Genomic DNA, 72,089 nt, shown 5'->3' with positions numbered 1-72,089 from the left:
CTCCTCGACCGCTCCTCGTCATTGCATCCTAAAAAAGTCAGGGAGATTTCTTCTTAGGATGCAATCTGTGTGGAGATTTTTAAAGAGAATAATAGAAATATATTACACCTTACCTAGCCTTAGCTAGTTTTGCATAATAATATATGATACAATGGTGTCTTCATACCTTTCCAGGACCGGTAAAGCCTTTAACGGAGGGCTTGCGAGCCACAAACTCCAATGGCGCTGTACATCTTCTTTTTTTCGTCTTGCACGTCAGGAGACAACGATGTTGTTCCCCAGCAGCAGAAAGAGAAGCCAGCAATAAACAAAGCAATGCAAGCAGGCTTCCTAAACCTGATTAATGGCAAGATAAGGTCCGTCCGATTGCCTTCTTCCATTTGCCGAGGGGCGCTACGGGGAGGGGGAGGGAAGCTTGTTAGGTGAGCGGCAGGATGGGCGGAGATGGGGGGGGGCATAATTGAGACTTAAAAAGGGATCCACAAACCTTATGTCATATCCGAACAGCCATAGTTTTACTGCGATAACCGATGTAGAAATTGGGACCCTGTGCACTTTATCCAACCGCATCGTGACGATGCGAGTCCTGCGGTAATCAAGAAATTATTTAATTACAAAGATGATTCTGTTGTCAAATCGAATCATTTTACGGCTACTTTGATAATAATTTTTCACGACCATCCAAGTCGATTTCATTTCTGCAATGGTGACATTAAAAAAGTTTCGTTCTATCACCGCAATATTTGTAAGGATTTTTGTAGAAAGGAAACTACTTACTCACTTGCCTATTTTTTTTCTAACAATTGAGCCTCAACCTCCGACAGTTTGACATTTTGTTAAGGGGAGAGAATAACAGAGACCAAATACTTAATACTTATCTAATAATACTTATATAACGTCTTATGTAAGTATCTTAGTATCTAATGTATGTAACTTATATGTATCTTATGCATGCATTTTATGTATGTATCACATGTATGTAATTTATGTATGTATCACATGTATGTAACTTATGTATGTATCTTATGTACGTATCTTATGTATGCATCTTATTCAAGTATCTTTTGCATGTATCTTATGTATGTACCTTATGAATGTATATTATGTAGGCATCTCATGTATGTATCTTATGTATGTATCTGATGTATGCATCTAATGTATATATTTTATGTATGTATCTTATGTAAGAATCTTATGTATGTATCTCAAACGACGTCTCCAAGCAAGGTATTATTGAACTGGTGATAATTTGTTCCATTGAAAGAAAAAAGGTATAGAAACACATTATTGTTGTTTCTGTAATTTATATCATGAGTAGTTAGTAATAAATAGTGAGAATAATTAGTTGGAAATTTATAGTGAGAAAATCCTTTTTCGTCTATATCTAGTCAATATTAAAACTAGGGGCAAAAAAGCCTAATCTTTATTCATGTCGTGTCTTTTAATCAAACTGAACTAATTGCAAGTTTTCATGTTTTTACTCGCTCCATCATCAGCCGATTTCTTAGCCTGACTATTTAATCTTGTTGATAAGGCTTCCGAGTTCGAATTTTGTAGTTCGAACTCGAATTTTGGAACCACTCCCGTGTCAAATGAGAACCTTTCAGATTTACAATGAGGCTATGATACATCTATATCACAATCTAACAATGTTCAAGCAATCACTCACAAAATTCCATCGCCAAGATACAGTTCGATAAAGCATACAACTTCTCAATCTCTAAATCAGATATCGCAGTCAAAATTCAGGTGCCGGAACTTGACGTAAGTTTTTTTTTTTGGCGGGTTAAGATTTTTTCTTCTCCTTAAATCTTCCTCCTTCCCGCCCATCCTGCCGCTCACCTAACAAGCTTCCCTCCCCCTCCCCGTAGCGCCCCTCGGCAAATGGAAGAAGGCAATCGGACGGACCTTATCTTGCCATTAATCAGGTTTAGGAAGCCTGCTTGCATTGCTTTGTTTATTGCTGGCTTCTCTTTCTGCTGCTCGGGAACAACATCGTTGTCTCCTGACGTGCAAGACAAAGGAAGAAAAACAAATACGGGCCTCTGCCAGTTTAAAGCTGACAATCCTCTCGTAAGAGGCCTGTAAAATGCTTAACCTGGCTCATTTATTTTATGACTGCGTTTGAGGTCGTACACGTGGCTAGGTTACATCGCAGTATAATTTTATTGCTCGTTCCTATGTTTTAATCTGAACAATTCCACGAACACATCAATCCCTGATTTCGTGATAGGCTTCAATTACGCAGATTATGCTCGATAATGGCTTGCATTTAAAAATCTGAATGCTGCTAAATATTTTGGAATGGCTTTATTTTAAAATTCACTAGTTCGTTAACATCCAATGTAGTAGAGGAAGAAAGTAGCTTCCGAAAAATTTATTGAACAAATTTGGCTGCCGTGTCGGGAAAGATGATACTGAAATACGGGCCGGTGCATAATAAGTCTAGCAAATTGTAATTTACCAAAGCTAAATATTGTATTGACAATCTACATGTGAGCAAAACAGCTTTAATGGCGAATAAATTTTCCAGCAACATTTTTATGCAAAACTATCCTGCACTATCACGCATACGTTGCCAACTGTAATTGCATACAACACCCCATGCATAACTTCATTAGAACTCTCCGCACGATCTTCATTATCATTATCAACATTGAAATTATCATTTAAAGACTCTATTGCAAACCAAGTATTTTCAATTGCCCTCTCATCTCAATTCAAATCGGCAGTTAGTTTTTCACAATTTGTGACTAGCAAGCGGGGAAAGTACGCAAAAATTGTAATGCAAAACTTTTTTTACTCCTAATAATAAATGAGATAAGATTCACGAAGTAGATTCACGAAGTACTGATTCATTCACGAAGTTGTGAACGAAGTAGATTCACAAATTATAGTGAATCGTTTGATCCTCGCCATCAAGCCGAAAACAGCTGAAAATAATTTTCATGCGGCTTAATCAGTAACATCCGTCGCATTCTTATTATTTTAAAACTCTTATAATACATAGCATTAATAATTTGGTATTAGTCGCGCAATATTTGCAAAACGTGATTCACTGAATGTATGACGTACTCAAGCATGTTGCGAGATGTAATTAATGAGTTGTCTGTCTGCTTATGACATATTATAACAACATACTATAGTTAATACCATACATGTATGACGAAAAGTTAATTAAGTTAATGACGAAAATGTTTGTGTTAGATGAGTACTCGTGGTTTTCTCTGGAATTATGAACATTCTATTAACAATTATTGTCTTGAATCATTCAAAAACAAAGTACTGAAAAATTAGAAGCAATCATGAGCATAAAATGAAAAAGGCATCGTCGGTAATTTTAATTTCCATTTCAATCATTCAGCGTCATTTACTTTCTTCAGCCTTCCAAATTATTCCGTTTATTTGTTTGAATATTTATTTTGTGTTTGCTTTCGACAAATTCCGTTCGTGTAATTAACAAACTCGTTTTTTTTATAAATTTTATTATATTTTTAAATTTTCCGCAATCTTTTGATTTTGTGTAATATTATTACTTTCTTGGTTAAATTTGTCAGTACCGATACTGTCCATTTTCAGCATTTTCTATTACTGATTGATCTTCACCAACACAGCTGCGAGTGATCTTAGGCGGTTCAAGTAAGACAGAATATTGATAGCCAGTGCAAGTGCTTTTAATCTTTCTTCAAGCTAGTTTTTGGCCTAGTTTTGTTCCTCGCAGGCACTCGTAGAAGCAAGAGAATAGTCCTGTTCCGCCACCGGAAATCGATTACTCGATAATTCGGAAATCTGATGTGCAAGGTCAGGAGCCGGAAAACAAAGCTTCTCGACGCAGCTGTTCTCTTCAGCCTCAACACACTTCACTGGCTTAATAAAAAGAATTGCCCGGGCCTCTTAGCGAGTACTGTACATCATATCGAACTCTTCGGAATCGAAACGCATAACACTTAAAATGTGACAAGTGCGTAGACTTCGTTAACGTATTTTTCAGAAAATAACAACGAAAATTATATTGGGATAAATAAAATCATCCTAGACCGTAGGAACTAGTTTGTATTTATCTCATCTCGATCTCATATACGACTATGTCTCAACGTCACTTGTTGCTAAGGAAACACTGTTTCTGAAGTATCTTTATTACCGGGTGAATATCAAAGTGAGAAGACCATAAATAAGACTAGCATGGAAACCATTAAGCAATCCAAATTATAGACCAAGTTCAAGATAATAACTATGACTCACGAAACAAAAATGAAGAAAAATAACAAAGAATTTAGTTAGTAAAATCGCATTAACTCTTTGGCATAAAATGCTTCTAAAACATATGTCCGCAAAATAAAGATGCACGACGAATGCATTACTAACTCGTGCCCTAATATTTTTTCATTTACCCGAGGACGTACCTCACACATTGCTGGCACGCACGATACTCACTCATCGGATTCGGCTGAAGATTCGGCTGAGGTCTCATCTGACTCCCTCGAATTAAAAAAAAGTTAAAAATAAATAATCATGGCAACCGGTAAAATTGTTTAAAGACCATAAAAAATGAATCTTAGTTTTGAAGGAAGTTAGTTATCACGCACGTCAATGAGGAGGTCATGCAATTTTGATTTTACATTTATAAAAAAGACGCAACACACCCAATGCACGGAACAATTTTTTGAATGTTATTCTATTATATATTTTTCACAACAAAATCTGCTATCTTTGGTCTAGTTGTCTCGAAAGATTCATAGTGTTTGTGAGTTATTCGCAGGTCTCACAAAAATCATGGATCAAATTATTGTATGAAAATACAATCCACATGATATTACAAGAGATATTTATCTCGATTTTAGGTGATAGTTTGTCAACTTAGAGAGTGCAATGGTGATTCCTATATTCTAAATCTTTTATAACACACAAGTTTTTGATAGATATGCACATTTTTTGAAGCAGAATTTTAAAGAGGACAGAAAACTGTTAAAATGTGAGTTTCGTTTCTCGTTTATCTCTATATACTAGCCTTCGTAAGAAGTGATTCACGAAGAAGTGATTCACGAAGAAATTATTCACGAAGAAGCGATTCCCGAAGTGGTGATTCACGAAAAAGTGATTCACGAAGAAATTATTCACGAAGAAGTGAATCACGATGAAGCGATTCCCGAAGTGGTAATTCACGAAGAAGTGATTCACAAAGCAGTGATTCACGAAGTAGATTCACGAAGAAGATTCACAAAGTATATTGAATCGTTTGATCCTCGCCATTAAGCCGTATAACAGCTGAAAATAATTTTGATGCGGCTTAATCAGTAACGTCCATCGCATTCTTATTATTTAAAAACTCTTAAGATACATAGTAGTAAGAATTTGGTATTAGCTGCGCAATATTCGCGAAACGTGATTCTCTGAATGTATGACATACATCAAGCATGTTGGGAAATGTAATTAATGAGTTCTCTGTCTGCTTATGATTGGCCAACATACTGCATAGTTAATGACGAATATGTTTATGTTAGTTGAGTACTTGGGGTTTTCTATGGGACTAATAAAGATTCTAATAATATTATTTGTCTTGAATCATTCAATGGAGGTTCGGGAAAAAAACAAAGTCATCAAAAATTAGAAGCAATCATGAGCATAAAATATAAAAGACATCGTCGGTAATTTTACTTTCCATTTCAATCATTCAGCGCAATTTACTTTCTTCAGCCTTTCAAATTATTCCATTTATTTGTTTAAATATTTATTTAGAGTTTGCTTTCGACAAATTCAGTTCGTGTCATTAACAAACTCGTTTTTTCATAGATAGTATTTTATTTTTACAGGCCGGAGCACAACTGGCCGGAGCGCAGCAGGCCCTACCGCAACAGCTACTCCTAACGTAACTTAACCTAACCTAACCTGCGCCGCCTGTTGCGGTAGGGCCTGTTGCGCTCCGGCTAGTTGGGCTACGGCGCTGTGAAGCAGTGGCTGTGTTGTGCACAGCGGATTTACTGTTAGCCGGAGTTACCCACAGCTCATTGATCTGAGGCTTATGTGTAGATATTGCATGCTGATGGTTGGCGTTAGGCCCAGGGCCTGTTTACGAGTCAATTTTGTTACCCACGGCTGCGCTCCCCAAACAAATACCTGGCACCTGACTGAGTTTAATTGTATGTGATCTACATCGTTCAATGACCACCTACTGACTTTCAGAGTTTAAAAGGATTTTTATAAGAATGTACACCAGTCACGTTCATGTCATTAATCACTCTCATTTGCCTATTAGATCATGAACCAATCTTAACTTATTTATTTATTTTTGTATGATACCGTTTTGGAAATTTCCAAACTTGTTTTAAGTTGTAGATTCGTTCTTTTTCTCCATACCTCTTGTTAAGCAATGGTTTGAAAATAGAAGAGGCAGCTGTGAGACCTGGTGGTGAAATGATCGTTTTAATTTTACTACGGTAGGAGTGTGAAGCCATTCCTTCCGATTTGATTCATGTAAGTTTGCGTGACCAGTCTGTGCGTTTCGTTTTATTTATTTTTGTTGAAAATTACATGTTCGCGCTCTCTTTGATTAGAAGAGGGCTGACTCCAGTGTTATAATTGGCTTAGCCTTTTCTTTTGGCACGACCACCTTGCCTATTGAGCTTCGGCTTATTACCAGAATAACGTTAATATATTTGTTCCGAACCTTTTGGGAAAGCTGGTATTTCCTATAATCAAGTTACTGGTTAATTTTGAGTCTGCCCTCCTTTTCTTCCACTTTCATTATTTCCCTCAACGTGGCCTCTTGAATTGCCTCTTAAAATTACAGTTAATCCGCTTACTGGCAAAAGGTTTAAGGTGGGTGTGGGGCTGTTGCTATACTGATATAGTGCGACATACATTTAGGCCAGTAGTGCTAATACTTTTATTGCCATTTATTTTACAGCAAATTCCTTTTTTTGTTCAATAGAATAACAGCAAATCTGGTGGGTCACATCGTTCGATCTTTTGGTTTACATGGTTTACAATTCAAAGATCCTGCTGGATGTTCAGGGTGCGAAAATTTCTTACTTCTATGCGCGAAATTTATTGAATCTTATTGAGACATTAGAACAATAACACTATTTTGCAAAATTATAAATTTAAACATTATTTCTTGATTCGACAGTTATGTTGCGCCGGGCTTATTCGTCTGTATATCGTCGAAACACGCTAACAAGATTAATTTTTTGGAGTTTGATTTTTTTCTGAATTTTCTATGAAACGTCAGCTTTATCAAGCTTTTGGCGTTTCTTCTTCGGCGGAACAAGTTCTAAAATAAATGTCCATTTGTTTACAGTGTTTTTTTGCATTATGCGAATTTACAGCGAACTAATTTTAGATTAATCATTTAACATCGTGATTTCTTTCTTGTATTCATTTTCAGAAACAATTTTATGGAGATATGTGTGAAAATTTACCGAAAACGAACGTTTTCGGTAAATTTCGGTCAAACTCCCATGTTTCCGTTTTTCAATAAAATATTTGTAGTTTTATATGTAATTTCCTTGGTGCTAAACTTCTTGTGATTCGCGGAATGGAGTTTAGTAGTAATCTCTCCGGACAGCTTTCTATCAGTGCCAATACTGTAACATTTTATCGGTCCTACTCGGCGGTAGAAGTCTTTCTATAAATCAGCCAAGTTTTAGAGATTATTGCTGATAATTACAACCAAAAAACGGTTGTAATTCCACTCCAGACACGTTGTAATGTAATAAATTAGATGCAGATTTCTTTGTATTTACGCACGACAGTTATCTGTCTCTATCATTAGCTTTCGAATTCACACACATGTCTAATGTGTTTTTCATTAAAATAAATTGTAATCAATTAGCGTCGATACAAACTAAGTATTTTAGATAATGATCACAACTTATCATAGTTGTCATGGAAATATTTTCCATTTTCGCCCTCGCCACCTCGAGAACAGCAGACGTTTCCCTAAGAAAATTTAGAGTCGCCCAAGCTTCTGGTAATCCAAATCAGAAGCTGCCGCGTCTGTAAATTTTCACAGGGTTAGGACCCTCGTACGCAGCACCGCCGGCAGCGCGGCGCAGGTGCTGCTGCTCGCCTTCATTGCCCATCGCCGCAGCGGCGCCGCGCATCAACACTCATCAGCGCTGAGCTAAGGCTTGTGTTCAACACAAACTCTCAGCCTCGGTAATAAGAAATCCTTGAAATTATCTATAATAACTAACCCTCTGCACCCTAAGGGGTAATGAAGTCACCATTAACGATTAACAAACCGTAAAAAATCATGCTTCGAATTTAAACGCAAAACAGAGCGTCGAATATTGTGACATAATTATTAAATGATAAATTGTAACGGGAACTCTATTCGTCGATAATATTTCATTTAAGACCTTTTTTATTTTCGAAGCTATGCAACGAAGCGTCGTGCAGGTGAGACAACCAATGACCGACAGAATTGCAATCGCAATTAAATCTATGATGTGTCTTTTGCGTTATTTTTTAGGGCTAGTTGAACATATCTTTCTGGATAGTATAACACAACTCTTCAAAAGACTGTAAATTATTGCATGGATCACCGCTGTGGTGAAGCGAAAAGAAGTTGCCGCGCTGCGGTAAACAAGGGTCGCCCTGCACAGCTCCCTGGGGGCCCTTGTGACGAGAGCTAATTACAGGGACGACATCAAACGCTGAGGCTCTTAAATAATTCAGCGCTGGCTCCTACACATCACGTACGTCCTCTCCTTCATTTTTTCAACGATATTATAAGGTCAACAGAATCAAAGTTTGACATGGGTTTATAAATGCAACATTGAATTTTTTACAAATATTATTCAAAAAACGTTTCTAAATCTTTTATTAAAAAATCTAGATGATTATGTTTGAATTTTGAGCAAAATGAACACTGCCTTTCTTTGTGTTCACTCCAACTACAAAATAAGTTCGATCCAACTGTCAAAAATTTCTTCCTCCGGAGTGTCTGTTTTAACATTTTCTTACTGAAAAATGCTGGTAACAAGCAACTTATATGTGCCTTTTTCTGATACGAAGTTGGTCTGCTGAACTCGAGTCTAATTTTGTTTCTCTTCAGGAAAATGAACCTCGCCTCAGAGAGTAATCACTGCACTCAAGATTCATGATTCTTAACAGAAGACAGTCAGAGATCACAGATTCTCAGATTTTCTCTATGGGACTCTACACTTAATCGGTTTACTGCACACTGCGCAATTGTTCTGTGTAAGTAAATCTACGGCTATCAATATTCATATTCAACTTATTATTTCACTCCACTCGTATTAACTGGTAGTTAAATATAATCATAGTGCAATCAACTTTCAGCTTGCATTTTTTTTTAATCGCTAGCACTCGATAATTTTAACATGGAAAAAGTATTTAAAGTTTACCAATGAAATAATTTCATTTCCACCCAACTTCTCGAGAAATCAGCTAAAATTGTCATCCTACCAACTTCTTCGAAGTGAAAATTAAAGTCACTTCAATTGCTTTAGAAATTAAAGATTTTTGTAGAGACATCTCTCTGGATAATAAAACACGACTTTGTCAGATTAATATGATTTCAATATTATGCAATTCATTGAGCCATCAAATTCATAATTTTATTTATTGTGTTCGTTTCTGCAAAACATTTCTCTTTCCTCAGACTTTGTATTAACTTTCCCAGCAAATGTTAAGAATGACAATAACAAATACGACTCGTAAGTAGGATTATATAATTATCACCCAAATCCCGAGTGTAAGCAAGAATCTTGATATTTGCGGCACAATTCATCTGATATAACAATTTTTTAATTTTTTCCTTAGATTGATTTACTAGAATTTAATCATGATAAATTTAACTACTTCCAAGTTATCGGATATTTTGATACACGAATTATTCTCTAGCTTTTACTTTTTAATAGTCTCCTTATTTGCAATCAAAGTTATATACAGCATTGGCGCTGGAAAAAATCTACCTGAAACTATTGGCTCATATAATGCTACTGTCAAGTATATATATTTTTTGTCAAATAGTGAAGAAGAAGCTTCTCCAATGACTGTCTGCAGTGGCTAAGAACAGTGCTCTTCTTAAATTTTCCATTTCTTAATTATTTATGACAGTTTCATTATTGGCTATTGTTATTTGATAGGAATAGGAAGAAGCAATATTGAAGAAGAAATTTTCTTTCCCTCGTGTGAATATGATGAACTCGACGAAGTATAATAATCTAATGATGGCCAAAATGAAGGCAGGTCTTTTATTTTATCATCAAGGGCGAACATATGGCGGCAGGGTCTGCTGCTATCTATAGTATGGCGCGCATCCCTAATGCGCATTATCCGCGCCCTTCGCCAGATGTGAAGAAATTTCGAGAATATCCTTTTATAATCTGCCAGCCATATCGCCACACACTCGCTTTAGGAGCAGACTACCGCCATTGCTTAGCCATGCATGTCGAATTATGTCAACATCTGATGCCAATTTGCACAGGCCTTCTCCAAACGGACGTCGAGACGCTGCCTTATTGCGCGAACAGTTCTTTAGAGAGTCTCGTGAAATGCTTGGAGAATCTCTTTAAAATTTAAAATTATTTTCCTCCATTCCACGTGTATTATTCGGTGCATTGAGCCCATACGTTGCAAATTCAAAGTTTTCATCCATTTGTCAGGTAATCAAATTAAGAAGCACTCACGATTATTTGTACATTTTATGTGGTGAAACAACCGTTCAGCGATAAACCATTGAGGCTCTTGGATCTGCTAGAGAAGAATTTACTTACTTCCCTGCTGTTTGCATAACAGTTTTTAATAAAATCAAGGGAGTCGGCATTTCACGACTGTAATTGCATGATAAAATTTCTAAAATTTGTATAGTTGTGTTTAATAAAGATTTATTTCTTCCTATAGTTGTTTAGGAAACGAGTCTCATTTACAATCCTTCCATCTTTGCTCTCTCTCACAAATATTTCCGGTGTAAGTAAATACTCCTTCAACTCACACGATACAAAGCCGGAGCTGTTAGGGCGCATCATAATTAGGTAGTAATCTAGTCTTACTGCTAGGATATTTATATCTAGGATATCTAGGATATTTCTTTTTACATTTCCTACTTGAACATTTCGAGTTCTTCGACCACCGTACTGCGTCCCACCTGCACGAGAAGTTTTCATTTTCACGGCTTGAGTTGGCTACTAACTAGAGAGCTTAAAGGCTAAGTAAATATCACCAAGAACTTAAAGGTATCTACCAAGAACAAAGGCAAGTTAACTATGTATTTTATTCGCCATAGTTCCACTTATACCGTTTCAAATATCAGTCTGAATAAGTTCGAAGCTCAAATAAACACGCTTAGAATCAGCTGAAAGGTCAAATGTCCAGGGATGATATTAATGCCTAAACAGCCATTTAAACCGACGAACTAGCGTGAAAAACATTTTGATTCACAATTTCAAGCGCACAGGAACAATACGCGTTGTTAAAACAAGGTCTTTCTTTAAAATTTGAAACGATAGCCCATCCTTGAATCTGAGCCACCAGAGATGGAGACCAAAATCATAAAATCGCTCATAGTCACCGGCCCGTTGTTCTTGATTGCACTTGAAGTTTAAACACTTAAAATTAAATCGTAATTGAAATTTTGTGTTTTATAATTATTTTTTTAATGCTAGCTGTTTCCTCCTTTTCACCAAATCCTCGAGTTATCTGTTTCTCAATAATGAAGACTGTTTCTCAGTCTTTTTTACAGCCCACGACCACTAGGCCTTGGGTTTTGTGTGGATTTTTTATTGGTATCTTTTATATTGAAGGCTGAAAACAATTCGTATCTTAAATCCTTACTTTTAAATTTCGAGTGCATAGAAATTATGCAAAATTACGGAATAAATAGATTAGGTTTTTTGGAGACCGAGATGCTCCTTTTCATCTCACTTCCGAGAACTGCTTACAAGCAAAGCAATCCGCTCACAATCTAAACAAATTTTTTTAGTGATGGCTATACTTACTAGGAAGCAATGTTTTTTTATATGCGTTATAGCGGATCGGTTGGCTCGATACCGCTACAATTTAAGAACTTAGAACGGGGATTATGACACGAATTTGCCGCGGATAATGTTTTAAGTATATTTTGTAAAGTATGGAGGTTGCACCTGTAGAATGAACGAACGGCTATAATACTAATTGCATAATGCATATTGAGATGGATAAATGAAGTACATTATATAAGTAAATATTACAAATTAGATCAATATAACAGGAGCTGTTTAATGTCTTACTCCAAACATTGGCGAACCAGGCTGTCGTGATTAGTACGGATAACTGAATCGACGAAGAAACAAAATGTCAATCTATAAGTAGCTCGGATGGTTTGCGAAAAAGATAAATATTCTAGAAAATTAATAATACTGATAACAAAGATAAATAGTGTGTGGCACTGAATTAGACCAAGAAAAATTAGACAAATAAGCATAGGTGATGTCCCCTATTTCGCTTGTTTGCTATTAAATCAGAATACCTATAACTTCAACTCTTGAATATAAATTAGCAATTATGAATAGAAATCAAAATATATTCAAGCAGCGAAAATAAAAATCGATTAATTTCGTCCACAATCTTAGCCGAAACACAAAAATTTCGAAGAAGAGGAACATAATGAATCTTAATTCTTTTCAAATTCATTCCCTTTCTCGATGTAAGAATACTCACAAATAAATGCTTTCATACAATATTACCATTAGCGTTTCGCGCACATTTCGCCATTTAAAATGAGCATATTAAGCCATTTAGGCGTCAGTAAAGCAATGCCTGAACTCGTCACCTCGAGGCGCTGCGAGAGATCGCATGACGGCTGCGTAATAAGCGTCGGCGTAGTCTCGCTCTTAGCTTGTTTGTCCGATTTGTTTGTCCAACTGACAGCACTCAATTAGACGGCCATGAAGTTATAATTACTGCACTGCTGCTCCCGGCTACCAGCCTTTGACGACACTCCACTTTACAAACAGAGGAATGGTCTGTCCTCTCAATACATGCATGCTTTTGTTCTTGCTCAAACCATCTATAGACTGTCAGTAGTGATGTTTAAAGTGCAAATTAATATCTTATAAATTAGGGTCTAATGATATGTCATTATTCCCGAGTTAACTGGATGATGACTCATACACTAACTAACTTTATTCAACTGTTTAAGCGTTAGAGATGGATTCATCTAAAATACAGATTATTCAATTAATGGCGTGTAAGCAGACAGAAAGTGATCAGCTCGTGAGAGAGTAGCAAGTTATATGCCTTGTACAGAAATTTTTCAGTGACAAAGAATCACTGCAGTTTGAATGTTTCAAAAGATATATTTTTCATCCAATAACAAATTTAAATTGTATTTTTCAGGTTACTGAGGGTCATTGCAAGTATCGGACAGGATTTCGAACTTTTCATTTAAAATTCCTGTTTCCAACTAATTGTCGATTGCAGAAAACCTTAAAGTATTCATTTAGGAAATTGTTTGGTCAGAAGAATGGATTCTAAAGTTGTCATAAAACGAATTATAGTCATGGAATAATTGATCAATTTACAATTAAATAAAATAAAAAAAAAAAAACTTTAGGCCAAAGTTGACTTTTACAACCATCATCACGAATTATATTGGAAATTTATAAAGGCTGCCCTCGGTCTGAAGAGGTCACCTGACCGGCCTCATTTTGATCAGTGAGATCAAGCGGAAGGTTTGAAGCCGACTTGCGCCCCGAGCCAGCCTCAGACGGTCTGGGTCTTGATTTAAGTCGTATACGAGATCAGCTGCACTCACCGATGAAATCATTCCAAGAATTATTTATTATATTCGTGAGACTTTTGTTCAATATATTATATTTTAATTGCTTCTATGATTAGATCCCATTGAGGTGAAATAATAGGAAAAAACCTATTATCCGTTGGAAAATTTTATTTTTAATAAGAGCTAAAGCCGTAAAATTTACTAAAATTCTTGCTCCTCGAAGTTATTTCAAACATTTCTTTTATAAATGCTAGTCGTCAAACAGAAGAAAACGTTCAAACATTTTCGCTCCGGGCGACGAGTGATCGCAGCAGAGTGCAGAGCTTCTGTGGTGCTCAGGTCTTTCATTTGTATCGTTTCCATGCGTGTCAGTGTTGTGCGATTCTTACGGAGCTTTCAATACAAGGGACCTTTCCTTGTTTGAGTCTGTGTTTGCATTTAGATTGGACACGGGGCAGGGCTCGCTTGTGCATATATACACACGCTGACTGCTGCTGATTCAGCTCCTGGCTGAGCGGCAGCTCTCACAGGATGATGACGTGTTGCTCACTCGCTTTTCTCGACTGACTCACGTATTTTGGCTGAAATAATGATGTAACTCGTCTAAATTCATGCTGTCTATTTCAACGTGGCTGTAAGCTGCTCTGAAGGACATGCCTATGTGTGCGCATGTGTTGAAACCATGATGGGTCTTTCATGTGAATGGGAAAACATGTTTGAACCAAATCTGGAGCAGCGATTTGGTTTACGATGTTTGTTACCCTAAAAGTTGCAATAGTGATTAGTAGACTCTAAATCTTTTATTACCTTCAATTTTTTTATTATATTTGTACATTTTGTGAAGTGAAATTTCAATTTAGACAGCAAACTGCCGTATGTGCGAGTTGTGTTTCTCGTTTATCTGCTGAGGAGGCTACTGGGTTGATCAATATCGCTCTCCATAATATTAACATTTTAAGCTGGCACATACTTGAATAAATACGAGGTTTTCATTATTTGAAACTCAATTTAATGAGATTCTCTCAGCGATAAAATGTCATCATAAATTAGAAATGTATTCGCATCATTCCGTGTCTCTCATTTCGCTCCCTCTTAAATGATTCCATGATGGACGATTGATCGCCCAGATGAGCGGCTAACCTCATGAAGAAGCTATGACCTTTCATTGTTTTCCTTGTTTTTTATCGTATATACTAAAAGTTTCCATTGTTTCCTGATCAACGCTTCTGAAGCAGTGTGAGAATTAATCGCAGTAATATTAACAATGAAAGCCTATCAACCAAATTGCAGAGAAGTATGATGCATTTCGCACATAATGAATCTTAATTGCGTGATAAATTTAAATCAATAAAATTGTATGACAGTAATAAGTAACAGCCAACTTTTAATTTCAAAGAGCTTCTTTCATCGAAAGTATGTGCATAACACCTGAAAAAGTAAGGAAATGCACAGTTTAATTTCTTTCCAAGGAGAACAACTTTTCTGAATACTTTCCCTTTGCTTGTGCTTGTTTAATAATACTCCCACAGCTGGTAAATGTATGTTCGGCTAATAATATTGATAAAGAGTGTAATTATTATGTTAGTATTGTATATTAATGAGCCGAGAATTATTTAAAGCATATCTTTCACGTTAATGTATGTAATTACTAAAAAAGTTTCCCATGACCTCCCTTTGTTAAGCTCCTATCGGACAATTTAGTAGTAAGTAACCATGAATTTTCCCCCAAGACCCAAGGAGTTAACTGCAACAATGAAATTAAGAAGTGTATCCACTATTAGAGGATTGAGAATACAGCTCCGGAAATTAGGATTTGCGGAATCATTTTGTTATTAAGTCAATCAATTTGTTTAATACCGAGAAATTATGGGTAGACAGCTACAATTTTTTCTAAAATGAACTAATTTTTTTGAAGTAAAGAAAATATTCACTATTACAGAAATGGACAAAATTTTTAACGGGGGGCCATGTTGAACTCATAATTTTTATTATATGGCCGTAAGGATGCCTTCCGTATGTATCATTTGAAATTTAAGGCGACCTATCCTGTATGAATTAACTCAAGTACGGTAAACGTTAAATCTGATGACCACAGTAGCTGTTTGTCTTAATTAAAAAATAAAAAGATTTAAAATTGACATAAAAATCAGAATCGACATAGATTATTATAACTCGTCTATTATTATTATTATTATTGTTATCATTATTATTATTATTATTATTATTATTATTATTATTATTATTATTATTATATTATTATTATTATTATTATTATCATTATTATTGTTATTATTATTATTATTTTTATTATTATTATTATTATTATTACTATTATTATTATTTAAAATATAACTATTATATTTTGACTGCGAAAAGTAATGAAGACGAACATGTTGTCGCCTGGCCATAGTTTGCCCAGCCTTGCCTCTGCAGTATATTATTTCGTTTTAGACGAAGCAGCATTGACAGAGGTTATCTTTTGTCATACAATAATTCAATTTCCTCCATGACTTTCTTTCAACACTGGTATCACTCGAGATTTTCTAATTTATTAATTAGAGAGTATCATGTCTACTGTCATAGTTATAATTAATTAAGTCTTGCTGATCTGCTCTAGGCATAGCATTTCATTTATTGGCAGTGCCGTGGCGTTCATTGAGCGCGATTATAAGAATACATTAGGGACAATTCGCCACGTCACTGAGGGGAGCAACCTCCATCATAGGCGCCGCCTGCATACCTAAACAGTGAGGCCCTACATCTCTGAGGATCCGCGGCAGCTTTGTTCTTGCCAGCGCTGCGAGGGGCGGCCGAGAGAGGGGGGACCTCTTAAGTTCAAATCATGGGTGGAGGTTATGCGTCTCTTCAAGCTTATACACTCTTAAATGTTTTGCTTATTTTCATATTTACTTCTACTGACATCTTGTGATTATCCGCAATGATTTTCAATTACAATTATTGATTTTTAGCCGAAGTTGTGCGAAGCTTAGTTTACTGGTCACTACCATCCAGTTATTCGAAGATAAATAAATGTACCTTTTTGCAGATTGTTCAGATCATTTGATTATTTCATCTGTTTGTTAATTACTTCTAATAAATGATTGCGTCTATCATTTTATTCTAATCACCGTATCGCCTATACCATCTTTTTCATTTTATATTACATCATTAAGACTTGTGCGCTCCTCATAATGGGAGACGATCGTTACAGAATACTTTTCTCACTTATTTGGTGCCTATTAATATATTTATTTTTCTTAAAATTGTTATCTGAAGTTCACAGTAAGATAGAGAATAAACGCTTCTTTGAATTGCCTTTATTATTTCCTTGCAACTTCGAAGATGGGATGGCATCTCTGACTGGATGGGATGAGTCATTTAGGAACAGCAATGCTCTTCGCAACTGCTCTTCTTTTCCCTAGAACGGTGGGCGCCATTTTCCCCCCCAGAGTGGGATTAAGCAACAAATTTAAGGACGATCAATCGCTCTTATCGAAATTGCCATCTTCTGTAACGGCCACGTCGGAAGCCGCGGTAGCAGTTGTGATGTTGGCGGCAGTAGTGATATTGGAAGTTGTGATGGTGATAGGTAGCAGTTGTGATGTTGTAACAGCAAAGATGTTGTTGTTTTGATCTCGGTGCAGTTGTGTTTTTGATACCATTGGTGATGTTGGTGGGAGATGTAATATTTGCATTGGTTATGATGTTAGTCTTATGAGAAAAAAATTGTAGCGTAGCTCACGATGGTGATGTCGTTTGTTGTGAAATTGATGGCAATTGTAATTATGTTGGGTAGTTGTGTTATCAGTGATACTAATGACATAAATTGGAGTTGTGATGTGGGGGTTAGTTATGATGTTGGGTTGGTGGCGGTATTGCTGTTTGTGAGAGTCAGAATATATCATTCTTGATGTGATTTTTTATGTTGGAAGCAGTATAGTGACGGTACTGGAATTTTAGAGTCACATCGCTAGTAGTTATTTTGGTGCCAATTCAGAAATATGGGGAAATTATGGTGAAGTCAGTAATTGTTATGGTATTGGTATATGTGAAGTTTGTGGCAACTTTGAAGTTAATGGGTTGCGTGATATGCGTGGCCGCTATGCTGCTGGTGCGAGTTTTAAGGAGTAGGTGGAAATCTCCATATTGCTGGCACGTTGAATTCGAGCAACAGCTGTGATGATAGTGACCGTTGCGGAGTTGGTGGCCGTTTTATTGTTGTCGACCGTTTCTGGTTTGCTGGCAGTAATAGATGCCAATAGCAATTACAAAGTTAATCATTTCACTGAAATACTGCACTAGATCAGTGCCAGCTTCTCTTCTGTATAGATGCATCATGCGACCTTTTTGATAATAACCAAATCTCAAAATAGTCGCGGGTAGAAAATCACCTGCAGCAAAATTATCAAATCCGTGATTTTAAAATTAACGACGAATTTAAATTCACCACCGGAAATTAGAAAATGTTTATCTCTATATTGAATGTTAGCTGTCCCCAAATTTGCTGACATGTGATGAATGGCTTAATTAAGTGAAATAAGCACGTTCCAAGGCGGAGTCGCCTGTATATTAGCGATGTATGTCTACAAGACTCGGTGCATAAATCACTGTACACAATGCACGCTCAGCCCATCTGCCGCTGTGAGGGCTCTACAGCAATGGACCAGAGTGCATACCGTAATAAAGCTTGGAACATTTGGCGCACATTAGGTGGCTTCGACTGCATTAGCTTATCAAGCCAAATAATCGCTACTGCTTGTGATAATCAATCTCCGGTGCACACAGCACAGTAATAATTACTTATTATCTCCAAAATGTGATGCTTAACACGGCACGATCTCTAAGTCGAAGTTTCCAAAGTTAAAATATTTACTTTGTAAGAGTACGCAGTATTTAATTTGTTGTAGTACTCTTACAATAAATAACTATTTGTTTACAGTAAGTCTTCACTTATTTTAAACGATCGTCACGAGTAGCTGATACAATGTTGGTTCAGCCGTCGTATCGCCCGTGATCCTCTGCTGCGTAACCAATCGCGAGAACTCGGCCGAGGGTGGAACGCAAAGCTCGATCGAGGCTGGTCTTGAATATACTGAATATACCATGGTTCCATTATATAACTTAACGGTTGTTTTATGGTGCACTGAAATTTACATTTTCTTGTGTGCCAAATAACTCATTGAAAATGTGAGTCACTACGCATAGAAATGTTCTGTTCTCTGTACGAAGACGACATTGTGGCTTTTAATAAATATTATAAACATTCATGGCTGCCATGTAGAGACTTTATGGCCCAGCATAATTCGGACAATGTTTCCATCAAAGGGACTAGAGCTTAAGTCGAAATTGAAGTTCAATTTTGGTTCGTCAGTTGAAGAATAACACGAAGGTTGGTATGGCAAAAACATCCCCCACAACTTATTGCCCGAATTTAAAATTCTGCTGCGTCTGCCCACATTTGAAATATTCTAAAATTTATAACTTATAAGCAATCATTCTCCTCGTCAATCCTGTTTTTTTTTACAATCAAACCTAGAACAAAGATCACAGACTAAAAGGCTTTTCTTCATTCTTAGCATATAGTGACATTTAAAGATCATCTATATATTTCCACGTAGCCTTTATTCGTTTACTGTGGCTCAATAAAGTGGTTAAGTTTACAGCATTGAAAGGTAAATCAAGATTGGAGGCTGGTGCCCTATTTGCTTCTTGAAACTTGAGCGGCAAATTCCCTAATTTTTATTTCCGCAATTAATTAACAATTGCAAATGCATGTTTCACAGGGAAAAAATTAATTTAGTTTATCGATAACAAATTACCTATTTTTAGCGAAGAAGAAATACAGATCAATCGTAATAACTTTCAAGCTCTCTTTTCTAAATAATGAAAGTAAATTCTTCTTTAGAGTTTTATCAAATTTAAAGGCAAAAATAAATCGTAAAACAAGGTAGCACCAACTTTAGATTTTAAAATATGTTCATGTGTCGATGACTTTGAACGCCTCATGTATTGAGGGACTATAAGATCCCCGAGGAAAAGAAGGGGAACGCAGTAGCATAATTGATGTCAGTGGAGACCTCATTCAAGAACAAAACACGAATGAGCTTTTTTCCCTGGAGATATCAAAATTCAGGGTCTCATCATCCTCATCGCTTGCGAACAAGGCACAGTGATAAATGCCTACCGTGAGACTAGAACGCTGCGCAGACTTTAACATGCTTGTGTAGGTTTGTATTAAAGCCTTCCCGCTCCTCTGGGAAATTATTTCGCTTGTCTTCCACTTGCTGAAAAACTTTTTGACCTTCCATGGGGAAGAATTTGTTATTAAAATTACCCTCGTACTTAATGCGATAACTTCTCATTTTTCAGTCGTCACCTAATTCATTTTGTCTGAATTACTTTGCCACCAGGAACTGGAGAAAACTTAAATTACCAGTTTACGTACATGCTCTTTCATGTAGGTAAACATGGAACTGACCGTGCTGTTAAATTCATCGGCGTAATAACAGACAAGAAAAGAAAAATTTCATGTTCGCAATCTAATGACTCTAGAAACAATAGTTTTCAATTTTATCGGAACCCTTGTGTTTAACGAAGCTATCGTCCCCTGCCACTGAGCTCGTACGTCTCATGTAACAAATTAAATGCTTCTGTCTAGCACCCCTTCCGTTAACAATGGCCCTAGCAATGCTTTCAATTAACTTTAATTGGCGATCATGCACTGCTAGCAGTTAGCTTCATCTCACCCCTTCAAGAACCGAATAATAAGTTTGCTCGTCATTCAGTCGATGGCTAAAATTCATTCGAGGTTTCGCATGTTTCATACTTAATACACGTAACTGCAGAGGTTCGAGTATCGAGGCGGCATTTCCCCCTTTTGATAGTTGAATGAGCGAGAAGAACATGTTAAAATTTTTCAGCAGTAATGATAAAATTGTTGAGCATTCTTTTTAGTCTTCATTTGTATGTTCTATAATGAGAAATAATCAAATAATCTAAAAGATTAGTTCGTCTCATTACATCATTAGGAGGTATAGTCTCATACGTACGTCTCATCATTTTATCCGTTCCCATTCTTTCTTGTGTTTATTATTTTTTGCTTGATAATAATCTTATGTGTGACTTGCCCTCGAAGTTCGTTTGAACCAGACGCCACGATGAATTCTTCGTAGAATAATAATAATAATAATCACCTCCTGCGCTTGTAGTGTTGTTAGGGATTACAATGGGGTTCGTTAAATTTGTCATTTACGTTTTGATTCACCACTGACGACTTCGCAAATGAATGTTTACTTATTTGTCATTGCTACGTGATCCACCACAGAGGTTAGTACCTGAATTGTTTATCGTGTTTTTCTTTCGTGTTTATGTAGTGGTGGTTTTTCTGGCGATATTGAATATTTATATTAGGTTATTATTCATGTGTTATATATTAATTCGTTAGCGTTACGGTAATTCAAGTCCTTGATTTGTATTTATTCTTGCTTTTCAGCGAGGCTCCGAACTTAGGACATGATTTGGAATTACTAGGCAAGGGCCAGAGAGATACACGGTTTATAGTTTTGATATTCGTTTTCTTGTATTTATCGTTCATTTATTATTATATTTCTTAATTCATCAGTTTTTCTTCATCCTTTATATTTCAAGCGCATTAGATCTATAAGCGTTGTTAAAACAAGGTTTTTGCTTAAAATTTTGAAGCGATAGAAAATCCTTGAATTTGAGCCACCTGAGGTGGAGAGCAAAATCATAAAATCGCTCACAGTCACAGGCCCGTTGCACTTGATTGCACTTGAAGTGCAAACACTTCAAATGAAATCGTAATTGAAATTCTGTGTTTTATAATTATTTTTTAATGCTGCCTGTTTCCTCCTTTTCACAAAGTCCTCGAGTTGTCTGTTTCTCAATAATAAAGACAGTTTCTCAGTCTTTTTTCAGCCCACGACCACTAGGCCTTGGGTTTTGTGTGGATTTTTTAGTACAGCGACGCCCCTTGACATTCTCTCAGGAAGACAAACTCGTCCCATTTGCTGCTTATCCAAAGTTCTCGTTGCTGACTACGATATCCCCTCGGTAGTGTTTCTTCCTTTTTATTCCTTGATCCCATTGGTCCTGAGGGACAGAGCTCTGTCCAAGCCAATTAGGGGAGTGCAAGAATGAGGCCCAGAGCTCTATCTTGGGCCCTAGTGGGCCCTGGAGACCCAGGGATCCTCACTACATAAAACGCCTCGTGATGCAACTCCCCGATGTTTTATTGTCACCGACCTCGGCCTCCTCAGCCTCCCAATTAAGTTATCAGCGGACCTCAGCCTCCTCATAACTTGCTTAGTCGCCGGTTGGTGGAGCGTCTTCAAGTGTATCCCCATTCAAATGATCACAATAGAGTATCATAAAACGCCTCCAGGACTTAAATGGAAAGTTTGACAATCACTGCATAACTTGCTAAAAAAAACTCCTAAAAATGTTAAAATGTTTCATGATCCATCATTTTGAAAGAACTTTTGGCTAAATGCACTGCTCACTTGCTATAATGGCAGTAATACGTGTGTAACTACACCCACCAGACATATGACGTTTAATCCGTATTCAGTTAAACTTTGTTTAGATGAATTCACGTTAATTTAACGCTGTTTCATCTCCATTTGTCTGGTGGGTAAAATTCTCTTCCATTTATCGATTAGGAGATTGTCGGACGCCTGTTAAAATTTTCTTCTATCATGTTTCACGCTGTAAGTTGTAATAGAAAGTAGAATCAATTTGTTGGTTGTTTAATTTCGAACAATGGTTGTTTCAATCAGCAATGAAGTAATTTGCATTCACAAAAATTTAAAACTGAATTTTCATACAATTTTTTAGAGTGTTGATATCCCGAACTCCGTTTTTAATCGTTTGACGTTAATAAATTTATTTAAACGAAGATGTGCTCTTATTTTTCTTCAGAGTTGTATATTATTCAAAGAAATTATTTCACAAGATAACAACGGTGTTCAAACCAAAGTTCATGAATTATTTTTAATAGAAAGTACAGTAATTTTATGTCCATTTTCTATCAGATAAAAGAATATTTGATATCAAATTTGACTAAACTCTAATTCAGCCCATGAGCTTAATTCATAGATTACTTCCAGTGCCCTTAATTTCCATAATGATGAAGGACTTGAATTAAAATTTAATAAAACAGTTTAAGGCCCTTCGACCCAAGATTTTATCTTTGTTGGTTTATTTGGCTCAGCCCGTGCGTTAGGCTTCCGTTGTTTCTAATAAGATCAAGCCACTTCCTACTCCGTTAAATAAAACTGTTAGTTTACTATTTTCTTGACCTAGTTAAAATTTCCGGTTTAAATTTTGTGATTTGTGCATCTTTGCCTATGAATATAACAGATTCAACATTGTTTTTACAATTTTGTTTCGCTAACATAAAGTCAAGTTTCATTTCAGCTTTTAGCTCTAAAACTTTTATAAACTAGAAATAGATTTTATGGAAACGCATTAATTGAGTTCGGGTCTGAAGTGTACCGAAGCTGACTTCAATCACTGAAATGCTTTATAGCAACTTGCGGAAACTAACTAGTTAACTTTCGAATATTTTTACTTTACGACACTACTTTAGAATTGGTTAATTAAACATCCGATAAAAAATGCTTTAGAAACAGGTTTAACCATTCAAATTCCTTGTTATACAATTAAAATTTTTTTACATTTAATATACTGAATGTTCGGAATCTTTTATATTAAAGGCTGAAAATAATTAGTATCTAAAAGTCATACTTTTCAATTTTGAGTGCAAGAAAATTATTCAAAATGACTGAACAAATAGATCTATTTTTTGGTGACCGATAGAGCTCACTTTCATCTCACTTCCGATAATTGCTTACAAGCAAAGCAATCCGGTAACAATCTAAACATCTTGTTTTCAGTTATGGCTACACTTACTTGGAAACAATGTCGTTCCTTTATATACGTACTGAATTAGACAAATAAACATTGGTGATGTCCCTTATTTTGTTTGTTTCCTATTAAATCCTAATAGTTTAACTTCTATTCTTAAATATTAATTAGCAATTATGGATATGAATCAAAATAAATTCAAACATCGAAAATAAAAATCGATTTATTTCTTCCACGATCTCGGCCGAAACACAAAAATTTCGAAGAAGAGGAACATAATGAATCTTAATTCGTTTCAAATTCATTCCCTTTCTCGATGTAAGAATACTCACAAATAAATGCTTTCATACAATATTATTTATAGTTTTGATATTCGTTTTCTTGTATTTATCGTTCATTTATTATTATATTTCTTAATTCATCAGTTTTTCTTCATCCTTTAATTGCGATCATTGGCCAAGTGTTTGGGGTTAGAATGCTTATTTATTGAATAGTCCCCAACAGTGTAAGAATATTCCTAAAATTAAGTTCAAAAACTAAGGTCACGTGTCACTTAAATTCAAATTGTTTAAAATTTGATCTATGTTTCATCTAGATTTTTTCATCTAATTTGTCACTTCAATTCAACCAATTGTTTTCAAAAAGATGAAAAGCTAATTTTACGGATGTTTTTTAATTTAATTAGTTTCGGCAAAAGCCTAAATTATAGATCATAAAAAGACATGGGCCGGCCATTCGGACTAATTTTGCAATTGCCCTTTAAATAAACAACCATCGCATTCGTTGACGATCAGCGAATAACCATTGTAGCCATGAGCACTTAATTTTAAATCCTTACAATTTTTCTCTTTCAATATTGCAGGAGGCTACACCTAGGTTCCAATTCTCCTGCATCACATAAAACTTTCCGCTTTGGATAGTCCATTCCGAACCGTTGTAGTCATCATTTACATAACCTCTGGCATAAGATAAAATAAGAACTACCCAAAAAGTTAATGGAGAAATAGTCATGATCCCTATCATGAAGTACGGCAGCTGCCACGTCATTTTTATACTGTTCAAGTGACACATCATCGTCGTGGCATTCAGGAGTTCCCGGTGGCAGCGTGCGACCAAGTACCGTAGTCGCCCCCCTCCTTTGTCTGCTCCATGTCACCCACCTCAATAAGAGCAGGCAGCTGCAATCATCAATATCAGCGACGTGCCTTCCATCCGCCCCTTGCAAATAAAGCGCCAAATAATCATACTTTATTGCCGGCATTCAAATAAATCTCCTACGTTATTATTTATCGCCGGCGGCAAATCTGCATACGCATGTCTGGCCTCTAACGCGTCCGGCACCGTTTAAAGTTTTCAGAGGCAGGCGTTACGTGGAAATAGAATGCGGACGAACTTACTTTTGATCAGAACAATTAAATCATTCATGAGGGATGCTAGCCTGACGAAAGACTAATGGCTAATACTTACGTTTGATTGACCACAAAAGTTTCCAGGATCTGTGTCTTCTTGAAAATAAAAGGTGCACTGCAGAAACATGTACTGCTGCTTTAAATAAGCTTTTCCTATGGTGTGATTTGTGTGATGGGGCAGAGCTCATCTAAAATCAGAAAATTCTCATGCCTCGTAGTCTCTGTCCAACTCCTGAAATCAAGATTAGCTCTTTTTCCTGTACCCCATATTTTTCTATGATTCTTGAGTATATAATTAGTGGAAGTCCAGAAGTATTGTCGTAATATTATTGATATTATTTTCTTCTTTGTCAAGCAAATTTAAGCACATGGATGAACTGCCGTCTCATTTCATTCTGTGGAACACATGTGCTTAAAAACCGCACCACTCTCATATATTTTTTCAGAAAATATTGTTGGACAGATCACAAAAATTTTTTTGCTTGCTTTATTTTGTAAAGTAAGGAAATTTTGCAAAAAGAAGACGCCAGTTCTTCTCAGTGTAACGAATTCATTAGGCAGGGAATGTCTCCTCAATTGTGCCGTTAGCGAGCAATCGAGCGAAGTGGCGCATAAGCTGCGTAAGCCTCCCGACGTCTCGCGCCTCACGTCTCAGCAATAAACGTCCCAAAAATTGCTCCCAGCTTCTAAATTACTCAAAAGGATGGCTAAAATGAAGGAACGTCTTGAATAATCCCAGAACACTTGGTCCACAACTTATCAGTTTTGAACAGAACAATTGCTCCTACGCTCGCACAATCTAAGCATCATGATTTACCTTTTTATTATTGTAGTTTACTACGTATAGGTAACTAACTTTATTTCCTTGACTGGAATAGTCCATCTCAACAAATGAGAGTTCTAGGTAACTAGTGTCTTATTTTGATTTTTAATTATTCAAGATTTCATATTCTCTTGATGGTGGTTCTTGATGCATTTCCCTTAACCTCGTTGACTACGTATTGGTACATATGCGTACCACGAAATGTATTTCTCCAGGAGGTAGTGGCACATAATTCAGGTTGCCTAAAATCGGTCAAATCCGAGAACAAAAATGGCCAAAAAAGGCCGATAATTCAATGTATACTAGTTTATTTGTAGGTTCCGCTATAAAAATTCCATTTATTTTCTTTTTGCAGTATTTAAAATTTAATTAGGAAGTACCCCTATCATAAATTTTAGCCGGTCAACGCAATTGAGAAAAACTAAATCACGGAATTTGTCCGGAAAAATTACCTTCTGGCAACCCTGCTTAAAAAAAGTACAAAAAATGAAATAATAGTACAAGATGAAGCAATAGTAGTCAACGTGTTAAACTGTAACAAGGACTTCGAGAAATTAAAAATAAGATAGTTTTGCTTTTTCAAACTGATTTCTCTCTGCTAATTGGAGAGAGAAACAGTAATTTTATGTTCGTTGATTTGATTTCGAATTTCATTTTTTAATTCCGACAATTATAATTGAAGTACCTTTCATGTACGCACTTGCGGTAGCGAATTGGTTAGCATATCATTAAGATATGATTATGTCATCGCGACAAATATACAGCAGAGCAGGGTGGATTTAAAGCAAAAAAACTTGTCTATTAGGCAAGGGCTTAAATGGTCGAGTGTGTTATTATTATCATGCTCCGTTTTCTAAGGCCATTGATTGATGACAAGGGAGCGGCGATCACTCCGTTATCAAAGCCTTAAGTATTACATGCTATGTTAGGTTCATTAATTTGAAACATTGAATAATCAAGTGCTCAATATTACCTGCGTTAATATTAACGATTCTATTGAACTAATAGTCTACCTTATTATCCTGCAACTCTATTCAAGTACAGCTCCCCCTAATTACCTCTTAACGTCTCCGGTGCGTTAATGTAGCAATCTTACTGTGAAACGCCTTCCTTCTGTCCATCATAAAAGCAGCAGCCGAAATGCATTGTGAAGCACACGCGTCGTCTCGACTTCCTTCTAATATAAAGTTTACGACAGTCGTAACTGAGGTGGAATTTAGCGCGATTGCGCGCCGGAATTAAGGGCAAAGCAGACTTTGCCCTTCATTTGCATCCGAGTGAGTCCTAAAGGCATCCATGTAGAGGACAATGAAAAGCAGTGAACTGCAGTATCGGCAGGTTTTATTGAGAGCCTTATACGTGACATGCAGCTGCTCCGCGTGAACGTTGCTTCATTCACTATGATGTTCTGAGACCGCCAGCCACGCGACGCTTGCATTGCAGCGTCTGCTCCACGGACAACACATATGAAGCTGGACATCAATATTTATACTACATTTATTGATACACAATACTTTCAGTTGCGTATGAATAATACAGCATGAGTGAAGTGGCGGTCTTCATTTGAAAGCATTTAACGACGGACTTATTTTGCGATTGGTGAGACCAAGAGTTAAATTCACATTGTTTAAAATTTAAAAGTCTAGATCGAGTAACTGTTTAGATAGGCGCGGATGTGATTACTTGACGCAGTGTGATTACTTTAAAAGTATAGACAACCTTGAGCCTTTCTCAATCTACTTTATTTTCCACACAACAGAATTTCAGCACAGCATAATATGACGTGCTGACAACGCATTAGCTCCAATAGATTGCTAACATATTTTCTAGAAAATTTGAAAGCAAATATTTCTGACACCTCAGCTGTCCAATCACTTTACGAAATTTCGAAAATCCAATTGAGGTTAAATTTCTGCACGACTTTTTAAAAACTATACTCATTTGATGATTAAATCAGAGATGTAAATTTGAATTTACTATATCAATAAATTAAAATTACGAATACTCGTACAATTAAATACTAAATTTGAATCACTATCTACACTTTCCGTCATGATGAAATCACTAATAAAATTGTGTCCAAAATGCTAAATAATTCAACTGTCAACATGATTTTATCCTCAGACACGAACTGATGGAAGACAGGTAGACTTATTGACAGTGTTTCATAGTCGGAATTTATTTTTCTTAAAGCACCTTCTATTTAGAATGTGATGGATTATGTTGCTGGCATATTTGTGATTTCGTTACAATTCATATTATGCTGCATTTTCCATACTATCAAACGCAAAAATCACCCAGCATTTTTTAACAGTAGTGACGGATTAATTACATTTAGCTTTGGGGAGCGGGGTGATGTTTAGGAAAACATTGAAACAGTTAGGTGTTGCGTATTGAAAAAACAGTTAGGTGTTGCGTATACCCACGTATTTATGTGACCATATCGTTGACTCCGTACATTATTTGCAAATCGTGTTTTTTTTATTTGTGTGTCAAGCTCAACCCGCGAGAGACGCTATTTTTATTTGCAATGTCTTTGATATCTAGAGACCTATACGACCAAAATGATTTGAATGTGCGCGGTGTTGGTTCTCTATGCATGTCAGCCAGCATAGTCCAATTTTTTATTTTGTCATCAAATAAATTTCTCATGAGTTGCATTCTGTACAGTGATCAGAATCCAAGAGATTTTGACTCTAAACCTGGTGATAAAATAAGACCAGTAACCAAAGATAGGATGAACTACTTGATTAGAGATTCTTTGTTATCAAAGTTTTTTGATATTGAATTGATTTGTCAATTCAAGTCTCGAGTTGTAGTACAGTTGGTTTTCTCTAGTGAAAATATAAATTATTTTAAAAATTGATGGAATGCCCGATTTCTACGATGCAAATATGAAAGTGGGCTTCATGACATACATGACGGTTTTCTCGACATGCTCCCCCATCAATGTCAGAACGCCGCTCTGGGTGTTGTTTACACCCAAAAGTGGTGTTGGAATTTGGCAATTGTGTGTGTGCAACTGAGCCTCGATTTCCGGCTCGACTTACTGCAAATCTGTAAATTGGACTTCAAGACTCCACGAATTGAACTAATCCGTCGTGGTTTCTCGCACCATCGCCATTGATGAAACCCACTATAATAGCAGTCTCCAACTCTTATCCGATCACGCTGGGTAAGGTTAGCTTAGGTTAGGTTAATTATTATCATGTTGAGATGACAATTTGCTTCGAAAAAGATCTTTTAGTCCATATTCCGATCAAGATCCATGTCGATTCATGACAAATACAGGCAATAAAATTAAACAATAATAAGTGGCAAGAAGTAGTCTTATCAACGAGCCCACTTCTTATACGTCTGAATCGTTTGTAAAGAGACCTATAAACCGATTCCTGATGTTAACGTCTCAGAACATAACTATTCGGTTTGTTTAATTTGTCTTTTGATCTCTTATTGTTGATTATCATGATTTATGTGTCGTTATTTCATCACATATCGTACCATTCTATTATATTTTTATGTGCATTTTTGTTATTTGCAATCTGGACACCGTATGTTATGGCAGAGTTGTTTCATATCCGCAACAGCTAGTGGCAGCAAAAAATTGTTCAAGTTGTAAAAGCATAGAAGGAAGGCTTTGTTTTCCATATCTGTATAAGCATATTTTTTGGCCTTATGTTACGGAGCGCCTTAGATATACTGAATACGCTAAAGGACTAGGAATATACTATACATATACTTTTGACTATACTCGAATAGTCCAAAGGCATGGTTATAATTTTAATACTGACACGCTTTTATACAACTTTAAACATATTTTATGAGCAGCACAAAAAATTGATCTCGAAAATTATTTTTGAGATGAGAAAAGTCTATGTTTTCGCGAGCGCAGACAAAAACTGAAAAATTATCTAATTAGTATTCTTCTAGGCATTCTTTCATGAAAGATCGTTTTTCATTTCATGCCAATTCAGGAATTTTGCCTATACTGTTAGAAGTACCGACACTACATCGTCATGTTGAAGAAATTTGTGGAGTTATGAAAACAAATATTTTGTTAAATTTTGAAAACCTGCTAGTAGATTTTCATTTTCTTCATTTCAATACATTACGGTGGTCTCACTCATCACAATTTAATTACACATTTTATTTTGTGGAAATGACTTGGTTATTTCAATAAGAGCCATTTAATGAGCAAAATATTTATTGAGCAACTTAGACCGAAAAAAATTATTTTTTTTTTAAATCTTCTCGTTAGAGCACAAAATTTCTTATTACTGTGTGCAAGCATGTTATAGTTATTTACTATTAAATATCATGCAAATTTACAATAGACTTTCCGTTGATCCCATCACAAAAGCTAGCGCTCTCTTCTTGACACAAGAGCTCAAGCTACGAAGCCTCAATCGTGTTATATTTCAAGCGAGTTTGTGAGCGGAGGTCGTGAGTTTGTCTCCTGTGCCACTGGCCTCGCTGCATTAAGAACCACATCACGAACAAGTCCATGGAATCTTGCAATAACTATAAAAATTCTTCTTCGCCAGGTCGCATTCTCTCAAAAGGGGACACAAAGTCTGATGCATTTTCTAGCTATTCTGGGACCTATATGAGAATACAGTTTGGCTTCACAGCTCTGCGTTCAAATTCGTTCCAGTGGGACTTAGGATTCCTTCCTGTGGATGATAACGTGAACGAAGAATCGGCACTCGAGAACCCACAAAAGATCTCTGGAATCAAAAAGATCCACGTGCATCAAAATTCTAGGTCGCGAATTCAGAAAAAGTTTCACATGCATCTAATAATTTCATATTCCCTTGAGAATCGGAATTTTTTAAGCTATTCGAATTTACAGTACCTTTTTCATCTTCTATTTTATTCCTAAATTCCTAATGCGCAAAATTCAAAAGGTAAACATTCCTAATTTAATGAAGTCAGCTTCAATTTTTTTGCGGTATTGCCATAGCAGTAAACATGCACACTTAATTACCAAACGATTGATTTCAAACAAAACTTAAGGATCTAGGGTCATGATAGTCTTATTACGTACGATCATCCGCAGACGTAAATGACATTCTTGAACAGCGCTTGGGCATAACTTCAAGAGAATCTGACCAAAAATGATATTCAAGACTGAGGGACGATCGAGTGCTCCAACACCAATCGTTTACCATCACATTTTTGTTTATCATGAAATTTTGAATCTTGGATTATGTTCAGGCTAATTTCCTTCTTCTTTCTGTACCTTCTCTTGCAATATAATTCAACATAAGCAGCAAGAGATATGAACACTGCAAAGTACATCGTACTAAGAATCATACATTACATGCATGATGACAAGACGGATATACTGCCTGACATGGCAACAGAACAAGCCATTATAAATTGAGCAATAACCAACTTTCACCTTAACAGCAAATTACATCTTGTAACATCTCATCAATCTTTCTGTCAACATGAATTTCAAACGTTATGCAGCAGTACAAAAGAAATTCAGCACATTAGTGACAAAGAACACTAGCAATAATGTATTACGCAGTGTACTAGAAACGCTGTTAACAATAACAATGAAGTGCATGAGAGTAAAGCATTACACCCGTACCGCACTAAACGATAGCTAAGCAGTGCTCCAATAACGCTGTCCACTCTTAGTATTACTTCATATTTTCGATTCATTACAGCCATGTCCTATGAGATGCGTGGTCGTCAACAAACATAATAATTTCTCTCAACTTTCTCTCTATCACTAAACAAAATATAACAGGTTTATGGGTATGATTTGGAGTCAATTGATTTAACAGAATGATCTGCTACTCCACAATAGAAACAACGTGAAGTGCCGCGCCTATGAATGTCAACCAGCAACGAGCTATTTCAAGGAGCTGACTTATGAAGATCGTCTCCATCTGTTATTGATAAAATTCAAAATAATATTACTGGGGTCAAAACTGAATCAGGTCCCAAGTGTAATTCTCTTTGAGCTCTGTTGCCCCTCTACATTCAAACTCGAGTAAGTTTCGGTTGTGGAATTCGATGAAACTTGGAAGATGACGCAAGCAATCAAAACGATTACCGGCTCCCCCTCGGCTCGGTCTATCCTGACTCAGTGATATTGGAAGTTGATCAAGCGGCAAGGCTTTCCATGGCGACCCCCAAAAGCTATTACACACTCGTGCTCATGTGACGAATGGCATCTGAGATGCGGGCTGCAGTTCCCTATAGCTATAGTCTCTTATATAGGCCGACCCTGAGTGACAATTGTGCTCCAATGACACGAAATAGACTTCATTCTATTGATCACCTCCACAATTATTGATAAATACGTTTAAAGTTCAAGTTCCTGTAATTTTTTGGCTGGGTGGTATTGTATTAATTTCATGCTCAAAGAAAATTAATTTATTTTTTTCCGTTACTCGACTTCATTCCACCGCCAGCGTCTCACACAAATCCGTTACTCTGCACCAGAAAACATCAGAATTTGCGACTTCGAAAATAATCAATGCCTGAAAATGTGCACATTTATATCTCCTTCCTCATGTCTAAACACAAATATTTTTAATGCATTAAAATAGTAGTTCTTTAATTAACTATGATAATATATGATGCGGTTCAATCAAATAATTTTCCGATAAAGTTCTTGAATTTGAACATTCTAGCTTTTATTTAATTATGCTTCCTAATTTTTTTAACCCACCTCTCAAATTCATATCTTCTCATCAGCTTCTCGAGTCTCGAGATCTCTGCCATTGATGAAGACTTTCTGTTGAAATTTCTGTTGATACCTTGAATGCCTAATACAGCGCCTAAGCCAAGATAGATGTTTCCATCTCCAGCCTGCCGCTACTCTTTGGAAAGATGAAGTTTGATAAAATAAGAGAGATTTTTCTAGTTGAGGCAAATTTATTTGATTCGTATCTAGCAGGTTTTTGGAGGTAGATATTTTAGTTGAATCATATTGGATATAAGGCAGCTTCGGAGCCACTTGATCTACGTATGAAGTAGAAAATATTCCAATGAATACATCGCTTCTTGTGCAGTTTTAATGTGATCGATACGGTTGTAATTCTCATGCCTGTTTCAGTATTGATTTCCAATTTATAATTTGCCTTAAAAAATTACTCGTTAACTTCTATACTTGTTATTTATAGATATATCTATGAATAGTATCTGTCTTCCATTTTCTCTTTCATTTGGGGCTCCCTTTGCATTTGTGAACAAAAATAGCTTTTGTGGATTTTTATTTACTAATGAAATAAATAAAAACAATGAAATACCTTTGTGGTTTAAGCGAAATGACTTTCAAGTTTGACATAAGTTTTAAATTTATCGCTAACTGGTTTTAACTGCACTAACTATCTTCTAATGACTCATTGATGAGAATTGGGTGTTGAAATTTATTCTAAACATCAAAAACATTTAATATATCTTCATTATTAGATCAATGGGCCTTCTGTTAATCTTCGTGACCAGATGCAACCCAAATACCCCACCTTACGCTGGCAGACAGAATACCGTCTGGCTCGATGAGACAAGCATGAGCTCTGTTGCATGCCGCCCGCTGCTCCTGACAAGCAACTTGAAGACAACTGACGCTGGTCTTTCATGCAGAATCGATCAGGTTTTCCACGCCGGTAGAACGGCCGCACAGTGGATTGCAATAGCTGTTCGATTCGTTTGCCAAGGCAAGCGTGAGCCAGTCAGGAATGTAATCACACTTTGCATTCAGGAATTTGAGTATTGGACGATACGAGAAGACGTGCAGACACAACTTGAGCACTCTGGTATTTCCCGACAGAGACATTTATGCTACACGAGCAGCTGGGATAAAACTTTGCCCGTTCACGAAAAGTGAGAACCATGCATCCATACCGTGATCCCTTAACATTAATATTTCACAGTATGTACTTTCCTCCTAAATTTTTGCTTCGCTCCAGTCCTAGCATGATCATTTAAGCTGTAAATTGAATCATTGCAGAGGCTAGAGTTTGAGGAACTGTTAGGATCCTGATATAGAATTCTTCAAACGAATGATTTTTAAGAAAAATTGTTGTCAAAACAGAAGAACAGTTTGGACAATAGAAAATTATTTAGATAAATGCGAAATTCTCGGGATTCAATTAAATTCTTTCAGCCAAAAATTTGTTGAATGAAGAAGGAATTAAAAAATTATGCATGATCTTTTAATAACAAGCGTTGAACGCATTCCGAAGTAAATCCAGGTCCAGCTTCATCTTTCACGAGACCGAGTAATGACTGCTGTCGCAAAAGCAATAAAAAACTATAATCCGTGCTTTTCAAAACAAATCTTTGCAATTTCTTCAACAGTGAAGTGCTTCGAGAGAATTGCTCGCCTTAACCTTCGGGGCCAAAATGTATTTTAATTTTTTGACGGTTTATTGGGTGCCAAAAGCTAACGAGCCTCAGGCATGTAAAATATCAGTAATTAGATGCATTACAGCCCAAATGCCAGTCATTTCCCAGCCAAGAACATGAAACGCTAGGACTAAATTATAACTGAAGAGCTTCACAAAAATCATTAGACGGTACTTTTTGATCGAAATTTATCTTTTTTATTTAAAATCTATATTCAGAAAAGTTTTGCACTGAACTTTTTCGATAACTTTTGCCTGAACTTGAAACTTTTTTATTCTTATCAGGGCTATTCCAGCGACCAATTACATTTACGACGCAGACGCGATCAAATCATACAAGGAAGCGACTAGGACTGACTATAAAACGGATCCTGTGCGCCACTTCCGTGTTGCGTTATCAGATGTTCGTGGATCTCGTTATTATCCCAGGCATTGTTCTTCAGTTTAACCTTTTTAGGTGATCCAAAGGGAAGGCCACAGCAGCAAAAGCGCCTGTTACTCGCCATTGTTTACGCTCGTGCGCGTCGAGCTCAGCACGTGTCGTGGAGGAGCTCGAGCGCGTCGGCCGCGCGTCGAACACGTGTCGGCGCCAGTCATTGCGTGCGAGATTTGAAACTTCGCTCCCAAGACTTGGGTCTCTCGGAGGACTTGGCAAATTAACGTCCTACCTCAACAAAAATATTCAGACCCTATTATTAAATAGGAAATTTACCAGGAATTTATTACTCCGTAAAATGCATTTCATGCATAAAAGAAGTCTACAAAAGGTGGTGCATAATGATCCCATTTTGCTGACGAGTTGCTAAATTTTTAATAATCATTGGATTACGATCTCTTCATCTACTTTTGAAGCATCAGATTCGAATGCTTGCGATTTAATTTTCTTTTCCGTTTTAACGTCTCAAATTGAAGATTACGCCAGATTAAGTTGAAATTTCGATTCAAACTCAAAACCTGAAGCTCCAAATGAGTATGTAGTCAACATTTTATTCGTGAAGGTTTTCTAACTACCGTTTTTTGTTGTACGCAATTTGTGTTCCAAAATATCTAATTCAGTTATTGTTTTCCAATTTGTGACAAAGCCATAAATAATGCGAAATTTGTCTCTCTCATCCTTGCGGTTATATTACTTACTTTTATTTATTTATGTTCACCAGCAGACGTTGGCAAAACACGTTGAGCTCATATGGAGCCATCTTCTACACTGCGCTTCATAAGCGTACAGCAAGAGAAAATCAGATCCCTGGTATGGGAGGTGACCTCTTCTGTAAACTCGTTTCTCAGCCGATGTTGCTTCAGCGTTTCCTTTGCTTGGCATTTTGTCCATAAATGTTGAAGTTTACGAGGTCTCGTGTCCAGTAAGTCAAGTCACGACGATCACAGCAAAGATTATTTTTCATCTCGCCCACGAAACCTCCCTTGCCGATGCCTGCGTCGCGGCTGAAAGCTTTTATCGATCTTGAACTGCTGGAATTTGTCTGGAATTTCTTGATTTGGAGCACGAAAAAGTGAGGGATAATTTTTTAAATGATTAAATATTAGATCATTCTATATTAAACATACTTAATCATTTTTGTACTTGTATTTTTGCGAACAAAATGCAGATTTATTCAGAATTGCCGCACAGGCAATTCAACAGCACAAAAAAAAACAGAAAAAACACAAAAAAAATCTCGATCAGCATAGCGCACATGGGCGAACTTTTGTTGCTTGTGGAGTTTTTGTGAGGCGGAAAACGCGAGCGTTGAGTTTACCTGGACCATCCATCCAAGAAATCGCCATCAAACTGTTAGCCATATATTTTGACGGCCTTTGACAGATATTACTTGTACTTCTTACTTTTACTCACTTTAAACGTATCGGCTCATTTGATAGAGCATGGATGTATGTGAGATGATTTTCTTGCTGTTTCTTTAATATTTTTGCTACATTTAGCAATAATGAATGAATTTGCAACTACTGTCTGCCACTTTTTGGTAACCAAATTGTAATGTAGTACGCAAATTTCCCACCACTGACAATCAAACCGCTAAGATTAAGCGCGACCAGCTTTGACGTGGTCGTTGAATTTGTGGTAGCTGTAAGTTAAGCTGCTGATCTCGACTGGCGTACTGGTTCCTCTCTTATCGGATGTTGACTCCGACACCAGGGTGTGTCGTTGCGTGCAATAGTGGTGAAATTTAAATGCTATTTGAAATACCGTGATTATTAGTGAACTTATACAATGGTTATGCGTAGGTTTACTCTTGTTTTCTGTTTTAGGGTCGTACGCTTAATCTCGTAAACTCCTTGTTCTAGCTCTCTCTCCGCGCATTGGATTTATTTAGGTCTCGCATCCTATTTGCAAGTATTCGTTTGTTGTTTCCGATTTCTTAATTTGATTGGTATTTATTTCTGCATCCATTTGTAAAGATCATTCTTTCTGATTTCTTATGCTATTATTTCCTGTTCATCGTCAATACATTAAATAAGCTTGGATTGGTGTTTCAATCCGTCTAGCCAAGCATTGCTCATTAAAACCAACAAGGGAGTGCATTACAATTCCCGGTCATTAATGGTGGGCGTGACAAGACCATCCGAACTTTGGAAGTGACGCGACGGGTAATTGAGATATCTAAGGTGACGCGGAATTGTTCACGTTAATTCAACTTGGTATTCAATTTCAATTACTAGCTATTGCGGTAAATTTCAAGATGTCACTAGACTCAACATTTATTACGGGCGAGAAAAACTTAAGATTTGAGGGACAAGAATTGCGCGATTATGTTCAGGAACGTAAAGTAGAATACCGTATATCCAAAGAGGAAGTGCGCGAGTTGCGTAAATTAGAATTAACGCGGGAAGGAGCGAGAGAGAGAGAGAGAGAGAGAGAGAGAGAGAGAGCTGAGCAGGAGATTGAGAGAGAGAAGCGATTTCACGAACGAGAACTGCGAACGTTCGAGCTGGAGAATCTCAAACTGCAGGACGAGCGGCAGGCACGTGAAGCTCCAATCCGATGAACTCCAATTCAATGAACTCTTCTGGAGGCCGATCTGTCATAAAGTTGGCCGGCTATGAGGATGGAGAAGACGTCTCGATTTATTTAAATACTTTAGAGAATGTGAAAGAAGCCAATCAGTGGAGCGATACCATCGCAATTACGGCCTTGTTAAATGGTTTCGCTAACACCAAGGTCGTTCGTTCTCTGCGGCAAGATTAAATGCGGCAAGTTGAAATGCGTCAAGACGAGATGCGTCAAGATGAGAAGCGTCAAGACGAGATGCGTCAAGACGAGATGCGTCAAGACGAGATGCGTCAAGACGAGATGTGTCAAGACGAGATGCGTCAAGATGAGAAGCGTCAAGATGAGAAGCGTCAAGACGAGATGCTTCAACCCGAGGTGCGTCAAGACGAGATGCGTCAAGATGAGACTCGTCATGACGTGATGCGTCAAAACGTGATGCGTCAAGATTTAATGCGTCAAAATTAAATGCGTCAAGAACATGCGTCAAAATTTGATTTTGATTAAATTGATTAAATGCGTCAAGATTAAGTGCGTCCAGATTACATGCGTCAAGATTAAATGCGTCATGATTACATGCGTCAAGATGAAATGCATCAAGATTAAATGCGTCATGATTACATGCGTCAAGATGAAATGCATCAAGATTAAATGCGTTTCGATTAAATGCGTCGAAATAAAATGCGTCAAGATTAAATGCGTCAAGATTAAATGCGTCTCGATTAAATGCGTCACGATTAAATGCGTCACGATTAAATGCGTCAAGATTAAATGCGTCAAGATTGAATGCGTCAAGATTAAATGTGTCAAGATTAAATGTGTAAAGATTAAATGCGTCAAGATTAAATGTGTCAAGATTAAATGTGTCAAGATTAAATGTGTCAAGATTAAATGTGTCAAGATTAAATGTGTCAAGATTAAATGCGTCGATATTAAATGCGTCGAGATTAAATGTGTCGAGATTAAATGCGTCAAGATGAAATAGATTCCCATATGTTGTACAATCTATTTTTTCAAATATTTCAACTGATTGCGTCAATTGCATCTAATTCACTGCAATATTAACGCATTATAGGTAACGCATGATACGTCGAACCATACGTTGTGCTGGTAAGCATACGTCATCCACCTCACGCTACGTCGGCTCCTTCTTTGAACGAAATTTGGCGGGGTTTGGGCATCTTTAGAAGCAATATTTAAGATACTCGGCTCGGATGCACGGCTAAATGGAATAACAGTTTTTAATTGGAATAAAATTTTCTACTTTTCCGCCATAATTTTCGTTGGATGGGTTTCATGGATGAAGTTGGTTTAGGTTAGTCTTCCCGCCGATAAAGAGTTTTAATGCTGCGCATGCAAGTGCAACGGTGTGTTGTTCAACTAATTAGTCAATTGATGATTGCATATTATAAAAAAAAAGCATTAGAATTAGTTTCATTTTAAAATCACCGATTCTTTTTCAACGCTTTTTATGCCTAGTGGAAGCTACTGCACCATTTCCCTCACTTCCATCTGGAAGTTACTGCACCATTTCATTTATTTATTATTATTCTTTTTCGCTTACCTACCAGAATAATAGTGTTCATTTGATGGTCAATAGTTATTTAAACATTCTCACTGTACAGTTGTCTTCACTTGCCTTCGTATTACGTTTTGATAAATGATTAGCATGAGCATCCATCATAACAAATGAAAAAGCGTGCCTTACTCGGTTGCTTCGTCAGGCAGTGACAAGTAACCCACATGTAGAACAGCCTCCCTGAGAACATCGTTGGCGCTCAGAGTATGAACGCGTTCATGAACAAATTAGATAAAGCTATGGAAAAATATATGTTCAGACTTGAAATGCCTACCACGGTATCGAACCCGGTGGAAGTCTAGCAGCTATTTCAAAATTTCGTGTTTTGGAAAGATCCGGTCAAATGACACGATTTTAGATCTTCTGTGAACAAGTCACGAAAAGTTCAAGAATCGGCGATAGGCCACATCAGGCCTACTTTTTAGCGCCGACATCACTATGTTATGTTATGTCATGTTAAGTGAAGCAATGGCACAATTCAAGGTTCATTGCCTCTTACACCTTCGTCCTCTGTCAGCTCAAGCATAATTTTTGGCTTCTGTTTGGTTGGCTTGAATCGTCTCCTATGAATCGACGATTTGAGTATTTATCCAGTCAAAAGCTTTAACATGAAATTGCCTTTGAATAATACGTGCTTAACTGATATATTTGTAAAAAACTTTTTAATTTCATTTCTGTTATTCAGATTGTCTTTCATTCTAGCAGAAGCAGTTCTCTCAATTTTATCACTATTTTGTCAATATGAACACGACTTACTTGTGAAATTAAGTGCCAGTTCTCCATTTCAGCGGTAAAACGTACGTTAAAATGATAACAGGGTCAGTTGAAAATTTTTCGCTAATTTTTTGTAAATACATGCATATTCTGCAGGCATATTAGAGAGAGCGCAACTCGTATTCTCCATCACAAGAAATGACGTCTGGCCTCGACGGTTGTTGCGTCACCGACGTTTTTCTAAGCTGGTCACATGAATCGGTTCGTGACGCTCACGCGACGTGTTCGTATTTACGCATGTACAAATCATTTCATGCAGTAGCGTGTCCGAGTCTGGACGTACAGGCTTGCTAGCGTTCTGACCAATACGCGTGACAAATATAAGCAAATATTCTAGAGAAAAAATGATAAAATTGAGTTAAAAGTTTGTGTGTTTGCGTGAGAGATGATTTTTCGTCATCTTCTCATCAATGCCGCATCCTGCGCAGCTCTAATTGTCGTTGGATTTATTTTCCGCGATACTGGTGAGTTCTTGCGAATAGAAATTGAGCAAATTTTTGACACATTTTCCATCATGACATGGAAAATAAATTGATTGATATTGTGGAATTATTTACATATTAATTTTTGATTTCTGAAACTATAAGAATACATTGAACTTTGAAATTACTAACAATTTCTAATTCTAGTGATAATTGAATCTATGGAATGGTTTAGATATAGCGATTACTGAAATTATTACAACTTCAATATTAGTTGGTGTATATGATATTTATTCGCGGATAAGTAGAACAAAATATTTCTTTCGATATCGAAATTTCAGAATACTTGGTATTTTTCCGTAATCAGAACAGGTAAATTCTTTCTGAGCTGATTTCTCATTTTGTTGTTACATGAGAGGAAAAATATCTCTTCAGTCTCAACTGGTTTACTTCTAGTCACATTAACATATATGATAGCACTAAAATTTGAGGAGTTCGTAGTATTTGAAAAGATGACAATCGTTTTGTGCCCTAAGAACTCTATTGATGTTTTCTAAGAGTGCGCCTTGCAGCAGCACTACAGTCGCGGCCAAGCATCAAGCCGTCTCGTCCAACCGTCTACTGTTGATCCGTTGGAAGCGACTTCGGGTGCCCTCGGTCATTCAAGGCTCACTCAAACGCAAGGAATAAGTCAACTTGTGAGGGGGAAAAAGAATTATCTCTCAACCACCGGCCACCGTGTGCAGGCTCATGAATGGGAGGACGCTGGAGACAGATGGAAGATGGAAATGTTGAAACTTTTGTGGCCCGAAATCTCGTTCACGAATGGAACAACCCATTCCCGTTCAAACGAAACCACTAATTCACTGCTTTCCGGAAATGTTTCTTCAGATATCAAGATGGGACGTAAACCTTCACTTTCTAAACTTGATGCGCTTAACATTTTTGTACCTTCCATACCAGACCAGATGCCAAGAGTGAATCGAATTCTATTCCCCAGTTCCTTTTCTACTTATAGTCCGAGTTTTATCGAGGTGGCTAAATTCTTTAGAAGCCCTTTTGGCTCATCTGAACAAAATTTTATTGATTCTTCATTACTACCAGCCGAACACCGTTCTCTGAAAAATGCACAGCCACATTCGACTGCTCTTAACAACAATATTCTAGATGCTGATTTTCTATCAGGACTTGGGACATCGCCTCAAGAATCTCTTGAAAATCCACCGTTTTTGGCCAACAGTAATGACAATCCATCAATAAGAGTTAATGCTTCTTCCATCGCACATCTGCTAAACATCCTAGAGAACCCTGAAGAAATTGAATCGCTCGAACATTCACCTTCCGATAACACTTCTTTTGCTTCGGATCCAACGAGAAATAATTTTAGACCAACTCCAGTTCCACCAGTCATAAATAACTTGAATAGTATCCCAAGAAAAGACATAGAAAACGATATTTCGGTGTTCAGAGAAAATGTTACTCGCTTGAAAGAGTACCCTAGTGCGGTTGACGCCTTTACAACTATCCTGAAAAATTTGGGATTGGCTTTGGACGTGGCAAACCCAGAATTTGACGTATTCAATCCAAGAACTCCATTAGCTTTCCAAACTGAAGTTGGAGCAAAATGCATAACTTCTGACGCAAAGGAAGTGCAGGGTTAGTAAGCAACAAGCTCATTTTTAACATATTTAGTTGAAAGTTAGCTGATATCCATAGTTTATTAATGGACCTAGGAGCAATTAATGCTACATTAGTAACTTTACTAACTTAACATATCCGAAGATCGGTCATGGAATTTGCAATGATTATTTCACCAACATAATAACTCCAGCAGGAGGACTTCCAAGTTCTAAGGCGAGGCAGCCGTGGCTTGCCTAATTTTTTATCGTTTTTCCAATTGACTATTGAATTTTATTTCTTTACCTTGAAAATTCTTATTGAATTTTATTTCTTTACCTGTCCAAAAATGTAAGTATATTTGAATTCACATCAAAAGTTCGTGAAAAATGTATATAAACCAATGTCTCAATTTGCATCTAATGCTCGTGTCCATATAAACTAAATTTCACAGATTGTAAAAAATATCTAATTATACCTTCTTTGATATTCAATGTCTCTCACAGGCGTGTGTTTGCCACTAGAAGAATGTCCAGCACTTCAACCCTTCGCTGCTCAGACAGAGCATCTTCACGCGACGGTCTACCTCTACAGCAACATTTGCCGGTACTCGATGCCATTACTTTAAGCCTAAGGCGTTGTTTCAAATGTTTGTGTACCGTTTACAATCCGGTTATCGCGAGTCTTTACTATGATCAATTGATATATTTCATCGACTAATTGGATGATGCAAACTTAATTAAATTTAAAAATCTGATCAATAATGGCATTTAAATGCTGGCTTGTAATGGCCACGAAAGGCAGAAGCAACTTCGCATAATTGGGTATTTACTCCCATGCATGTCGGCTACAAACTTTCACTGCTACACTTTACTGACCTTTCAATAAGTGAATTAAAAATATGTTNAGTAATCAGTCAATGATGAACCCCGTTCAAGTAACACAGCAGAACTATGTCTGTTTCTACCTTCCTTCATCTGGACCACCAAACGCTCATGGAACTGAAGCGTTTAATTAGGTTTATTACGCCTATGCGTTTGTCAGATTCCAGACGCGGAAAGCGTATTACTGCTGCCCGCTGTACACCTTCAGCTCGGCCTTGCCAGGCAAGATAAGAAGCATCGTCCCTCCTCCCCAGAAGTCGCCCGTGAAGACAGACATCCCCGGGCCTGACGAGTGCGGCCGCGTCAAGACGAGGCACGGCAAAGTGACCGGCGGCGACCAAGTCAAGGTGTGGCAGGTTCAGGGAAAACGGCTCCAATAATTCTATAATTGTGTTACTGGAAATTTATTTTGTAGAATTCTTATTGAGAAGATGTTTATGAGTGATTTCGTGAGTTAAAATAATTTAATTAAATACATTATCATGCACTACATTGAATAACTTGACGGCAAAGACTTTTCGATCATAATATTCGTTGAATAAATGCCATTATTTGAATAAATAATCCAATTTTCTTCTTATTAGTGCAATTCAAACATTATTTTCCTTATAAGAATTAAAATATTTATGCCATTTTCTGGTTTTCTCGTTAACTTCACACATCCAGAGGTGATTTAAACCTAGTCCTACTATGGTGCTTTAAATTATTGATGTTTTCTCCGGACTCAATTGACTTTGAGAATCTTTCGTTTCACTATATCGTATCTGACAATTCAAAATTCAAAATACTATTTTGTATCGTATCTTCCAATTCAAAATACCATTTTGGATCGTATCTTCCAATTCAAAATAATATTTTGTATCGTATATTCCAATTCAAAATAATATTTTGTATCGTATCTTCCAATTCAAAATAATATTTTGTATCGTATCTTCCAATTCAAAATACTATTTTGTATCGTATCCTCCGATTCAAAATACTATGTTGTATCGTATCTTACAATTCAAAATACTATTTTGTATCGTATCTTCCAATTCAAAATATTATTTTGCAAGTATATTTGACCGTACAATACAAGGACGGCGACTGGCCGTGGCTGGCAGCGCTGGGTACCCCCGAGTCCGAGACTGGGTTCCGTCTCACCTGCTCAGGCGCGCTCGTCACCAGACGTCACGTCCTGTCCGCCGCGCACTGCTTCTACACTGCAGCGCTCCTAGCGCCGTGAGCCTCAAATATCTTCAAGCTTTTAAATATGAGTATTCACTTAATACTTTAACCATTAAACTGATTCGAATAAAATCTGAACGCAGTTTTTTTATCGTTCACACTTTTTTATAAATTGACAGAAACTGAGACTGCAGGTATGTGCTCCCATTACTTCAAAAAATATGGAATCATTCTATGATAAATAAATTCACACCGATGTCCCTTAACAATCATCAAGGTATTTATTTTTAAAATTCTAGAGCGAAATTGAAACTATATCTCCCTTGTATCGATCATCAAAATATACGCACAAAAATACCTTTAATAGTTTTATTGATTATTTCACTGTGCACAATGGATAAAATTATAATTTGTAACTAATATTTGTATGCAATCGATATAATCCATTTTAAAAAAATAAGTGCTAACAGTTAACATTGAAATTTTGTTCGCATTTATCTGATATTCAATGTCTCTGACGGGAGACATTGAATGAAAGAAGATGCCACTAGAAGAATGTCACAAGAAGTATTTATTTACGAATTAAAGAAAATATATTTTTTAACGATATCGCCCGATCGCATGCATTGTTCTCCCCTTTAAATCATTTTTGTGTTTCTCGAAAAATTCCAAAACGTGAACAAAATTTAGTTATAACTAAATGTAAGGAAGGAAGCATGCGATGATAACATATAAACGATTGGAATGAAAGTGTAATGTTAACGTGTGGGCAAATATCATTCAGGTAAAAGATTGAAAAAAGCATATTCATTTTAGCAATTTATGAACAGATCGCATGTTCGACTTGGTGACACTGACTTGCGACACAACAGTCTGCCTTTACACCGCGACTATGTCATCATCGCACGCAACTTCCCGCAGTATCACAAGCATATCAGCATCAACGACATCGTAATCCTAACCCTCGATAGAGACGTTCTCTTTGATGGTGAGATTTCTTTCTTTTACGCATCAAGACCTAACGTTTCATCAAATACTTTTAATTGTTCAGATAATTTGTGCTTATTATTTGTATTGAATCAAGTTTCTGTATGGGCTCCAATTTTCTGTGTGTCTTTAAAGAGTGTCAGGGTTTTAAATCTTAACTATTATCATCACTATTTTTCCTGTATGGTAGCGCCGAATTTCGACCTCCGAATTCTCATCATAATAACCTAAAAATTTGCTCAGCTCCTCTGGAAACGGAATTTTGATTTCACATCATAATAACTTCAAAATCTTCAAAATCTACTCTGGAAATGGAATTTTCATGGCGCCAATGCATTGATGTTCTGTAGGTGTTTTGGTTTTTGTAAGTGACAAAGTCAAGTTCAATTTATTACTCATAACCTCTAAAAGATGCTATCATACGGTATTCAGGTAAAACGACATAAAATAATTGAGATTTTTTCATTTATTCGCAATGAGGAATGCATACATCTGTTTCATCAAATACTTTTAATTGTTCAGATAATTTGTGCTTATTATTTGTATCGAATCCAGTCTCTGTATGGGCTCCAATTTTTTATCGTAAAGAGAGTGTCAGGTTTTCAGGAGTCCTACCTATAATTATCACTATTTTTCCTGTAGCGGCGCCGAATTCCGATCTCCAAATTCTTATCATAATAACCTTAAAATTTACTCAGGAACTCTGGAAATAAAACTTTGATGGCACCAATGCATCGGTGTTCTGTAGGTGTTTTTGTTTTTGTGAGTGGCAAAGTCAGTTTCAATTTATTACTCATAATCTCTAAAAGATGCTATAATGTGGAATTCAGATAAAACTACATTAAATCATTGAGATTTTTATAATTATTCGTGATGAAGTACTGCATACATTGTTATTTGCTTAGAGTTTGTGGGGCCAGGCTGTCTGCCATACGACTTGCTACGCTCACCTGCACCTGGAGACAACGTCACGGCCGTGGGCTTCGGCCGGCAATCCAGCAGTGAGTGATCCCAGTGATTTGTTCTAGATTATATTTTACTGATGTGATGTTGCACAAATATTATATAGCATCTAAGCATTGTTTCTTCATCTTCTCAGCGGCTTTGTAGATGAAGGGACGAATGTTAATTCCCTTGAGCAGGCGATTGATGACTGCAGGTAACTGGAGATATTCTTCAAGAAATACTTTTACACTTTTCTCATTTAGATAAGCTTTCGAATATCTGATTTATTTAATGAAATTTTTTAAATTAAACTTGCTGCATGCACCTTCACTCTAATATAGAAAAAAACTGGCGTTGTAGTGACGTGATTATCAAAATTTATATCCCCAATGAATTTTAACCATTATGACTTTTTTCCTGATTCCTGAGGTTGGCCTTCTCTAGACTATGGCCTTTGTCTGTGCATCACTATATTCGTTAACCCCGAGATATACCTCTTAATTGTTTTCATATCATTTCAATTTTCGCACAAAATCTTCTGATTTTGTTTTCTTTCTCTCTTATCTATAACCTCCTATTACTAAACATTCATCTATAAGATTGTTTTTATCTTTGACTAAATGACTATCAAAAAGGTTAATGATTTCCCAATTTCTGTCCTGAGCTGTTTTCGTGTTAATTTATTTTACTCGTGATATTCAGGATTCCCCTTGACATCATCTTCCCCCAACGCGATTGAGCTGCGCGTGCTTGAGAACTCCTTCTGCCAGCAAGCGTATTACTCATCGCGGTCCTTCCCTGTGATCGACCACCGCACCTTTTGTGCCGGCGGCAGACCAGACCAAGGAACGTGCGAAGTGAGTACATGCTTTACAGGCCTCGTACCCGACGTACATTCGAATGTTACTCTCACAAGCAGTCTCGCTGTAGAAACCTCGATTGAGCATCATATTCATCATCGTCACGATTCTTTCAAAGTTGTATTACAGTCTTGAAACGAGAATTCGATCAATGCTGGGAGAATATTTTCCCATTTTAACTTTATAATGGATTGATTTGTCCTCAGGAAGGTATAAATAAATTTTGTATTTTATCTGAAATAAGTCATTAAATATGTCATGAATGCATGTGTAGTCTTGAAACACTTACAACGCTTACGTTATTGGCTAACACAATCCCGATTGCCCTGCACGACTAGGGCGACAGTGGAGGACCGCTTCACATGTACGACGCGGCGCTAGATCGTCACGTGGTCGTGGGGCTGGTGAAGGGCGGCGGCGGTTGTGGCGTCGCTGATTTGCCGTCCGTCAACACGCGCCTTGTGCCCTTCTTGCCCTGGATAGAAACTGTCATCAAGCAACGGAACAAAGTTCAGCAGTGACAGAATATGAGAATAAGTAAAAATATTTACTTTTTTGTTTTTTTTTGTGAAAAATTACAGTAAAAATGCATTTAAGTTTACCAGGAGTGTTAAAAAATATACGAAATTAGTGAAAACACTTCGAACATTGTGATTGGAAATAGCAAATCTACAAGATTAATCATAGGTGATTGCCCTGGGACTCTCCGGACAAAAAGATGGATGAGGTCATTGAGATTATAATTTGACCATTCGTTATATTGATAGAGAAGGTATTGGTACTAAATTTTATATCTGACTTGGGTAAACGATTAATTGCAACTGGCGTGCATAAATAATCATGTAGTTCTTCAAAAATAGAATGACTGTTTTTTAAACGGAAAATTAAGTTTTACATGGTAACATTTTTTCACCATAAATAACATAATAATTCAAAACCTTACTTCAAGTCTTTGTGCTCAATTCGATGATTAGCATGTGCATCGTCACTGATGCCGCTTCATAATTTGGTAAACATCAGATAAACTTTCTAATTTTTTTCTTAAGCAAAGTCAAATCAGCCTTCGCATAAGTTCCGAAAACAAGGTTAAGTTCTTCCATCATTCGTGGGTCCGAAAATAAACCAAAATAAATAAATAAAATAAACATTTCATTCTTTAAACTTTCAATAATAAAAAAAATTAGTTTGACCTTTTAAATCCATGAGCGTCTTGCAGCCCCGACATTCCAACAGAATTGTTGTGCAGTCAACTGCTTTTTATTGTGAAAAACTTTCGCCGAATAATAAGTAACCACGAATTTCTAACAACTAGCCCTTTCATCATCACTGAGAACTTTTGATGATATAAGGTGACATTACGTATGGTATTTGTAGATTTCAAGTTCGAATTATTCCTGCACGAATGACTGGCATGCTCGTAAGAGTCGTTCAACTTCAACCATCCTTTTAATTGTGTAACGCCTATTGCTGTAAGAAATAATAACTCTAAGTAGATATGAGGATATTTGATATCCCCTCATTAAACCCGTAAAGAGCCTCGAAGCACTTCGAAGTTTACGTAGACGAATGTTTTTTTTATATCAGTAATATTTAAGAGAAAATCATTTTCGTTTCCGATCACATATATAATATAAAATCATATAATATTCGATGTCTGAAGTCTAAAACGAAACTTAGCGATCCCAAAACACTTGGGTGATAACATTCATCCCGAAGCAATCAAAGTGAATATTTTATTATGGCATCCTGTTGCAGTTTCCCATTAATTTTTAGCGCATTTTCTCATTTATGGAAAAAAGCGCTTGTCCGTCCATCCGTCCGTCCGTGACTTCACATTTTCGTCGACGAGAAAATGCGCTCTCTGTCACTCTGCAGTGACCACTGAGTTATATTTTTCTTTAACTTCACAAGTATTCTCTGGAGAAATAAAAACAGATCAGTATACAATTGATTGTTCTGCCTCTCTTATTTCTTCAAAGTTTTCCGCCGTAAAATCGATACGCTCAAGATTATCTGAGTTTGAAATGAAACACAGAGTTCAGCTTATACATGCAGCTTGAGGCATGTTGACAGAAGCATGACCCGCTACAACAATTAACTCCTGCAGTGAAAAATTTCGTGCGCTGGAAAACGGGCTTCAATGATGCGGACTCAAATTATAGCGTAATCTTGAGAAGTTGAGAGAAGCTTGACAACGACAGCCGCTAAATGTGTGGCAGCAAATGTCCCTGGCGATGGTTGCCGTCATTCAGGCATATTGGTAAAGTTTTGTAATTAGCAACGTAGGGAGAGGACCGGCACCTCGGCGCGACAAGCCGACATCTGGGGCCACATTGTACCACAGATGGCGCGCCGAGACCGACTAAATATTGCCTTGCACGGGACAAGCTTTGTTTCGGGCCTGCCTTAACGCCAATAATGAACTTGGTCTTTTTTTAATATTGGTTGGGGCTGAGATTCGTTGCGTTCAGGCATGTTTATAGTTCAGTGATTGTTGAGAGACGAGGGGGACCAAAAATTGACGTCTTGCTAAGCAAACCGCGTCGTGCGTGGCTTTCTTCATGCAGAGGTCTGCTACGCTTCCTTCAAGGGAATCCAAACAGGTTGGGGTTTATTGTAACATTCTTTAAAGAGCAGCGATATTTTTGAGATCGATATTATTGAGATCGAACTGTGAGCAATTTCAACTGAATAAAATGTTTTGAACAGTGCAATTTTAACTGTAAACTGTTCTAACATAAACTGGTAAATTACTGAATGCATATTTTCGAATAGCAGAAATTTTTCCCTTGCAGCAGAAATTTTCTCCCTTTTCCCTTGTCTCTTGCAGAACACGCAATTATTATATATCCAACATTTCTTCATTTTCTCACGTCAGAAAATACTTTTATATTCCTACAAAGCTGGTCTAAAATTAAATTATTCTCACGTGTCCTTCCAGTAAGAAGACACGGTTTTCCAATCTCGGCGAGCATTCCAAGCGAGGCTGAGCAGTTCTAACCGTAAATTAGTGATACGCACGCAGATGATAGAAACGGAGGCCCCGTCAAAAAAGTTTCCGACAATCGTCCTCCATATACTTACCTTCGAGGGAAATTCAGGCGTCACAATCAGTTTGTTGGAAACTTTTGATCTGATCTACTTTATGTTCCTCCGAGTCCATGGAGTAGGAGGTCTGGACTGGAAGTCTGTTGTTGATACGGTTGTTCGTCTATATGAGCCTGTGCAGTGTGCACGTATTTCAGTATTGTTCAACCTTTCGGAAGATTACATGCTCTTCAATTATGCTGCAATAATATCTTTTCATGGTGATGCTTACGATCAGATATTTTTAAACATTCACGTATGTAGCAGTGCAGTTCACCATTTCACCCTTCTAAACTACCAAACTGAAGTGCGGAGCAGCCTAATTTTATAATTTCTGGATTATTCGTAAGATCTCCCATGCACGTATCGAGACACACTTTGAAGTTTATTCTTCTTCCTTTTTTGTAAATTTAACCCTTTAACCTACCTAAGTAGAAGTAACCTCTTTGCTTTTACTGCAATTACTGCAGTCATTGTAAACCGAATTCATTGAGTGTAATTATACTCACAAAAATAGAGATGTTCTGCTCGGACTATAATATTGGAGTGACTGTTATGAGAATTTAAGATTTACTTTATAAATGTATAATTTCCCTATCCTGAAGGAAAACTGAATGTTTACTCAAACCTGTTTAAAATGAAAGTTTAAGATGATAATTGCAGACTATTAAAGGACTTCTGAAAAAGTATCACTATTATTAAGTGAGAGTTAATATTGTAGCATTAAAGCGCGTGTATATTTGCTGAATTATCGACGATTATCTTTGTTGTATTCACGGCGTGGGAGTGCTTTTGGAATTTTAATCTTTACAAGATCATTGGCATCAATATACAAGTTTTTAAATTGCACAGCAATTTTGTACTGGAGTAGTTATGTAGTATGAGTTGTTGTTCAACGTATACTAATTGAAAAGCCACGTCTGTCCAAAAATGTAACCTTAGCTGTGCAACGCATCTAACGACTGCCTGTTCCGCTACATCACTCGCCGACCTAACGAGACATGTATCCGTGTAACGCTAGGTGGTTATATCAGCGTATACAATGACTCAGAGAGTCACGTTATCTCAGGTGCTTCCAGCGCTAAATTGTACAGCTTGGTAATGGGCTCATCGTTGTCTTTCTATGTTCCCTTCGCTGCTGTTTAACCTCATTCAGAATTTGGCACCCAGTTATTCGTGCACTTGACGTTAATTTCATGTCAGGGTGAAAATGCTATTTGAGGGACATCTTTGAAGGAATAAAATCCTTGATTATATTTTATGACCTGAGAAATATATTTTCCAGCGATATTAATATTTTTCAAAGTCAGCGCTTCAATTCCGGCAACAACTTGCCTCTGATGCCCCTGAGGAAAAACATAATAACGTAATTGCGCTGCGGTCTGACTCGTAATTTGGAGTAAAGAGATGGGGTCTCATAGATCTATAATTGAGAAAAACTTGAAAGATCTACATGGGCATAGACGTTTCCAAAAAGTTTCAAGGAAGGCTTTTCGTACGTTTTCTTTAAGGTTTTCTCTAGGTGAATCCATTATTTGAATCATGCAAGAATTTCCAGAGTACAAAGAATCAGAACTTTTCAATCAGACGTTTCAAATCAAGTTTCCATTTCTATCGCTTTGGTTACAATTACAATTTCTTCTTTTCACTGCATGTCTTCCACTTCAAACATTCCTGTCATAGGTTTCTAGGATGTTACTTAATTAATTAGAACATAGCACCAAAATGCCATCTTATATGACATGCCAACAAATAATTCATAACTTAATGAGACGCCTACGTAGGAACTCTACATGCGCCTCGACATCGGCCAGTAGCTCGTCGCATGCTGAGGCCTCTACACGCATATCAACTCAAGCTTAACTTGTCAAATCCCCACAACAAAGCTGCGTCGTCAGGCTCCTCATTTCATCACATGGATGTCGTACCGGCTCTGTAGCCCCGTAGAATATTCCTCCTAGTTTGAAACTATTCATTAATACATCGCGTCGTGCTAAGAGGACCTCGTCAAGTACAACGCATTGCAATGATACTGGTAACATTTACACTTAATTTTGATTTCATCTAGTTTGATAATAGCATTTATTTGAAAATTTTCCCATAGTTCTCATAATAACTTGCAGCTAAATGACCAAACTTATAATGGTATATATTATATTAATAATAATCATTGGACAATTAAGGGGCTCCAGAATAACAAACGTTTTATCAGACATAATTTCGTGAATCTATCTCATACTGTATTTCGTTAGTAAATTTGCCACTAAGACCATTAGAGCTAAGTGGCTCGCATAGCAAATAAATTATAAATTGTTTGCAGGTTCACAGGACAATATGGCTACCAAATTCATAACATTTCAAATTCATAATAATCATTGAATTGAGTTCTGCATATGAACATATGTTCCAACAGCCGCAATATTTTAAATTGACCTCAGCTGTCACTTTCAAAGCTGCTAATTTTATGAGGTGCTAAGCTGCTAACTGAGCAAGAAATTGTGCGCTAGGAAGCAAGCGCAGTTTTCTACAGGATGCAGAGCCTCGTGTGGGGCCTAGCGTCCATAAATGAGATAAGCTCCCTAGCGGTGACAATTTACAGAGACTCCCAACGTCAATGCTTAATTCAGAGAAATGATAACGAATCTCATGTTTAAAAATATCTCGAGTCCTGCTTTCACCGCAGCAGGAACATTAGAAATCAGAGTCGCAAGACGAACACATTCGCACAGGCAAGGGCAACTTTTGCCGCTGTTTGGTCGTCGCGCTGCGGACGCTACTAGTACGCTGGCGGAGTGGCTGGTCATTTATGTCAAGTATATTGTTGTAAGAAGTTGTGAGTTTTCCAAAAATGGTACGTTTAAAATTTAAACGTACTTTTTAAATAAATGCCTACGTATTTGACGGTTCTGTTGTGTTTCTACCGTAATGGTAAAGTTACATCAAATATTTCAAATTATGCACGGCATGTCTTTCTATCACTCATTCAAATTGAAAAAAATTCTGGCTCTGCATTACACTTTTAAGCATACATATCAAGATAAGGTAAGTGGCTAACTCATACACACCCATCCTGCAGAAGCTCGTTTACGTGGTCGAGAAATAATAAGTGATAAACCCGTTGGTGTTCCACAGCGAAATTTGTTTTGTTAAACTAGTCTTCACATTAAAATTGAATTGAATAATATTAAAGCCATACCTTTCATGTTTACTCTGCGTTGGTGCAGCAACTTTCATTATACTTTGTTCTCTTTCATTTTGGTCGAGCTGAGAGGCCGGTCCTCATTAAAGCCTCACGGCCGTCACTCTGCGAGGTAGAGGCACCTCATCTGACGGCTTCATTATCCGCTGAAATCTGCTGATATCCATTTTATTGAGGCCTCGGGCACTGCTCAATCACTGACACTTTATCAATCCATGCGTCGTCAGTGGCAGCGAGACAGAATATCGGCAACGTCGTGCTGTCGATCAGTTGTTCTTCTGAACACATCGTCGTGTTATCGCGCGACACATTTGCAGGCTTCTAAACGACTACGTAGGTATCGCTGGAATTGCTCTATTGATAACTTAATTAACGCTCCTGTGCTTGCTGCTGGTCTCGTTCTCACATACTTCCTAGCTTTTAATTCCACGTAAATGGAGTGCCTAATGTTGAACGGTAGTTCTTTCTTTGCCAACTCCGCGTAACTTTCAAATTTCTCCTTCTCAGGCACCTCTTGTATCAGATGTAGACTCAATAAATTCACTTCCAAATGGAGTGAGGGACCTAACACAAATCGCGATTTATTGTTCTGTAATAGATATATGCTGAAGATTCAATCTTCACTATGGGAGTTTTTAGAATTAGTCTTTAAGGACTAAACTATATCTCTCAGAACCTGCTGTATGATTTTTGGAAATTGTTGTCTGTTAGAGACTGCACCTTTTATTATGCGCTAAATATATTGGCAGATTGCGTGTCGTTTGTTGGTCCCGTAGTATAAAGAACTCCTGAAAAAACATACTCTAATATTCCACTAACTAAGAAATGACATCTTGTTAGCTGAACTCATCTATGTTCAGAAATTATTTAAAAAATAAATTGACAAGAAGCCGCGAACTTTTGAACACCCGGCAAAAATTAATTTTTAAAGTGCAGTTTGTTTCCCATTGCTAGATCTTGTTAGATAATAAGCATTACTATGCACAAGCTGGTCCATGTTAAAAATAACGGATAATTTGTCGCCACTGCAACTGGAAAAAGTATTGCAGTTTTCGACTCGCATCTGCTAGACATGGCGCACTGGCAACGCAAAATTATGCGCCATACGGCATTTGCACACGGCATTGCTACTTTCGACTCGTGTACATATTTAAATAATTGGTCCCTAAATAGTTGGCTCGTCATAAAAATACTCTATTTAAGGCACAAATAAATAAATGAATAAAACCCTTTGAATAAACATTGAAAGCTTTCCTACTTAAGATACTGCATTGCATGTTTAAAAAAGCGAAAACAAATCCTGCTATCATGTTTAATTAAATCTCTTAATGTGTGCCAAACTAATAACGCACATTTTTTGGGCAAAGCTCGAGAGGCTTAAATTCACTCTTCTGAATTTTTAAGTTTTATGTGTTTCCACTCATTTATTTTGTCTTAAGACGACTTGTAAATGAATTAAGTTTACAGTGATAATTTGCCTTTTTCATTATATTTAAGTATCGCATAAAATATAAACTAACAAACCTTGAATATCATACAAGAAAACCTTGAATATCATACTAAGTTTCTCAATTTTTTTTAAAAACATACTATCTACAAATGGCAATGTATAATTTCAAGGATTCAAACTAATTGCCTGCTAAAATTTTCACAATAATTCCTGGATGTAAATTTATCCTATTTCTGTTATGAATATCATTCCTTCAATCAAATTAATTCTAAGGAGCACGAAATGTGGAGCTGGGGTCAGTTTTCTTTTTTTTTATTTATAAATATGCTCACACAAACAAATGTATGATCATGATTTTATCAGACGTCACTGCAGTAGCGGACGACAGTCTCGCATAAGCCACAGAGCAGCGCCCGCACCGCACAGCTATAGCCTTGCTAGAGCTTCCCAGGCGTCAACTGCCAGCCTGTGCTTGCACACATTATGGCCTTATATTTGCCTTCATTGTTGTGCCTGGTGGTTGACATCATCTCAAGTGCATTTCATAATTTGCGCCGAATATCATAAATGCATAAGTGCATTTCATAATTTGCGTCGAATATCATAATTTGCGTCGAATATTTGCGTCGAATCTTGACATATTTTGTCAAGTTTGCATAAAAATCGTAAACTATCATGTAATCTATCGAAAAAAGATGCCTGTTGTCAGTATGTAATTGTAAAGAGAATAATGTTTTGTACACGCACTTGTAACGAAAATAACGTACTTCATTCGTTGAGCCCAATATCCATTATTTGTCATCTTTAGAGAATGAACTATTTCCGAATTAGGTTCTAAATAATCACATTTGATTTGCCTTGCTGGTGGAAAATTTGACTGCATCACAATCGACGCTCAAAAACTATTCATTTATATTTTACTCGAATGCTCCATTGGTCGGAGAAAATATACGCAATATAATAGAACAAGCAAAAAATTAATGTCCTTGATTATTATATAGTCAAATTTCCCATTGCCTCGATCTTTTTTTGGAACAAGATATCAAATTTTTTCGAAAACTTCATTTAGTCTTTGCGGATTTGAAGCTAAAATAACAGAGATTTTCTTAGATAAATAGCTTTAAAATTATTCATTATCTGCATGTAAGTGTAAACAATTTTACTAGTTTATTTTAAAATAATTACCCTAACACAAATACATAGAAGTATATGAAGTGTAGATATGTATAACTTCTGTGATATAAAAAGTATATATTGATGAATAAGGTTACATCCGCCGCCAATGACCATACATTGAATGACCATACATTGAATTTACTGAATACATTTTCTTTCACGGCTTACTGAATAAAATCATCAAAGAAATTCTCACATAATTATACAGTTTATTTATTTCGCAAATCTTCTATGCTAGAGAAAACCGCACACATTATCTATTCGATGGGCGATAGCAGATGTGTAATTGCTACGTTAATTACGGTAATGGAAACGTACGCCTAATGCAAGATACATTCTTGATATCCCGAGCTGATGAGGAAGCCCGGAGCATTGCACGCTAATCAACTCCTGAGAGAACTGAGCTCTTCGTTGCCGTGCTTATTGACTTAATCATATTTCCTGGTCGGCGCTGCCAATTGCATGGCAATAAACGTCGAATTTATTCATAATATTGTGACTGTAATGGTTAGTAAATCAAGTAAATTTGTTATTCATTTATTTTAGCGGGAATTGCGCGCCATTGGATAACTCATGAGTAATTTCATATTTATGCTTAAAGAAAAGATTTCTGTTTTTATTTTCTAAACTTGAGGTTATTCCTCACCAAATCGATTAGCAGAGTAGGCAACGTAGGTTATATGAATAATTTCTTGTGTTTTTTCAAGTTAATATTGTAAATGTTTCAGTTGATTTGACCCATGCATATAAATAAGTCAGTCGTTTTCCCTTTGGCAAAGACGAATGAAGCAAATATTCTGGCCCGACGCTGTGCATGTGACATGCTGCGACATGAAAAAAACTGAACCAAATATCCCTCAGATAATGTCAAACAGGTCTGGCCTCAGAAGTCCACAGCTATAGTGATGCTGTTTATGAATCGAATATCAAATTAACAGGTATCGAATATCAAATCTTAGGTCATTGTAAAGATACAGTACCTATACCAGTCGTCTAAAAGTTGTTGAATTACATTTGAACACAGACAACAATCTTCAATAAGCAATTCACTCACTGAGGGTTTTCAGAGCGTTTCGACAACGTCCTTTGCTGAGGGATCGAAATCTTTTCTTCTTTATTGAATAAGTAATAATTTTTGCACTTTTCATAACAAATGTTCCTTAGCATTTTTTCGAGAAAATTAGCGTGACAGAGTTTTATCCGACAATTTTTAGGACCTCCTATCCCAAACCACGTCATTTTGGCACTGCGTCGGAGAATTATTTGGTCATTCGGCCATAAAATGATGTCTCTTAATATTAATCCATATAGCTGGATTCCTGGTGACTTACGCATTTCTCTGTAGAAATAGCCTTCGCTGTTGCTATCTCAATTATTAGCAAAGGACACGCTAGTTATTCGCCCCAGCTATCCGAAGATAGCTCTTATTTATTAATTAAGTTGACCGTAGTCACTCCTTTGCTGGTAAATCTAATTACTGCCACCCAAATTAATCCCGTTTGCTGGGATTGTACCAGTGATTAGAAATGATCGTAGAATTATTGACGGTCATGCGGGTGCGGTAAATACAGAGCACAATTGACGGGCGGTAGCATGCAGAGCTAGCGGGTCCTTTAGTCCGTACAGATGGCCATGCATGATGAGGAGGACAGGTTTTTGTTGCGAAAATAGCTTGAAAGAAAATTTTAGATAATGTTGCGATGAGTTGATACATTAGGGTAGATTGAACCACTGATGTTAATGGCTTGAAATGATCCTATCGCTGTTGTCGGGTGCCAGTCCAGTTGCTCGAAATTCCAAAGTATCAAAGCTAAAATTAAAACATTCATAAATGATTTAAAATTTAAGAATTATTCCAGCAAAATTTATTTGAAACGTTTTCAGTTGAGCGGCTGTGTTGTAAAAAGTATCTCGTGACTCCATTAAAAGGAGTCGGAATGTAAAAATTAATATAACTGTATATTTGACAGCTTTTCCCATCAAGTAAGTGAATAAATGCATATGTCAGTAAAACATAGGAAAGAAACCAGTTAAACAAGTTATCTTTATCACATAGCTTCAATAAAACTTATTCTATTGCCTGATTGATCACTTCTTGCAATATAACATTCTTACTCATGGAATACGACACATCTCATCATCCATAATATTTTTTTTAATATATGAGTAGCTTTAGTATTCAATTTCTTTTAATAAATTAAGTTATGACCCGGCAACATTTTAATCACTTCAGGGTAAATTTCATCTGTGTTTAATGATCAAATACGATACGCTCATCCATCAGCTATTTCTATACTGACTGACATTTTTGCTTTAGCTTTCAACGATTTCACTCCTTATTTCGATAAAATAAAACATACAACCGACTGATAAAATATTGCAATTCTTAATTCTTAATTGGGTACCGTTAATTTTCTCCCCAGAATTTTTACGTGTGTGTGAGAGTTTGTCCAGAGCCACATTTCTACTAATGGGGAATTAATAATATTTTTATAATAGAATTGGTTTAATTTAATGTCCTATATAACGAGAATGCCTTCCATTCTCGCGTTAAATATAGCCCCAAAATTACTGTATCTGCTCGTGCAGATAACGTGCTGGTGTTATAACGAATTATTTTCCAAAAACGGCTTAATGAGAGTAACAAGTCATTAGCATCAGTGGATTTATTTACCCTAACGTATCAGCACTATCGCAAAATTATCCAGAATTTTTTCAACGAATTTCGTAACAAAAACAGGCAATGCCGTCATCATATGAACAGGTAAAATGATGTATTTAGTATATATGTAAATATATGTATTTATACCCAAGATAATTTTTAAGGACTGTCTTGAAATACGTTTGAATACGATATTTTAGCCGCGTCGCTGACAACAAGGAAAATACAGTTTTGTGTGGCGACCATTTGATGGCTCGGTGCCGCGTCGCTGACAACAAGGAAATCCAGTTTTTGGTGGCGACCATTTGATCGCTCGGTACGGTAGTGTACAGAATATACATATCTATGGTGTTTGATAGTCTAATTGGAGATCCTACTCAAACTGAAGACAGCTGATCGATCTATTGGCTATATTTAAGCATAAAGTTATTCACGAATGAATCAAAAAGCACTGTAGTAGAAAAACGTAGCTAATAATCAAATATTTTTACGTTTAGACACTGCTTTGATCAACTGCATGCCATCATAAATAACAATAGTAAGTGCAGGAATCCCCAAAAACTGATGACACAGACAACTGGATATGAATTGAACCTACAATTATGGCGATACATGTTTGTAGAAGCAACACTATTTTCTATACATTAGTAATAAGAATATTAAGGACATTTTTGTAGTGTTATTAAACAACTTTTTATTATTATCAACAAGCCCCATAGCCATTTTTCGCTGTAATCCTCGTCATTCTCGACGTCACGGCTACTTGTTCACTCTGCGCCATCATTAAATTCGTTCATGTTTTTCTCAATTCTTGCGACAGGCAAACATTCCATGAAAGAAATATCCTGGCAGAGCGCGGCGAGCTTTTTGGTCGTGTATGTAGAAAAAAAGACGCGCCTCGCGACTCGCATGACGCGCTTAGCTCTAATTAGCTTCCATTTCCTGGGATTGCGTTATGCTCGGAGACTTAACAATTAAGAGGCCTATTGTTAAAAACGCCGAGTAATAATCGCCTCATCTAAAGCCTAAAAACCTGGATTTTAGGACACCAATTTCTGCCTATTCCTCTTACTCTTCAACCACAAAGATAGAGGTGCCTCATGATCGTAAGCTATGTAGCTGCTCAAATTACGCTGGAAGATTCTTTAAAACTTTCTGAAAATTCAATAGGGCTGCCAAATTGCGGTTTTCAATAAGGTTTGACACGAATAGGTCATTACGCTCGTCGTGAGGTCATAAGAGTTTAGTTAACTGGTCAACATATCCGAGCGGCGACTCTTTCTCCTTGCATATTTAAGAAAGTTTACGAAGATTATGTTTGAGGGAGGTGCAGAGCTAGCGGTCCCATCTATACTACCTGTTGGATAATATTACATTTATTTTGCTATAACACCATTACAATCATGAGACATTGGAATATTACTGATAGAACTTTTAATTGGAGTAGTTCAAAAATTTCACACGAAATCACTGTATGCATGTCATACCCACTTGCAATGCTGCAATCGCGCCTAAAATCCTTAATTAATCCGCTGTCGAGGCCGATGGCTTTGTAAGTTGTGAAGTCCGTTAGGTAGGTCGCGCATCATGCGTTATCCACTTTTAGCTTTCAATTTCTATATTATTGCTTTCATTCAATACTCCTCGGTTTTTCAATAAACACTCAGTTAGAATCGTAGATTTCATATTATTGTCAATTCTTTACGGAAAAATATTTTTTTTACAAATTCTATAAACTTATTAATATTTACTTAAAATATACAGTTGAACTTTGCCTAAACCTTATCTGAGGTAATTCTGATTTCTGAAGTCCTGATGAAGGATGGATAATGAGCTAATGTCAGAATATTGAAAGAATATTCACGATTTTTTTCATTATAGTAATTTTTTTAATTCGTGCTAATACAAGGTTTATGATCTCGGGAATAAAAAGACCGACCTAACGGATTGTTCCTACCTTGACCACTTCATCCGCTCCACGTGCTCCTCTTATGTATTGTAGTCACTTCAATTCAGCCTCCGGCGATACATTAAATTTAGCGACATTCATTGTTAAGTACGGATGAATGTCACTAAATACTAAGGGTCATTTGCATCAACTTCCAACACCGTTTATAATTTTCATTGATATATATTGCTCATAAAATGTGAGATATTAATGTAAAATTTAATTCCTCTCCATCAAATATAAACATTCCGTCTTAATTTAATAGAATTAAGATTAAATTCAGTGCCTATTTCGATTAGCAGATTTCTTATTAAATGTTATTTTCTATAGAAATTATTATGAATAGTTTTATAATGACAGTCAAGATAACTTATTTTAAATAACATCAAATGATATTTATATCCACAATATAATACAATACATTTATTTTAATAAAAATTTGCTTAATTTAGTGAAATAATAGCCTCGAATCTCGAACTTTTTACAGTAACAATCGAAGCAAAATCTACGCAATGCACTAATAAAATATTAATTTTTATATTCCAGCACTAATCTCTCGAAATATCACATCTGTTATATTGTTTTCTATTTTCTGAGGTCTGTCGTTGATCCTAAATCAAATACGGCTAGAGTGTATGTAAAAATGTTAGAGACGTTGCATGTTTTTTCTTATATATTTAATCAATATTATTACCACTTATAATCTAATCGCACAGAATTTCACAGAACTATCAGTATTCAAAGTTTTGAACAACATTCATGGTGTTAACTTTTACAAATTTATGACACAAAGCATGCATTTGAGATTCCAAGTTTCATTGATTTTTTTCCTTCAGGGACATGAAGAATGCGTGCGAGCGAAATCATGGAAGTAATCGAGAGAGTTCATAAACTCTTTATAATCGAAAACTAAATTCGTTATAATGGAGAACCAAGCTCTTTATAATCGAAAACTAAACTTTTTATGATCGAGGAGCAAACTCTTTATAATCGAATACCAAACTCTTTTTAGTCGAGAACAAAACTCTTTATAATCGAGAAATAGATTCTTTATAATCAAGAACTAAATTCTTTATAATCGAGAACTAGATTCTTTATAATCAAGAACTAAATTCTTTATAATCGAGAACAAAACTCTTTATAATCGAGAACTAAACTCTTATAATCAAGAACTAAACTCTTTATAATCGAGAGGTAAACTTTTTATAATCGAGAACTAAACTCTTTATAATCAAGAACCAAACTCTTTATAATCGCGAACTAAATTCTTTTTAATCGAGAACTAAACTCTTTATAATCGAGAACTAAATTCTTTTTAATCGAGAACTAAACTCTTTATAATCGAGAACCACTGAAATCCCGGTAGAGTCGCGACGTAGCACCAGGTATACCCGCCAATTACCACCAAATTATACAAAATATTGCTTGGCAATTTTTGTATAAGTTTTTTCTTCATTTAATTTACTTCAATATAATTTATAATTTTACTTCGCTTAATTTGCTAATATACAGTGCTTCAAGTATTCAAGTAGCGTAATATTTTTGAATCAATGGTGGCCTATGGATGCAGGTGGATGCAAGAGACAACAGTTATCTTGTAAAAAGACGTAAACATTTTTTGTAAAGTAAAAAAGTTTGACGAAACATTTTTCATGCGGTGAAAGTGTTTGCATATTCCGAGCTAGGGATGTCTTTGCTCACAAGTGGTACGCGTAACACAGTTAAGGAAACATTTTCTTCCCGATCTCTGAGTTTTGAACCTGATGTTGCTCGGCAAGCAGGGCCCAAGGATCAACTCCACCAGCAAGCAATCAGGATTTTAATCGAGCAGGAATCTTGTTTGAATTTGCATATCATAAGACGAGAGTAACGCACTCAGAGCCTTCATTTTTTCCTTTCATTTTTCAATCAACATAGTTCGAGCTTCATAGAAAAATTATATGGTTATACTCGTATACTTTTTTAATATCCGATTTTGCTAAACCTAGATAAATTTTCAACTCTTTCGTTCGGAATTATCGAAACTTACAGATTTATGCTTGCTGCTTTTGGGATTTTTTGTTTGAATTATCAGTTTGAAAGTAAATATAAAGCTGAAGTTCAAATAAGGTGTTGGTTTTTCTATTTTTTTTTTTAACAAAAGTGCACAATTAAAGATGCCTACAAAACAATCGAATCCTTTCTGATTATTCTATGGACTTCCTTATTAACGGTCATCAATACCGATATTTTTATGTAAGGTTTTGTGCAGTTCATTGACCGATATTAAGTACCATTTAATTTGTGCGAAAACTTGATGAGTGGAAAGGAAATTTGAAGAGTTTTCCGGAATCAATTCAATTACACCTCACTGAAGATCATCGGGGCAGATATCCTTTATTTTAATCCTTCACGCGGCCTCACACATCTTGTGTGCAGGAGTCAATGAAATATTCTGTACATCATACGAGGTATAATCTACTTCAGCTCATGAAATATAATACTCATAGCTAAAACTGAAATTTCTGCTATCAATTAACACCCACTCATGGAAACTTGCAGCACTGTTTATATTGATTTAATTACGAAATTTAATCAAAATTTGCAAACTCATTTAAGAAATTAACGTGAAATAGATATAATACATTTTTCGTTCTATCACATAATGAAAGATATTGTTAATGTTCATACGTTTAAAATAAAGTATCTAATAATATCACTGGGTAAAAATGATCATGAATAAATGTTATTTTTTCTCAACATCACTTCCATCATTAAAGCGACTCTGCCAATAAATTTATTTTATACGTGGGGAGGAATTACAAGTTTTTGTGCTACATAAAAAATTTGAGCAGTTTCTCCCTCCTGCACGGTAGCTAGCATGAGCGCTTAATGGTCTGTTCAAGCTCAGCAATCTATCCACCAACCACTGCTTTCAGCCAACAACCAACCGCAAAGATTTTACCACGAACCTTGTTATTGAATAAATAGTGGGCTTGCAATGCTGTACCTACAGAGCACCGCCTGCAAGGGTTTGGTCTTGTATAAAATACATCTTGGTTCGGCAGTCTTCTCATTATAATTATCCTTACCCGTAATTATTTTGATTGAATTAATTCTTGCGCAAACACGTAATTTGTGAATTTTAAATCACCGATAATAATAAGTTTAATAATTGTTTTGATGAGAGAGCAGGCCTGCAAGTGGATGCCCTAAATCGGACACTCTGATCCTAAAATTTAGAAAAGGTCTGGTAATCGAGGCCTTAATTTCCAGATGCTGCTACCGCGCGTGCAATAAATTCCGCTAGATTCTCTTGTTTATGGTTGAACATCAAGTGAAAGGTTCCTGTCCATGCAGGAAGCTACGCGGTGATATTCTATTTTATCACAATGACATTTCTCGATTGTTTTAAACATTGTATGAATTTGAAAAGCTTCATCCAAAACAATTATGATTTTAATAATTTAGATCGCCAAATAAATTTAATGGCAATTCTCATTCATATAAACTATGTTTTCTCAATCATAGCTGATTAGAATGGGAGTGGAGATTAGATTAATGTCTAAACCAAGATTCTGGAAGGTTTGTTTTCACATGAAAGAAGTATCTGATGACATACAGTCTGTGATTCAATGATAATGTAATTTTAATAGCCGTTTACCGTCTCACCTACAACAATATTAAACCTGTATATTTAGCCGTTTACCGTCTCACCTACGACAATATTAAACTAAACCTGTATATTTAGACGTTTACCGTTTCACCAACAACAATATTAAAACTGTATATTTAGCCGTTTACCGTCTCACCTACAACAATAATAACCTGTTTATTTAGACGTTTACCGTTTCACCTACAACAATATTAAACCTGTACATTTTTCTGAATTGCCTATAACAAATTTGCTGCTGGCATAGGGTAACTGCCATGCCATGATACATGTGCTGTACATTATTTGCAATTCACGGTGCCACTATTTGGTCTCCTGTTGAGCTTCTTGAAGCTTCATTTCCAAGCTCAGAACATTAAAGCTCGATTAGAGAAAATTTGCAATAAGCAAAATTTTCGATTCATGTAACGTCTATTACATATAAATTTCGCTTCGACTTATGTTCATGCATATGTTAATAGCTTTAAATACTTTATACATCCCTATGCTTTTTTGAAAATATATTAGTTTCAACTTAGGAAATGTTTCTGTCTCTCCATTTCATAGTTAATCGTTCGGGAAATTTTACTACAGTATGAACATTTTGACCAGATGATCAATCGAATGAAATGGAATCGAATAAAATGTATTTCAAAATAATAATCATGGATGTCGTTTTCTTGAAGTCTCCTTGTCGCAAATTTACTTATTTGATTTTAATCCATATAAGCAAACCCTGTTTTTTGATCAACTCGCAAATGATCATCAAGGGCATAATATTAGAATGTTCTCTTGGCGGCTCCTACAACAATTTGAAGAGCAGCGAATGAATGTAGTTATATTCATTATTATTGTAAACGGTAATAAGGCGGTTCGTGAATTGAATTATTGAAGCGGGACGGCTTCTAAAAATGCAGTAACAGCAAGTAATGTTTTATAAATAAAACTTTATACCGCGCACCTTTAGTAATTACAGTGAAACAAATAGATACGAATAAATCTTACTTTTAATAAACTCACACAGTAGCTTCCAGTAGGGTTACAATGCCAAAAGAATATGGAGTGGATAAACAAAGAGAACGTCGGTCGTAAGTCTTCACGAGGTTTGAAACGAACAAGTCTGCCCGACCCGGAAGATTGTCCCGGAAGATTGTCGCTGGGATTTCAATTTTACAAAAATGTGGCTTATCAAGTATGGCTTATCGAAGAGTGTGATAAATGTAAAATCAATATGATTTGATGATAAAATATTATAAAATATCAATCAGCTGCATGACACACATATACGAGTACAGCCCCAACTCGAAGCATCTCAGTCTTCGGGCTGAGGTTTAGCAGCGCTTCGTGACGCATCACTGGAATACCTGTTAATGTTATTACTATATAATGTTTGTTAATGTTGTTAATGTTTTACTATATTCTTGCGTTGTTAAATTAAATAAACATTACAAGGATTGCAAATTTTCTCCTCATCATTGTTTGGGGCATGACAAATTGAAGAACTAGCTTCTAAGAATTCTCTCGGTTGTATTTGCTTAAAACTTCCATTTAAAGTTGTTCATGTTTCATAAAAAAAATAAACATTTTTCTGCTACTCACCGGCTCTTTAATTCAACTTGGATTGTAGGAATGAAGTGGATTGCGAGAATGAGAATGTTTTTGAATGAAAATGAATGTTAAGAATCGGTCATTAGTTGGCGCAAATATTTTGATTATTTGTTTGCTCAGGCCCTAAAATGGAAGTGACCTAAACGAGATTTTTTTGGAGCTTACGAATTTCGAATAACATGGGCATCAATAATACGCAATGACCCCTCAAATTACTTGACAGTCGAATACCTTGGGTCCTTCGTCTTCTCCGTATTCTTTTTTAAATAGGACGCCAGATATTGCCGAGTCATCAAAGCCCGGTGTGTTGAGGTAGGTATCGACACAACACCGGTTTTGAGCTCGGCAAATTTTGTGGCCTGTCCATTCAAAGGCTAATTATTGCCTCAAGGATGTCAAGGAGCCGCAATTCTAAGATCCTCAATAAGAAATAGATTCTAATGCAGCACTCCGACAGAGGAATACGGACTGAAGAGCTCACACCAAGCAATTAGAGGCCATCAATGTTATCATAAACATGCATACTAGGACTCGCTACACTGGCTCTCTCCAGTACCTTGAAGGTTGCCGCTTATGAGTGCAAGATTTGAGAGCTAAAAATGCATGTCAAGCACCCAAGGTCATATCGAGTACAGTTTGCACTCGTATGGAGAATGTTAACTCCTAGATAGTTCGTGGATCATCAAAATTCGACCATGACTTTCAACCTAAATTGCAAAAGACGTCAGGATATTGGGGCACGCTTCGTTTAAAAAAATAGTTTCGTGTTGTTCCCTCTTTCTTTTCTGGTGTTGATGATATTGTCAATTTGATTGTATCGTCTAGTTAGCGTTAATAATGTGCATAGTTAGAGAATAGTTCATGTAATTTCGGATAAAATTGAAACATTTAGCAATATAGCGAGATGTATTCTTTGAGGTACTGGTATATTATGCTCACGAATCTCTCATCTCCCGCGCTGATATTCGTCCTGACTAGGAAATATTATCTCGATTAAGAAAGTATGCATTACGCTGTATCAACTCGCATGGCTGCGAATTTATCATGCAACTGATTTTGTTATGTAACTTAGACGGGCGTTCAAAGAATGAAAAAAAATTCCAGTTTTAATTAGTCCGGTGTGCCGTGTAACCAACAAATTCGTCGTTGCAGAAACAATGACAGAGATTGCAACCTCTTAGTATTGGTTTCATAAACTCCGCCAAATAGGCTCTGCGGTCAATTTCTTCAAGTGTTTTTATTACTCTGCATTATAGAACTGTAGTCCAGCAACATTATTCTCATGAGCGGACAAAGGGAGAGCGGAGAAGCAGGAGATATGAGCCTCTCGGATTACAGTTTTAGCCAAAGTTTATTCATTGAGCTCCTGATTATTTATTCCCTGCTTAGCATCGGTTTGCTCGTGCACGAAAGCCTTTGATAGAAATTCATGTCTTCATCGAATCATCGGCGTTTATGAATCGTATTCGGAATTTATTTCAAATATTATTTAATTATAGTTTTACATGCTTTATAATGTTGTCATTTAAAAGACGATATCATATTCACACGAATACTAAAAAACTATGAGCTTCAATGTTGATAAGTTTTAAAAACCCGCAGGACACAGGACCGACTGTACACTTGTACTTCGTCTGAGGGGTAGAATCTTCAACAATGGACTGGAAGGAGTCTTCCTCTGGTGTTCACAGTAGGAGGGGCGCCCGAACACTGATATTCCTTTTGATACCAATTACAATCCATGGAAAAGTCCCACTAGAGGATGTTGTCGCATACATAATGACCAGCTACAAGGATGCTTGCTTCTGTGACACTAAGCAGCTCAACCGGCAAGACTTGTGCGTGCATCGATCGGGGCCTCGCATGATTTTTCCACTGAAGCTCAAGGCGGCACCGTGCGAAAACTTGCTTAACACGAGCCTGTAATCTAATTAAATTCACAACGTAAACCTACATCCATCACAATAATTCTGCATTCATTTGAAGGATTATGGTGCTGCTCCGACTCCAAAAATATAGAAATATTTAAACCTGTTTAGAGACAGTAGAAATGCACAAGGATTTGACGTCCTGGGTATGGGCATTTAGAAAACGAACGCTTGTCCTCGCGTACCAATGGGGTTGAAGGGATGTAAGGAGATGATAGCCAGTAAATTTATTGGCCTCCGATTAGCCGACTAAGCTTTTCAATAGTGATAAAGCGGATCCGCATAAACTCGACGGGAGCTGTCGAGATCTAGAAAGCGGAGCCAATGAAGCTCCTGGAATCAATCATGGCCGCAGATGAGGATTGATGGGCTGCAAAGGAAGGCATTGAAGGTGCGCGCTGTCGCCCGTCAAAGTGACGCCCGATTGGCGGCGTCATGAATATTCACGCCTCCAAATATCGAACCGAGAGCCCAATAATGGCTTTTGGTTGGCGCTGCTCACGCGTGTTCAGAGAGGGTCAAGTGAGACGCGCTGTGGTGTTGACGTTTCGCTAAACAGCGCGCAGGCGGCGAAACTCTGCAGGGACGAACGCTTGGTACGCCACACTTGTTACGCTAGGCGCAACTCTTATTGCCACACGCCACACTTGGTACGCAAGGTGCAGCTCTTATCGCCACACTTATTACGCAAGGTGCAGCTCTTATCGCCACACTTGGTACGCAAGGTGCAGCTCTTATCGCCACACTTTATCGCCACACTTGGTACGCAAGGCGCAGCTCTTATCGCCACACTTGGTACGCAAGGCGCAGCTCTTATCGCCACACTTGGTACGCAGGGCGCAGCTCTTATCGCCACACTTGGTACGCTAGGCGCAGCTCTTATCGCCACACTTGGTACGCAAGGCGCAGCTCTTATCGCCTCACTTGGTACGAAAGGTACAGCGCAGCTCGTAATGCCTCTGACGTTAATTTGACCGGAGCTTTTCTCGCAGCTGCAGCAACAACTAACGCAGCGACGCACAAAAATTTTCCCAAATTACGCCGGGCGCCGTTCTGTCTGGCCTAAGTTAATTCAGCCTCATCTCGAGAGCCACAGTTTTTACCGAACAAACTGAACATCAAAGTAAGATTCTGAACTAATTTACACAGGCATCTAAAACGACCCTGCGAGAAACAGCGTCGTCTCTACGTCATACACTGACACGATGAGCATCTGGGAAATTTGTAGGTGTACAATATTAATTCTTCAGTCTGCTTTGATGCAAATATTTTCTGTTAAATAGTCTGCATATTACGTTGTTTGAGGAGCTCTGTTCTTTCCGTGTTTGGTAGCGCATCTGACAGTCTTATTCAAGGCTCTGGATATTATTTGCTCACTTACTCGGTGAACCGCTCTCAAACTATGATTAAGAAATTAAAACTTTTTAACTTTTTTATTATTTTTCCTTAAAATTCTCTATATTATATTAAATTCGTTAAAATCTGTAATTTTGCGAGTAATCTTCTATTTGGGAATAACAATGCAAAACTATTTCTTGAAATTAATGGTCAATAATCCCTCACTTCATAACGTGTTCCTTACTTAGAGGCTCTATTGCAACACCGCCGTTCATTTCCATCGGTAGTTATTGCAGGTCGAAGTAATGACGTCGAAGTCAATGATGAATCAGCTCAAAAAGTGCTTGTTTAACCACTGATCTATGTTTGGAAAGTCTTGAAGCTTAATTTTAAATCTTTCATGAAAAACGAGATATGAATGCAAATTTCTTTTTCTATGAATGCCAAAAATAACCCAACTTTTTTGATGTGCGGATGTCAAATTAAATGAATGCGGATGGTGTGCGGATGTCAAAGAATAGAAAAATCAAGGAAATAATTTGGTAAAATTCATGTTTTACGTTCATCATAATAAGTGTTCAAAATTCTGTCATATCCAGCAGTCATTTTGAATGTATAATTTAGAACCTCATCCCTGTTGGCTCCTTCAACAGTTTTATAAGAGAATTCTGTAGCAGCGCTTACATATTCTAAGAAGTGGCAGCAGCCAAGTTTTTGGGGCATCCAAATTGGCGGGATGAAATTGCTCGAGAGCAGGACTCAGAATTCGCCGATTCGGCAGTTCTACATCAGGAAGAGCATTTCATGCGACAAAGCTCATGAGATGGAATCGTATAACACTGATTGATGTCAAAATTTGAAAGCAATGTTTGCACATCCAAAACCTGATGAATTTTTAGCTTGATGCTGTTAATATGACCAAAAAATTTACAAGTTGTGATCGATATTTTAATCGCATTATGTTTTAAAGTCTAAGTTTAAATATTTCTGCCGTAAAGATGCTGTAGACAGATTTGATTCCCTACCATATTTTGATTGTTGGTTTCCATCATACGTCAGTGCTTATGTTCGCTTCCTGTAGCGTGTCCCTGGGAATGTAATGCTCTAGCAACGATCAAACGCACCTGGTGAAAGCGTATGCAAGTGGCTTCCAGTGATGCTCTTGAACCAACGAATGTAACACCATGCAAAAAATTGTATCAATGTGGTGACAGGCTTGACAATGAGAAAACTTGAACAACAGAAGTACCGCTATTCGTTATTATTGTTGTGATTCCTTCATTCTTGGAATAAAATGGACTCCATTTTTCCACTGTCATTTGACATTGGCTGATTTTTGGTAGTATAATTGGTGATTACTCGAATAGGTCACTCACAATCGAGGTAAACTATCAGAGTTAAGAGATTTTAGCTATGGTAATACCTTAGCTGAGAAATCGAATGTTTGTGAGAGACGCTTCGTCCTTCTCATGTTCATGTAAAACTATCCACCAATAGCAATTGTATTGCCTGTGCAATTTTTTGTCCGGCTCCCGAATTTTATTCGTTACCCCCATAAATGAAAATTGTATGATATTTTCCGTGTAATCACTAATAGAGTTAATGGAGCACGCAACACAAACTCTCTCTAAGTAATGCCTATATTTTCTGCATGACGCTTGTAGAGTAAACACTCCATGGCAATTATTTTTCGAGAACGTAAGTTCCACACTGTCTTCGCAGGGAGATCTTTTGTGAAGGGACCAGCGCTCTGCGTGGCACCGCAAACAGTCTTTTGTATTAACAAATAGCCTTTCATGAAACTTAAATTGTTTTTCGAGAACTTGAATCGCTTCCGTTGTAGTAAATTCGAGTTAGTCTTGCCTTTATAATCTATGAGGCCAGCGTTGCATCTGCTGGTAATTTGCTGGTCGTTTATTCCTCTCATTTTCATTTGTCTGCTCTCTTTTCGCGTGGCTTCACAGCTCTTGTTTTAAATGGCAGTTGACAAAGGGATGTTTGACGCAATGTTTTCAACCATTGTTATGTTCTTTTAGAATTTTTTCATTATACACGAGATGTAATTTACATTAAAATAGTGAACTAGTTCATGTTGCCTGTAAGATTAATTAAATTAAGAGTTCTGGTAATATTAACAGTGACGACTATGTGTAATTTTAATTGTATTAAATAACCTAATAAAATAATATAAATAAATAACATACCGTGGCAATATGAGTGCGAATAATAATAGAATACTTTGACAATGCCGTCAATTATAACGATATACTTCAAGTTATTTGCTTTTTAGAAAATGAAATTTAGGAATGAAATGAAGTTACGATGTCGATAGCATTAAGATAATGATGATGGCGGCCAGTAAAGATATAGAGGAGGGGAGGCACCAGACCGGGCCTCTATACGTGCACGCAAGTCAAGATAAAGACCGACGTGACACGCGCGCCCGCACGCACGTGAGCAAGGCCTATGCCTCGTGCCTACGTTATATATATAACACGAGACTCAATTTATATATAACAGTCACATGCCTACGTTATATATAACAGTCACATGCCTACGTGAACAAGGCCTATATGCCTCGTGCAGAGGCCTATACGGACCTCAAACCTACTGCTCAGTTGTAGTCGTTTACTGGATTTGATGAATTATTTCTCCAGGGATTTACTTACATGATTCATATAAATGATCACTATAGTGACTATATTGTATGATTATTGTTATATGATAATTATTATCTGATGAAAATTTATTATATGATTCAATATAGTGACTATATCAACAACTTTGTTGTTGATCAATAATACTACAGCTCTGCTGGAGTGAGTGAACTGCTCCCCCCGAACATTACTTGTCTGGTGTAGATATGACATCTTTTATTAACAAGAAATCTCTTAATTCGATGAATTTCTTTCCAACACAACCACTTCGTAATAAAGATTCTTCTTTATTTGGACCGGACTGCAGATCTGTTTTTAATGGGGTGTCTTCCGCAAGCTCTGAAACTCTGGATTAAATCAGCTGAATTTCACGCATGAAGATGCTGTTAATTGAATTAATTGTCTTTCTCACATGAAATAGTTATTAGATGGAAGTGCTACATGCCAAAGCACGTTATTCTGTTGTCAGCATATTTTTTTTACCGACTATACAACGTCAGTAGCGGCATTTAACACATTGACTACGATTTCTTCATCTTGTACTATTATTTCATTTTTTGTACTGTTTTTAAACAGGGTTGCCAGACGATCATTTTTTCCGGACAAATTCCGTGATTTAGTTTTTCTCAATTGCGTTGGCCGGCTAAAATTCATGATAGGGGTACTTCCTAATTAAATTTAAATACTGCAAAAAGAAAATGAATGGAATTTTTATAGTGGAACCTACAAATAAACAAGTATATTTTGAGTTACCGGCCTTTATTGGCCTTTTTTGTTCTCGGATTTGGCCAATTTTAGGCAACCTGAACTATGTACCACTACGTCCTGGAGAAATACATTTCGTGGTACGCATATGTACCATAACAGGTTGTGATAAATTCATTGCGTTTATTTAAACATTTGACCGATAATTTTCAGAAAAACACGAAGATTTCCTTAATACAATTGCGG

General features: G+C 36.7%; 1 protein-coding gene across 1 annotated transcript; it reads left to right on the top strand.

Moving 5' to 3' along the window:
• The first annotated feature begins 39,850 nt into the window (after nucleotides 1-39,850).
• LOC108666108 lies at nucleotides 39,851-46,989 on the top strand. The gene is made up of 9 exons (XM_047884590.1): nucleotides 39,851-40,036; nucleotides 40,553-41,650; nucleotides 42,118-42,217; nucleotides 42,656-42,842; nucleotides 43,574-43,716; nucleotides 44,493-44,650; nucleotides 45,555-45,650; nucleotides 46,297-46,451; nucleotides 46,793-46,989. Exons 1-9 carry the CDS (start codon nucleotides 39,958-39,960, stop codon nucleotides 46,973-46,975), a joined length of 2,199 nt encoding a protein of 732 aa, XP_047740546.1. The 5' UTR covers nucleotides 39,851-39,957; the 3' UTR covers nucleotides 46,976-46,989.
• The last annotated feature ends 25,100 nt before the right edge of the window (nucleotides 46,990-72,089 follow it).

This window comes from Hyalella azteca, unplaced genomic scaffold, assembly GCF_000764305.2.
Source record: "Hyalella azteca isolate HAZT.00-mixed unplaced genomic scaffold, Hazt_2.0.2 contig15676, whole genome shotgun sequence".
Classification (NCBI taxonomy): domain Eukaryota; kingdom Metazoa; phylum Arthropoda; class Malacostraca; order Amphipoda; family Hyalellidae; genus Hyalella; species Hyalella azteca.
Note: the sequence above shows the minus strand (reverse complement) of the source record. Positions and strands in the feature narration are given on the sequence as shown.

What these genes read in the sequence shown, in the direction of transcription:
- LOC108666108 (XM_047884590.1), top strand. Translation starts at nt 39,958, where the DNA reads ATGATTTTTCGTCATCTTCTCATCAATGCCGCATCCTGCGCAGCTCTA. An exon ending in ATTTATTTTCCGCGATACTG is followed by an intron (nt 40,037 to 40,552) that starts GTGAGTTCTTGC and finishes ATGTTTTCTAAG; the next exon opens with AGTGCGCCTTGCAGCAGCAC. An exon ending in ACTGCAGCGCTCCTAGCGCC is followed by an intron (nt 43,717 to 44,492) that starts GTGAGCCTCAAA and finishes ATTTATGAACAG; the next exon opens with ATCGCATGTTCGACTTGGTG.